The sequence below is a fragment of the Mytilus edulis genome, chromosome 8 (genome assembly GCF_963676685.1).
Source record: "Mytilus edulis chromosome 8, xbMytEdul2.2, whole genome shotgun sequence".
In the NCBI taxonomy this organism is placed as follows: domain Eukaryota; kingdom Metazoa; phylum Mollusca; class Bivalvia; order Mytilida; family Mytilidae; genus Mytilus; species Mytilus edulis.
This window is the reverse complement of record NC_092351.1, coordinates 54,043,650-54,115,738: the sequence shown is the minus strand read 5'-3', so window position 1 is coordinate 54,115,738 and position 72,089 is coordinate 54,043,650. Positions and strand designations below refer to the sequence as shown.

The window sequence follows — 72,089 nt, the reverse complement described above, 5'->3', positions numbered from 1 at the left end:
AGACCACCCCATAAACGATCCTTAGTCATTTATACGAGATTCAAATCCTACCATTGTCATGGTAATAGGGCTCTCAAAAGGAAAAAACACTGATGGAATGTCATAGAAGCACATTTTATTAGAATAATAATGGTCTATAAGCAGTTTCATTTATTTCATGTTTGATGCGGTGCAAATTTTAACTTAATTTGGCTTTTACCAAAAAATGCATTGTAGCAAAGGGGAAGAATAATTGTTGTTTAACGCCAGATACATGAAAATAATTGAATTTAACACGAAGGAAACACATAACGGACTTTTGAAAAAAGGAGAGAGGGCTTTTAATACCTTATATAAAATTCTCCAGTCATAATATCTTTTACAAAAATTCATCCTACAACAGTTTAAAAGCTGTGTATGCCCGCGATTTCGCGGGTGTGTACAAGTATTATTTTAAAAAGGGCAATATACAAGAAGTAAATATGTTCACATGTGAAAGTAAATTTTTAAACAAATAATAAGAAACCTGCCCTTTAAATACCAAGAAAAATATTTGCGGACGCTAGTTACATTTATTCGGCTGAATTGTCTTTCTTTTACCTCGCTGGTTTTACTCTAATATTCTTTTTTGGCATATTCACCTGTAATGATTATGAATGTGTATGTTTGTCCTTTTCAATATTTGTGTATTTGTTTGTCCTTTTAGACACCAAAAGTCAGTACGATTGTTTAACGGTCAATTTACAAACCTAGACGGACGGAGTGTGCTCGGACATTGTAATAGTGTGTTGGCTGTCTGGTTACTACTTGTTCTGGTACATGGTATCTGTTCGTATATCAAAATCGCTTGGAATTAACGTGTGTTAGTTGACCAGGGAAAACTCGTGCTGAACTAAGATGTATCTGTATTCCCCACCGTATTTATATTTAGGTAACCAATTTACGATTTGGTTTAACAGTCACAATTGATTAAGGGCACACATGATCAATGTTTAAACAAATCTCGTATTCACATCTCTATTTTTTATTCTAATTGATAGTTGAATTAATCATTATAAACATCTTATATATAGTTCGGCAGTAGACATGTTTTATAGGCTACACGAACTCCTCATGTTTGATATTCTGCACTACACAGTTAATACCTTCGACATAAGGATAATTACACACATTTATAGTTTGTAAGAAAAAAAGACTCGAACTCGCGATGTATCAGGTTAAAAGTCGAAAGTATAAATTAATTCTTCTTTAATTTTCGCTAAAAAAAGGAATTTATGTACCTAGCCCAAATACACTGTCTGTGATTATAAGTTGGAGACTTATAGTTTTTTTTGCCAATGTTGCTTCTTTGTGCATTTCCACGGTTTGGGTCCCAGATCAATCTGAAATCGCGATCAACATTTTCATTCCAATTACAAATCGCCAACTGACTTCCAGCTTGGTAACTTTCAGTACTAAAAGCGATTATTTTATCTTGGAACATGTTCATAGTATTGGTAAAGCTCTCAACATAACATGTATCTTTGGCTAACACAAAACCCCAAGGTTGGTGTAAATTATAGATTAACTCATCATAGATATCAGGACTAAATTTTGTATATACGCCAGAATTACCGAAGATTACGTAGATTACGTAGATTACCGAATAGCAGGTAGGAGAAGTTTTTCAGCATTTGGTATTGATAGAATTATCCGCTGAGGTTCGTAGTTTGTGTCATGTCTACATCGTGAATCAGGATGACAGTTCTGGTGATTGTTCTTATAATGTTCCACAGTATTTAGCAATACACCCTTTAATTCTTTTGGATTTTCTCCAGTTTCTAAGGCCCAATGAAAATGTCCATTTGGTTTCAAATTCTTTATACTGCTTATGTCCATTGCAAATGGAATAGTGGTTTTCGACATTTTGGATGATTTTCTGGAGTGATGTTTTAGTTCTTAGGGATAAGTTTTGGTCGGCATCTTTTTTCTGTACCTGGATAAAAAAAGAAGATGTGTTATGACTGCCATTAGGACAACTCTTTAAAAGAGACCAAAAATGACACAGCAATTATTAACTGTAGGTCACAATACGGACTTCAACAATGAGCAAAGACCATACCGCATAGTCAGCTATAAAAGGCCTTTGTAGGTATTTAAATCTAATGTTGTCATATCAGACTTTGAGGTCTGTTCATGATGATCAAGAAGAAAATAGCCTTAAGACCTATCCTTATATGTTAATATTAAATACAGGGTGATTAAGTTGCTGCACAAGTATAATTCGGTTTTTTGGTAGTTTTGAAAGTTTTTTTAAATTGCTTTTAATATAAATTAGAAATTAACATAATGGATTAAGTAGAAGTTGTATCTATTGTAGTCAACAGTGTTAACCGTGGTCGTCATTCATATGGCATAATTTCGTGCATAAACATGTACAGACCTTACACGCGAGATATTAGTTCAAACGTTCGAATAAATTAATTTTAAGTCCTGATGAAAATAAGTAAAGATTTTTAATACAAACTTGATGTTGTTATCTACATGTTGAACAAATATTTATAAATATATTGAAATTCAAATAGTAAAAGGTAAAAATGATTACAATAAAAGTGAGAGAAAAATCGAAAATTGCTCATTTTCCAAGTGTTTTTAATAAGTTTAAAATATAGTCACCAATAGACAGATGTTTATACTAACTAGTATTTCTTATGAAACTGTTTAAATGACCAAATACAAATGATTGTCTTAATTATTTATGAAAACATAAGAAAAAAAATTGGTTCTACAGACATAACTCATATTTATGCAACTTGATTTTCGAAAGGTGTCAAACTGTTACCTCTCAATTTGAAAATAATAAATCACAAAAATGCTGAACTACGACGAAAATTCATAACGGAAAGACCTTAATCAGTTAAGTCCGATTCCGTATGAGCTTGAATGTTTGGGTGAACCGTAACTTAGTTTATATGAAAAAAAACAGGAAGTTCAGAACTTTATCATTTTTAGTTTTGTCCTAAACATATGTCCATTCCGACAAACTACAAAATACGTCTACAAAACTAATCAAAATTAGTTAAAAATCATTAAGAACTGAAACAGGATATTTTAAGTTTTCCAAAAAGGATACTTTAATATTACCTAATTCAATTGCAATCGACTAAATTAATGTAAAAAAAAACCTGCTGTATTTCCGTAAATCTTATTTGAATAACATTTATAGATAGAAATACATCTATAATTGGAAATCCAATTTGCATTGTCCTCTCTGAACAATATATGGAAATGATTAATAAACACAGGAAAAATTTACTTAAAATCCCCAAAAGATCAATTAAAATGAACTTAAATCAACTCACATGAATTAACCATAAAAAAATTCACCTGTCATTTTTTTTAATTAAAAACCCCATTTATAGCCATAAAACTTTTATGAATTTCTCTAGAGACTTCCTATTGCCTCCAGCTTAAATAAGATATAAGAAAATGTGGTATGAGCGCCAATAGGACAACTCGCTATCCAAGTCACAAAAAGGGCCCAAAATTTACTAGTGCAAAACCATTTAAAAGTATTTTAGACTATCTGTTGCTGATGTTCAATAATATCAAATTAGATTCAGATTAAAGTTGCGTCAGCTTATACTTCAAATTTGAAGGAGAATGGATAGTCAATAAAAGAGGTAGTTCAATGACATTTATTTCTGAGTTGACAGTGTCAGAAAAACATAACGTAGAAGAATACAACATATAGTTTCTTGTAACGAATTTTCAATACAATCCACATTTGCATACTTCATGTCTACGAAGTGTACATCACGTGCTCAGTGTATATTCAATTTAACAATATCATAATAAATGATAAACGCCAATACAAACAGTACAATTTCTGTCTTTGATTTTTGCTAATGTGCTGTGTATATATGCCTTGTCGTGTTTCTTTGTTACATATGACGTGGCTCTGTACTTTTACATCCCATAATTATGTTATTGTGCTTTGTGGTATGGTAAATTTTGTATTCTTGTCTTTCATTTATGTCAATGTGCTTTGATTTAAAGTCTTTTTGTGCTTCTTTTTTACATATATGTTGGTTGTAATAGCGATTCAGATACTTACACAATGTTGACTGTTGTACTCCTATTTGTGACATTTTTACCTATAATGTCTGTTTGTTTTGTTCACGCATCGTTGTCAATGTAATGGAACTTGATGCTACTGTCATACAAGTGAGATGTTTAGCTTGCTTTAAAACCAGGTTCTATGTTAACAGAAGTTCTATTTTTACAACAATATTGCGAAGATTTGTTTTCATTTCCTAAGACTTTATATTATATCTATTTAATGTAATTTCAGACACAGAAACAAGCATCATTAGCACTATATCGTTTTATGTGTCAGAACATCGTTGGAACAGAGAATCATGTAAAAACAATCCAACGGATAAACGCAGTCAGGGATAAAATAACCGGCAGCGACCCTTTAACCTTCATTACCAGTGGGAGATTTGGTGAAGGACTTGAGATGAGAGGAAGCGATTTAGATATTATGTATGTAACTAAAATGGAGGTTTATGGAGACATTAAAGCTGCTAACAATTCAAATGTTGAATATATGTTAATGGAAACAGATGATGTAAAACCTGGTTTCACTCAGTTACTAGTACTAGAACAAGTACATTCTCAATTTGTATGTCGACACTACGAGGAACATCATGGCAAACATTATTTCTCGAGCGCAATACATAAACAAAAGCTCATGCGTAATACAGAAAACACTGTAATTCATGGACCATGTTTATCTGACAAAGAAGGAAATGTTGACCATGCCGTGGGCTTACATTGTAGAACATGGATAGCACAAGCATCACAGTGGATCACAAGATCAAATAACTCATTGCCAAGTTATAATGTCAAACAAAATATTATAAAACACGGAGTACTTTTTGTACCAATCGGAGTGAAGGGATCGCCAATAGAGGATATAGAATGGCGAATTTTTTTTCTGTTGGTGAAAAATTTCTAATCAATACTTTTACACACACTCAATTGATGTGTTATGCCCTCCTAAAAATTCTTTTGAAAGATATTACAGCAACCTTCATCGAATGTGAAGATTTACTATGGTCATATTACTTGAAAACAATAATTTTCTGGATATCAGAAGAATTAGCACAATCAATATGGAAACAAGAAAATCTTATACCTTGTTTTATGCGATGTTTTATCAGGCTGATATATTCCGTTGACTATTCACTTTGTTTACATTACTTTATACCCGAGAACAACATGTTTGAGAACAAAATAGAGGGACGTGCTCGTGAAATACTGTTAGAGAAACTGTATACCCTGCACAGTTACGGATGGCGATGCATTTTATTTTCAGATCAATTTTCTGATTTTCATGTATCAATGTGGATGAATCATATCGAACCACATTCATTACGTACTATCGAGTTTGCAAAAACATCTAATTCCAAAGTGTTATATTTAATAAATGATATGGGTAATGTTAGTGGACAAGACACTTATACATACACAAGAGAAATACACCAGATAATGTCCTGTTACCGATCACTAGTAAAATATGTATGTACATACTACTTATCAATGTGGTGTGAAAACCATGCACAGTCTACTCCAATTAATAGATCTAGAAGTAGTAATAAACACCAATACACACAGTATAACTCCTGTCTTTGTACTTTGTTACAGAATATCTATCATGACGCTGTTTCTGGATGGCTGATGATAGCTTCGTTCTTTTATAAGTCAAAAGAATACAGTAAAGCATTACATATCATCATTTATTCTTTGTCAAAATGTACTCCCAAAAAACTACACCGCTTCATGGATATGTCGGGTAGTCGTTTCCAATTACCCGAATTTCATTTAATTCACAGAAAAAGTTATGTACAAATTTGGAAAATAATGCTTGTAGATGTTATGAAATTTACAAGAAACTCATTACTTATACAAAATGAACTACAAATGGAGGTGGAAAATGGAGTATATTTTATTTCCTCTATAGTGTATGCTTATTTTCTAATGTTTTTATGTCATTATCATCTAAATAATGTCGGAAAATGTCAGGATTCCATCCACACTTTACAACTTGTCATAACAGAACACTACTTGATAGACAAAGATTCAATTTTACTGTATGCATCATACACTATTCTTGGAATTGCTTTACAGTTATTAGGAGACAGTGAATCCGCCCGACAAGCATTTATGAAGTCAGTTGAAATAAAACCGGATTTGTTAAGAGATTTACACTTATGAACTCGTTATGATATTTGTGTATTAAGTTGAACAACTTGTAAAAGACTGTCAAACACATTTCATTTTTAATTCGATTATATGGATTTTTTTTGGATTTTTTACCACTTACCCCAAATTTACTGTAGTTAATTTGTTGGAAAAAAAAAACAAGAGCCAAATAGAATAACTCTTCCATAATCAAGATGAAAGCTAAATTCAGTATCGGACAAAATGTGTTCAAAATTGTGTACTTTATTTCATCTTTTCAATATATTTTACTTGGGAAAGACCATGGTTTACTTTTGAGTTGAAATAGGGCCCTCATTGATTTATTCTTTTTATATTATTTGCTTTATATGCTTTTGTGCTGATCATGCTTCCGTTTTAGCCAAGCCCTTTTCGCCTAATTTTACAAGTTGTTTTTGTGTTATGTTTAAACATCACCGTCATATAATGAGGCTAGCACATACATTGTTAATTACCAATAATATGATAATAATACGTGAGTATATCCGTAATGGTCTTGTTATTGGTCCGAGGCTTGCTGTTTTGGCCTTTGCCGAAATCTTAGTTCCTTTTTATATGTTTATAAGATGCAATATCTAATGATCTAGTGCCGTTTCTAGGTGACTTCAGCATTTTCTCATCTGATGACTTTTTCTACCCATTCCAGTCACATAAAGTGTTACAAATTAACTTTAGACGCAAAACATAAATAGTAACTGAAAAGCAACTGCCATTGCATGTGTTGTGCAGAAACAAAATAAATATATTTAAAAAAAATATGAAAAAAATTTCTACAAGCCAAATTACCAATGAACGAAGATTTGCACAATTACAGAATGCATGCATATGCCTGGTTCTGGTTAAAATATAAATGACAGTTTACAAAACATGAGAAGGTAAGAAAACAGTAAATCGATTTGTACTATCGTAAAATTATGAGGTCGTCAAGAAATGAACTTTGTGATAATTTGAAAACCACATACAAATATTTCCATAAACAATTTCATACTCTTATACATCTATATAACGTAGGAATAAACAATATTTAAAATGCCATATTTCATGTATTTTGTACCTGCAGTTATTCAAATGTGTCAAGAATTCAAAGGAAATCGTCATTATAAGTATGAATTGAGAATTTCCAAATCGTTGATAAAATGTATGAGAATACTTAACAGGACCTCGTTAATACACGTAAATACACTCTTTACATTTTGTCATATTTCCCTTATCAATACAGAACTAAAAAATCATTACAAGCTTCTAATTTCATTATCTAATTTATCATCTTTAATACAATGTGATATGAAAAGATTAGGATACCATATCAGTTATAGATGTGATCAGACACCAGTTATTACAAACGGTATCATTACATTTCCGAATTCACACAACTGATGTCATTTAAACAAAGGTTTTTATTATGGTGGATGCCTATTTTTTTTATCATTGATTCGATACTTTATTTAGCAATACCTTACTATACGACTGCTACACTACAGGAATTGTACAATAACTGTAACTATGGAAAGCTCTCGTACAATACACAATTATCAATTTATATAAACATTGAGCATGCTGAAAAAGACTAATCTTGATCTCAAATAACTAATTGTGCTAATTAAAGTATCACTATGAAATATCTAATCCCGTCATTAAGTTCACCAACTGCAAAAAAAGGCTTCCGAGATTTCATTAAAAATACTTTGGGTCAATATCATAGTTAATTGTGTTTGGAGATCACATTTGAACGGTGCATTTCAAAGATTTTAACAAAATACACCTCCTAAACTGTAAATATAAAACAACTATGTGTGTAGTTGAACTGTTATGATTATATACAAGCATTACATTTTTTCGCTTCATAATTGCAATTGAAGTGACCAAGGAAACATGCATCATATTGTTGAAGTATATGAAAACCTTCTACCGAAAAGCTACTCTGGATAACCTGTCGTGTTGCTCATTACACACCCGGTAAATAGTCTAATTCGGTAGATCACATTCGTAAAGGGTATTGTAGTTACCACATCAGGAACATATCATATATCATCTGTCACATGGTTATTCCATAACGGTCAACCAACTCGTGATGGCGTCCGTAATATTAACGAAGGAATAATTTCAACTTCACTATTTGGAACTCTTGGTTCTTAAAGTTCGTGTGACAAAAAGTTGGAGAAAAACAATATTTACGGACCAATGATTGGTATGTATATGATAATGGGGACTATTATACAAAAAAGCCTAAAAAACAGAATATTGATGTTCCTTTAGACCCACATTGAGGGATATACTGATCTTCAGTCATCCAAAATAAATTGTATTGCACATTATCATTTATAGTTACAAAATTCACAGGGACCAAAATACGAAACTACACACCTAACTGTGGAGTTTTATAAAAGACCAAAAATAACACGTTAACATATTATCGGGGTGTATGTGCATATATATAACTATGAAAAGTATTTTGATTTTTTATGCCACAGAAATTTGGATTTGTGAAATGCATGGATATTTCTAGAATGGGCTGACAAGGGCGAAAATTTTAGGACGGAATAAGATATCAAAGACACATAAAAGAAATCAAAACAAAGACATATGAATTTGTTTCCCGTGAAGATCGACAACCAAACTTTTATTTTCAGATGATAAAGGCTATTCTGTTAATTTTGAATATATTTTAAAACGATAAGTACAATTTACTTATAATTCTACTTACTGAAAAATCCATATAAGGATATTTATATAATGTTTACACATAGAAAGGAAGCATTTAGCAATTCTAAGTATGGTCATAAATGGCGGTTAGAACAAAAGTACGAAACACTTACGACAATGATTCAGGATCATGTGAAAGGAAATAAAAAATAATTATCTGATTTGGGCTTAAAGTAGAGTTAGTTTCTTGTGTTAAGTGGAATTCAAAGAATTAATATCTTCCTGCTTTTGTTTTTATTAAAATGACATAAAAATGTGTTTGGTGATGATTGTATCTGTCTTTAGTTAATTTTGTCAGTTTTAAGACTTTCCCTTTTTGAATTTATCTTGGAGGTTGACATTTTTGCAATACTGTTTTTCTTAATTCTTCTAATACTTTAAGTCCCTGAAGTTATATCTACATCAAACTTTTAATAAATGAAACGCTTAACAAGCTGGCCAAAATCTTAAGATTATTACACAATCCATTGTGCACTACATTACACAGATGAAATATATGTAGGAGCAATCTTGGGTTTCGTCTCTCAGTTAATCTGTCAAAACCTTGTATAGACTTAAGTCCGTGAGAAGCTTACTGCAAGGCTCAATGTCTGTCCCTATCCAAATTATCCAGATAGTCGATCTACGAATAAAAAATAGTTGCCATGGTGATGGATATTGCTAACCGTAGATTATTCAGACCCGTTTTGCAACATTCAGAGGAACTGCAAAAACTTGCATTCTTTAGTTTGAAGTTCACAAACAAGGGTATTGATACTATAAATATAAGTAATAATCTTCACAATAAAAGAGCAAAAAGTAACATTCCTTCTTACTTTAAGGACCACTCTTCTCCTATAGTATCGTATTCCTACACCAACCCTGTTGCATCTAAAATTTTCAATCACAAAAAGGTGCTGCAGAATCATAATATTGATGACCTCAAAGCTTTCCTGAAATCTGATGATGATTAATCATCCTTATGCCGAACATGATTTTAGGCAATAAGTAAACTCTTGAATTTATTCATATTTGGTGATTTATTCTTGATATAAAGTCGTTTCTTGGTTATTTCTAATATTACATGTATAAATATACATTCATTTGACAGATCTTTAAATTAAGTAAGTTTAATTAGCATGTCTAGTAATTTTAACAGTTAAAAACAGAATTAGCTCATACTTTTTTCGTGTTTTGTGGAATTACAAAATAATAAAAAGATTTAAAAGAAGTAATTGTATCCAATCAAAAATGCTGAGAGATGGTTTAAATTGATAAAAGTAGATAAAATTAAGATATGATTTTTTTGCTCACACCAATCTATTTTTTTTGTATTGGATAAGTAAATTTTCTTTTTTATTATAACAAAGAGATTTTAACACAATTTTTTACCAAGTTTTCATATTTTTAAATTATTAAACATGATGCGTTTTATAAGTAACATATTGTATCAGTGATTTTATTTCCGGTCTGTTGTGGACAGATGTGGATATATTTAGGATGAAACTGGGCCCTGTATAGTGTTGCATTGGTAAAATAAAGAGTGTTTTTCTTTTGCTAATATTCAAACGTATGTTAATTGCAGTAATAAAATAAAATAGTTGAAGTATTCAGTATTTATATGAAAGATGCACGAGATTTTCCTTTGAACTTTTAAGTGAAACCGTGACACTTCGAATTAGCTCCCTCAAAGCATAAAATGATTGTACCGATTACATATTTAATTTCAACTATTTACAGCTAGTTTTTTCAATTCTAATATAAAACGTAGTTATTTTTACCAAGACCTCGTTTATACACTCAAATGCACTTTTTTTTATTTTGTTATATTTCTTTTATCAATAAACGTATTTACACTTTTGGTATTTAGCTGGATCTTGCCTCCGAATGACCTTAGATCTACTCCGAATCACCTTTTGACGTCAAGCAACAATCACTTTTAAATTGTGACGTCAAATAATTTAAATTATGATGTCAAAGTTTACGGGAACCTGTGTGATTTTACGTAATGGCGGACAAATTTGCATACAAGTGTAAATACGTCTATATAGAACTAAAAAGTCATTACAAGCTTTAAATTTTATTCTCTAATTTAACATGTATAATAAAATGTGATATGAAAAGATTAGGATATCACATAAGTTCTAGATGGGATCAAACAATAGTTAACACAAACAGTATTATTATATTTCGGAATTCACACAGCTTATGTCATTTAAACAAAGGTTTTTATTATGGTTGATGCCTATTTTTTTAAACTTGATTCGATACTTTATTTAACAATACTTTACTATACGACTGCTACACTACATGAATTTTACAATAATTCTAACTATGGTATGCTTTCTTATAATACTCAACTACTAATTTATATTAACATTGAGCATGCTGAAAAAGACTTCTCTCGATCTCAAATAACTAATTGTGCTAATTATAGTAGCACTATGAAATGTCTTATTCCGTCATTAAGTTCACTTACTGCAATAGAAGGCTTTCGAGTATCCATAAAAACTACTTTGGGTCAATATCATTATCAATTATGTTTAGAGATCACAAATTTTAACCTATTCTACATTTGAACGGTGCATTTCAAAGATTTTAACAAAACACATCTCCTAAACTGTAAATGTAAAGCAACTAGGTGTGTAGTTGAACTGTCATAATTATGTCTTTCCACTTTCCGTGGAAAGACTTATTGTATTTCTTTAAAATTCTTTTAAATTTCACCCTGCTAAGGCGAACCATTTTTTTGTAAGTGTTATCTCCCTATTCACTGTTTATCATCTGTGTACATCTGCTTCGTAACAAAAAAGGTAGCGACAAAATTCCACTTACAAATTGTTCGTTACATCCTCAGAAATTTTTGGCTAATTTGGATCGAGGCGATTCGATGCCATTTTATAGGAGTTATCTACCTTTACAACATAAATTTGTCGGTATGTTTTTTAAACTCATAAACAGTTAACCGTATAACCCTAAAATGTTTTTATTTGAGGCCCCTGGGTACTAACTTAGAAAATGAGGTCAAGGTCAAAGGTCAATGTCAAGTTCTCAGTTTTGGTTTTTCCTTGTTGTTGCATTTTCACCGACACTATGAAAGATACATATAAAAGAACAAGTGCAAAATGTCTGCTCGATTGTAGCGAAGATATGCTACATTTAGTCTTATACAATTTGATGGCATTTTATAGGAGTTAGTGCCCCTGAAATGTCTTGATATGAGGTTATTTGATTATAACTTCAACTTAGTTCACTTTATCTCCCTCATGCAAAGCTCTGATTCCTATCATGGATTTGGCTATACTTTTTGGAACTTTATGATTATAGCTCTTCATGTTTTATATAAGCTTTGGATTTTACATATTTTGGCCACGAGCATCACTGAAGAGACATGTATTGTCGAAATGCGCATCTGGTTCAGAAAAATATTACCGTTAATGTTATTACTACCACTAGGTCGATGCCTCTGCTTGTGGACTGTTAGTCCCCGAGGGTATCACCATCCCAGTACTGGCATGAAAATACGGATTTTTTTGTATTATTAAATTTGCTGTTACAAAATATTAGAATTATTATAAATTAGGGAATGTATCTCCCTCATGCAAAGCTTTGATTCCTATCACGGATTTAGCTATTTTTGGAACTTTACGATTATAGCTCTTCATCTTTTATATAAGCTTTGGATTTTACATATTTTGGCCACGAGCATTACTGAAGAGACATGTATTGTCGAAATGCGCATCTGGTGCAGAAAAATTGGTACCGTAAATGTTATTAAATGCATTTGACCTTGTACAAAAGGTTCGGTGACAAATAACCTTGAAAATGACTACCGGAAGTGACCTTGAGAAAACCGGAAGTAGCCTTTTTTGCAATTTTTTTCATATGAAATTACTCAGAATCCATATATTTTGTCATATAGATACATACACTAATTACTGAAGACTAAAAATGACTTCCAACAAACCGAAAGTGGCCAATTATCTCCCATTCTACATAAAAAAAAGTATATAGAAACTAGATATTTTTGAAATCAGTGTCCTATAAGGTATCATATCAGACCAGAAGTGACATTCATTTCACCGAAAGTAGCATATTATCTCCTTTATTTCACTCAAAAGTATAATTAAACCATTATTTATCGCATCAGTATGAAGAAACTATCTTCTTATCAAATTTCTTTGATGTGGAAAGACTTTCAATTGTTCTCTGAACAATTGATTTTTAATTGTATACAAGCATTACATGTTTTCGCTTCATAATTGCACTTAAAGTGACCAAGGAAACAAGCATCATATTGTTGAAGTATATGAAAACCTTCTACCAAAAAGCTACTCTGGATAACCTGTCGTGTTGCTCATTACACACCCGGTAAATAGTCTTATTCGGTTGATCATATTCGTGAAGGGTATTGTAGTTACGACATCAGGAACATATCATATATCATATATCATCTGTCACACGGTTATTCCATAACGGTCAACCAACTCGTGATGGCGTCTGTAATATTAACGAAGGGATAATGTCAACTTCACTATTTGGAACTCTTGGTTCTTAAAGTTCGTGTGACAATGACCAATGATTGATATGTGAATGATGATGGGGACTATTATACAAAAAAGCCCAAAAAAGAAGATAGTGATGTTCCTATAGACCCACATTGAGGGATATACTGATCTTCAGTCATCCAAAATAAATTGTATTGCACATTATCATTTATATTTAAAAAATCCACAGGGACCCAAATAGGAAACTACACACCTTTCTGTGCAGTGTTAGTAATGGTAGAGCAAAAAAGACCAGAAATGACACGTTAACATATTATCGAGATTTATGTGCATATGTACATGTATACTATGAAAACTATTTTGATTTTTTTGTGCAACATAAATTTGGAATTGTGAAAAGCATGGATATTTCTAAAATTGGCTGACAAGGGCGAAAAAGTTTAGGACGGAATTAGATATCGAAGACACATAAAAGAAATCAAAACAAAGACATATAAATTTGTTTCTTGTGAAGATCGACACGTAAACTTTTATTTTCAGACAGATAATATATGCTATTCTGTTAATTTTGAATATATTTAAAAACGATGAGTACAATTTACTTATAATTGTACTTACTGAAATATACATATAAGGATAGTTATGTTATGTTTACACATAAAAAGGAAGCATTTAGCAATTTTAGCATGGTCACAAATAGAGATCGGATCAAAAGTACGAACCACTTACGACAATGATTCAGGATCATGTGAAAGGAAAATAAAAATAATATCTGATGTAAGTGTAAAGTAAAGTTAGTTTCGTGTGTTTTAAAGAAACAATATCTTCCTGCTTTCGATTATATAAAACGACATAAACTTTACAAATACAAAGTGCAAACGACTTGCTTGTTATAAATAAAACCAGGTTCAATCCACCATATTCTACATTTGAAAATGCCTGTTCCAAGTCAGGAAATTACAGTTGTTATCCATTCGTTTGATGTGTTTTATGATTTGATTTTGCCATTTGATTAGGGATTTTCCGTTTTGAACTTAGCTCAGAATTCATTTTTTTGGGATTTTACTTTTTACGAAAGTAGATGAAATCTCAAAAAATCTGAAATTAACTTGGAATGTATTTTTGTTTTAAACTATTTTAACAAAAGGAAATATCCATATTTGTAAATATAGCTTTTCATTATTGCAATACAACTATTATCGTATTGCAGTAATGCAAACGTTTCGTATCATAATTAAAATAAAACTAAGCGTTTGTGGTCTGTTCTTTGTCTGGTGATTTTGTCTGTCTTTGGTTAATTTTGTCAGTTTTTATACTTTCCTTTGTTAAATTTTACATGAAGCTCGATATGGATGTAACTTTTGAAGCTTATCTGGCCTGAAGTTCCAAATGAGCTGTTTTTATTACTTGGTGTCCGTCATCATCGTTGTCCGTCGTCATCATTGTCGTCATAAACTTTTACAAAAATATTCTGCTCTTAAACTCTGGGCCGAATTAACAAAACTTGGCCACAATCATTATTAGAATGTCTAGTTTATAAAAGTTGTGTGCGTTTACCTCCACACTTCAACCAACATGGCTGACATGGCTAAAAAAGATCATAGGTGTTAAAAGGATTTTTTGGCTTTTATCTCTGAAACTTTAGCATTTAGAGCAAATATGACATGGGGTTAACATATATACAAAGTTAAGATCTATCTGCACTGAAATTTTCAAACGAATCCGACATGCTTTTTTGGGTTGCTGTCCCTGCATTGTTTATTTAATTAAATTTGGCAGTTTTTGGTTATTATTTTGAATACTTTTATAGTTAGAGATAGACTATACACAGCCATAATGGTAAGCAAAGTAAGATCTACAAATAAGTCAACTTAATCAAAATTGTCCCTTATTGCCTTTTTAAGTAAATTTTTTACAATTTCTTTGTAATCTTTTTCACAAATCGTCTTCTCTGACTCTGCTGACACAAAATTAACCGAAATCATCATAAGGGTATCTTATTTAAAAAATGTGCCCGATGACTCTGCATCCCAACCAACATGGTCGATATGGCTAAAAAAATCATAGGGGTAAAATGCAGTTTTTGGCTTTTATTCCCAAACGGAAGTATTTAGAGCAAATCTGATCTGGAGTGATTAAATCTTTATAAAACATGATTTCCCAACCACAGTAGATACCGGTCAGCGACACTGGTTCTTGAGAGCCTCTAGTTTTCTTCTTCTTATACTCTTGACTTACATCTATCTACATCAATCTCTTAATAAAAAAAATGCTAACAAACATATATTATAATCTTCAATACTGTGAATTCATTTATTTTCGTGAATACCAATTTTCATGGTTAGGTTAAAATTGCATTATCGTTGATGTTTAATTTTGTGATTCTGACACAAGTCTGCATTGAATCCTTGGTTAATTTGCAATTGGTTGAAAATTCAAATTCGTGTTTCCCCTGTACCCACAAAATCCACGAAATTTTGTCTCGAATATTAATGAATTCTCAGTATCCCTGAAATGAAATCTCAAGATGATAACACAATCCATTGGGCACTACATTAATAAGGTAAAATATATGTTGACAACCTTGTATTAAGTCCCTACGTTTATCCGTCTGTGACCAAACCTTGTATGGAAAAAGATGGACATGAAGGAACATGTTTTAGTCGGGGGAATTAAAATGAAATTAAACACTCAAGTAACACAAAACTTCGGAAGACGTTCATAAATTTCGTTATACATGTTATATATGAATATGATTCTTATTTTGATCTCTCTTTTGTTACTTTTTATTAAAAAACGATCTGGCGTCTTGTCGGTCAGGTGAATTTGTTCGAACGTTTGAAATTGGTACCGAAATATAGTCATGCAGTATTGGCATCTTCGGTTTCGTCCGATCGTCAGTAAACTGCCTGGCAAAACAGGGAATCAGATTAGGCTAAAATACTGTCCCTATCAAAATTACCCTTTTTCAATGACAGCCCTTATCCATTGTATTTCATCCTGGTTGAACCAAGCCCACCTATTGTTTCTAATTTTTATGTTCTCATTCCGAATATGTATGAAATATTTGCCACTTACTTAACATTTGTCTACAGTAAACAAAATTCAATCGATGAAGCGTGTTAAAATGTACATGATAAAATAAGTTTTTGTCGAAAAAATGTTCTTTATAAAAGCAAAAATGCTTCCTTTGTTATGTGTTATGAACGAATATGAATACAACTATATTTATTATTAGGTTTTTAAGTGGTAGTGAAAACTTCCTGTTAAAAGGAAATTGAAAACTAGATGTATTGTTTAAATATATATCTTCCCTTGCGTTCATAATATTAAATCATATTGAAATTTGCTGATAAAAAGTGTAGAAAGTAAAAATGCGCAACAGACCTGATTATAATCCATGTACCAAATACTTGCCTTTATTAATTTCTTCGTTCTAGTTTGTGGTTATCCTGTTTTAAGATTGCATTGTGCGTCTATTCTGTTGTGAGTTATAGTTTTACGACGTGAAGTCTAGTAAAGAAAGTCCGTATGGTGACCTATAATGTGAAATTCTGTGTCATTTGGTCTATTTTTGACAGGTGTCTCATCAGCAATCATCTCACATCTTCTGTTTAAATGTACGTTGAGCGTGGTTTATATATCTATGTTTGGATTTCAATATCAATTTGGTCTTGTTGGCTTTCGTGGTTTTTGCTACCTTTCCGTATATTTTTGGTAATTCTTTTGTACCTGTTTATGTATTATAAGCTCTACAATTTACTATTTTCTTTATATGTGCCGACCTTATAAAAATATCTGCTTTTTTGCTTAGTAACATTCTTATTTGTTCTTTAATCTCAACTGCAATCAGACACTGAAGTTGTTAATTCTGCATGATCTTTAAATGATAAACTAGTATACAACATAACGTTTATATAATTGACGTTTTCTAAGAATGTATTTATTTATATATGATCATTAATATTATCGATTGTTGTGAATTGCATTATGGATGTCTCTTACATGTATATCTACTTAATGGAAAATGTGTAAATTGTTGGTAGTTTGATCCATTCTTTTTATCATTTTCTAAAATTAAATATTCAAGACACCTTTTCCGTCTATTGTACCTCAACCTTCTTTCTATTTCCGTCTATTGCTAAATTATGGTTTAACCTTTGACTGCTACTTATAACAATATGCTTACATGATAAACTTATCCAATGAAAAAGTATGATTGACATACAGCCATAAGTAATGTGTAGGTGGTATTTTGATATTTAAATAGAATAGCAAACAATTACAGTTAGAAACGAGAACACAGATTGCCACGTTAACGGTAACAGATCAACTACGATGACAGGTATGTTATATACTGATGTTGTTAATTCTGTATGATCCTTAAATGATAAACTTGTATACATCATAACGTTTACATAATTGTCTAAGAATGTCTGTATTTATATATGATCATTAATTTTATGTGTACACGTTAATATTCAGAGTAAATATATTTTGATGACACTTTTAAATTTCGAAAACTTTCTTTTTGAATTTTAAAACAAAAGAAGAGCGTACTAAAATACATATATACATAGTCTGTTAACTGTATAACTGAAAAAAGGTTGGTTTCGAGAAAGCATTTTCAAATAAAATAATTGCCCTTTGAATGTGCTTTAAGGGTCAACTTCTAAGTACACTCATTCTTATTTTTCTAGTAAGAATCAAAGGTATACTCTCTTGCGATGTTTTATGTTAATTTCAACATAGAAAGATATCGTATTTGACACATTTTGTTTTACCTCTCTAATGCTCGGTATAGCTATATGGACAACAAAATGCTTACCGTAGTTAAGAGGTTACCTTCAAAATTAAGCATTGCATGAACATGAATTCGGTATTGAAGGAGGCTCGAGGGTACAAAAACATCAGCAAAAATTTGAACATTTTGTTTTCATTACAAACTTTATTTATCACACTACCAGTTGTTACGTTATGATATGGTACAAAATTTAACCCCCAAAAAATCGTTGTGGCCCCAAATGACTTTTACAATGTTTATATTTTTGAAAAAGCTCCAAATTATCTCCCTTTGGTGAAAAAATGCCAACAATATCTTTTTTAATTCATCAATGACCTACATTTTTTATTATCATTTTCAAATAAGCTGTACTTGGCACTAGCTTCGAGAAATATAATAAATATAATATAATTTATTTTTTGCTCAATCAATAATCAATTGCAAATAGTGAAATAAAAATTAGCTTTTAGAAGCCAGTATGGTTTAATATTGTCAAAATCAGCTTAAAAACATTGATTATGAATTATTCACTTACGAGTGAATATTTCAACCTCATTGAATCCATATACATTTGAACTTCAAGTTTACCCCTTGACTTGAGATGGATAACACGTGTCACTGAATTGTATGTCTAAGGAAAAGAATGTCAACATTGAAAATGAAACAAAGGTAAATCATTTGATTGACTGATTCGATCTACAAAAAGTCATTCTTATACAAGTAAACAAGATGATAAACATTTAATTTTCATCTATGATATGAAATTAAATAGACCTAGAATAATCCAATAGCACGAGTTTCCTTAATCTATCAATATCTATAATTTATGTTTACATCGCTTAAAAATGGTCATCGGATGACTTTAGAGGTCAACTCGATAATCAATTAGATGGCGTATAGACTAAAAAACACACGAAACGAAGCTAAGAATGTTCATGCCCGTCTCCTATTTATTGTTTATTTCAGACATTTAATAGTTTGGATAATGTTTTTCATTGTTATAAATCAAATATGAGAATTTGATTTGAATCGGTAAACATGAACTTGACAGCTAGTGACCCTTTAAACTAAACTACTGTAAAATTTAAGCGATTTCTATATTTTTACTTCGATGTTACCGTTTTTTCTCCTATTTGTTCAACAGAAAAAAGTAACTTAACAAAAATGCATGTTTCTTTCGAAGGCAGATTGTGAGCTTAAATGAAAGGCGACCTAATATTTTTATTTCAATTTTTTACTAAATATACCTGTAGGATAAAGTTTATTCATAGAAAAAAATAGCAAAATCCTATACCTAAAAAAAATGATTTGTACCCGCGAGCCCCTTAAATACATCCGAGTGACAGCAATACGAACGCTCCTCCTAAGATTGATGTACCCTTATTTTTGACATTAATGCCTTGTATCCACATTAGTGTCAATATAACGAAATTGTATGCGACTGTCATACATGTGAGAGGTTTATCTAGCTAAAAAACCAGGGTTAATCCACCATTTTCTACATAATGAAATGCATGTACCAAGTCAGGAATATTACAGTTGTTTCCTATTCGTTTGATGTGTTTGAAATTTTGATTGAGCCATTTGATAAGGAACTGTCATATTTGATTTTTCCTTTGAGATCAGTATTTTTGTAATTTTACTTTTTAATGCAGAATATGAAAATCGCAAACACAATTATATTTATATTCCTTTTTATTCCAAACGATAACAAATACAGCAAATATCCAAATAGAAGGTTCTGCAAACTAGGTAAATCGGATTAAAGTAATGAACATACGGACAGCCACAAGCAACATATCCTGGTACGAACACAAAATGAGGTGTAGTATCACATCTTTAACGTGCATCACTCTACCTACACGCAGCATTGAATGTAATGTCTTCTTGATGTCTCTGTGTATAGAATATACCCCGCGTTGTGTCACGAACGTCAAATCCCATTCTTCGGCATTTGTTTTATTGTCAGACGGGAATAGTTTGATTTTTTTTTATGTTTTTATATAACAACAAGTTGGACTTTATTCTTCTACATTGATTGTAAATCTATAGATCTCATAAACATGTTTAACCCCGCCGCATTTTTACGCCTGTCCCAAGTCAGGAGCCTCTTGCCTTTGTTAGTTTTGTATTATTTTAATTTTAGTTTCTTGTGTACAATTTGGAAGTTAGTATGGCGTTCATTGTCACTGAACTAGTATATATTTGTTTAGGGGCCAGCTATAGAAGGACGCCTCCGGGTGCGGGAATTTCTCGCTACATTGAAGACCTGTTGGTAACCTTCTGCTGTTGTTTTTTCTGTGGTCGGGTTGTTGTCTCTTTGACACATTTTCCATTTCCATTTTCAATTTTATAATGAATATGATCAGGGCAGATCAGTCAAATGTTTGAAACCAAGATCACTTTATGGTATAAACAGTGTGCATTTGCAATCGAGAACAAATGTTACTCCCTAAAACGACAGTTTTATTACCCAGTCAGCTTTTGTCGAATTTTACAATTTAATTAGTATCACAAATATTCATTGTGAATCGATCATATGATTGATTATAAGATGGTATAAATATCTGACAATAGGTATCTATTCAAATCGTAACAGAAAGATGTGATTATTTTAAAATAACGACATGGGTTAAAAATAACAATGTCAAAAATTTCAGGAATACGATCTGTGTTGTGTCTTATAATAGCTTCTCACCAACAGAAAAAAAAATCGCCATTCTTTTGGAGATCCGTTAACTCCGATTCGTGCAAAACGTACCCCATGTTTTATAATAATTTGTTATAGTTATAACTTGGCCATGAGTTATTTAATCTTGTTTTCCATTGTGATGCTTTTGATACCCATGTTGGACAATGTAAGCATATGGCATGGTCATACGTTCCTTCTGTGTAAGATATACATGGTCCATGAACTACAAAATCCATATCAGTTAATTTGTCTTGGTTATATAATGTAGTTGAAAAATAATGTTCCTAAATAATATATAAATATCTTACATACAGCAATAAAAACAACAATGGGGCAAACTCATTTTATTAAGGGGAGGGAGGAGGGAAGGAAAATTTTAAAAGAAGAAGTATTTGTTTAAAAACTAGATCTCCAATTAAAGGAACAAAAAAGCCATACATATCAAACTATGATACTGAAATATTATAAATACTAATCTGTATTTTCTAAATTATGAATTATAACCAGGACAATGAAATGTTGTGTTTTTTTTCCTGAAAAAAAAATTACATAAATAATTTATCCCGACCAAATCATATCAAAGATTAACAGACAAAAGGAAATGGAAGGTTAGAAAATTAAGACATACAATTAACTAAGAAATATTCAAACTGTTTTCGATTACTAGTTTAAAAAGGACATTTTTTTTGTGCGTGTGTTTTCAGTTTATCTTCGACATGGGAGCAAATGGAGATGTTGAGTATGACTATCACATTGGAAATGGTAGACATCAATTATTTTATTACAATCAACAAAGTCATTTCAAAATCTCTTCGTCTGTTGTTATGAAAAATTGTCATCTTAACAACTCACTGAAGCTGAATTTCAATTTTATTATAGTAGATCTATGTATCCCTATTACTTCATAATTTATATATTTCATGTCATTTCAGACATAGAAACAAAACCTATATCATTAGCACTGTATCGTTATATGTGTCACAACATAGTGGGATCTGAGAATTATGTTAAAAATCTCAGACTTATGAATGCCGTCAGGGATGATTTATGCTACAGCGATACTGATAAAACCTTTATCACAAGTGGGAGTTTTGGTGAAGGACTTGAGATGAGAGGAAGTGATTTGGATTTGATGTATGTAATTAAAATCATGGAGGTTTATGAAGACATCAAAACGGCTTACAATTCAAATGTTCAATATGTGTTAATGGAAACAGATGATGTAAAACCTGGTTTCACTCAGTTACTAGTACAAGAACAAGTATATTCTCAATTTCTATGTCAAGACTTTGAGGAATATAATGGCAAACATTATTTCTCGAGCGCATTATTAAAACAAAAGTTCATGTGTAATATAGATAGCACTGTAATACATGGACCATGCTTATCTGACAAAAAAGGAAAGTTTGACCATGCCATATGCTTACATTGTAGAACCTGGATATCACAAGCATCACATTGGATAACAAGATCAAATAACTCATGGCCAAGTTATAATGTCAAACAAAGTATTTTAAAACATGGAGTACTTTTTGTACCAATCGGAGTTAAGGGATCGCCAAAAGAGGATATAGAATGGCGAATTTCTTTTTCTGTTGGTGAAAAATTTCTAATTAATACTTTTACACACACTCAATTGATGTGTTATGCCCTCCTAAAAATCCTTTTGAAAGATGTTATAACAACCTACACCGAATGTGAAGATTTACTCTGTTCATATTTCTTGAAAACAATAATTTTCTGGATATCAGAAGAATTACCACAATCAATATGGAAACCAGAAAATCTTATACCTTGTTTCATGCGATGTTTTATCAGACTGGTGTATTCAGTTGAGTATTCAGTTTGTTTACATTACTTCATTCCAGAGAACAACATGTTTGAGAACAAAATAGAGGGACGCGCTCGTGAAATACTGTTGGAGAAATTGTATACCCTACACAGTTACGGATGGCGATGCATCTTATTTTCAAATCAGTTATCTAATTTTCATGAATCAATGGGGAAGGATCACATCGAACCATACACATTGCACACTATCGAGATCTTAAAACCACTTAATTCCGAATTATTATATTTGGCAAATGATACTACTAGTGATTTGAACACTAATAAATCCAAAAAAGGAATACACCAGATAGTTTCCAGTGACAATTCCTCACTTAAATACTTATATACATACTACATGTCATCGATGGGTTCACAATATGCGCAGTCTGCTCCACTGAATAGTACTAGAAAAGGTAATAAACATCAATACAAGCAGGATAAATCCAGTCTTTGTACTCTGTTACAGAATATCTATCACGACGCTGTTTCTGGATGGCTGATGTTAGCATCGTTTTTCTATAAGTCTAAACAGTATAGTAAGGCATTACACATCATCGCATATTCTATATCGAAATGTTCTCCCGAAAAACTACAAATTTTCATGGATATGTCGGATATTCATTATCAAACCCTTAAACTGAAATTATTCCAGAATATCAGTATTGTACAATTGTGGAAAATAATGCTCATTCATTATATGAAATTTTTACAGAACTCTTGGCTTATACCAAACGAACTTCAAATGGAAGTGGAAAATGGAGCATATCGTATTTCCTCTATAGTGTATGGTTATTTTCTAAAGTTGTTGTGTCATTATCAACTCAATAATGCCAGACAATGTCAGGATTGCCTCCACACTTTACAAAATGTTATAAGCGAAAAATATTTTATAGAAAATAGTAAACAATACCATTCTAAAGCATACACTATTCTTGGAATTGTTTTTCAGATATTAGGAGATAACGAATCTGCCCGACAATCATTCATGCAGTCGGTTGAAATAGAGCCGGATTACAGTTTAAATACTTCCGTTAAGAGACTAACACTAATGAACTCATTGTGATATTTGTGCATTCAGTTGAACTACTCGTAAAAGACTGTAAAACACATTTAGCATGTATTTCGATTCAATCGATATTTTGGTTTTCTAGAACTGGATATTTTGTTAAGTACAAATCTTAAAATAAGAAATTTTGTACAAGTAGGATATCGTACATGTTGATTGTTGTAACCATTTGAAAGTTGTTTTTATCATGAACAAATAAAACTCTATTCATAACTTTTTCATAATTTTTTTTTTGTGGTTGCAGAGACGGTTATAGACTATGGAATAAGGAGCAGATTAAAGAATGACAGAAACGAAGAAGGGATAATACTCTTCCATATGCCCCTTTTCTCTTTTGTAGTTAATTTGTTAAAAACATACAAGAACTACAAAGGATAACTTCGCTTAAAACTAGGGATGTCAAAAGATCTGAAAATCAATACTCGGATACTCAGTCATGATACTCGAGTACTCGCGAGTACTCGGAAGAATCTTAAACGTCTTTTGAAAAGATTATATTTTAGGTTGGATGCAGTGTTTTTGTTATTACCTTCCATAAACATATTAACGAAAGACAAACGTACTACAAACATAGCTTGATTCTCTTTCTTTTTTTGTCGATTAAACAATGAATTACCGACCGCCGTTTCTACAAATAACCTATCATAATAGCAATTATTGTTTGTGTACGTAATCATGAACCAAATTCCAATAAAGTCAAAAATATGTGCATAAAAAGTCAAACAAAGTAGATAATATATGTATCATCTGTTCCTGAGGAGATGGTATTTTTTATAAACGACTTGTAAATTAATTTGTCAACAACAATATTGGACTTCAAATTAATTGTGCTTTTTCGTGTTGCTTAGTATTAAGTCTTCTGTGTTGTTGGGTTTTTTTTTTGCACTATCGTTTATCTGATTTTCTCCTTTTTTTTAGCCATGGCGCTGTCAGTTTATTTTCGACTTTTGGGTTTAAGTGTCGCTCCAATACTTTCACGTATTTTAAAATTGTACAACAATACAGTACTAGTTAAGTTTCAAATACAGAGTATTTTAATTAATTTAAATGTACATCTCATACCAATCACGTTTACATAGAAGTCTTGACTAACAAACAAATGTAATTTTTTTACGGCTTGAGATGAGTTGATTAATAATCCATGAATTTCAAAGTGTTGAACCGTGTACAAACACCGTTAAAAATGTCTCTAATCAGTAGCGTATGATTTACCGCAGGTCACTTTGATTTTATTCTTGTTAAGAAAAATGATCTGGTCAACAATTTCAGACGAAATACTGTTTGACTTTCTATTTTTTGTTACAAGTAGTGCACATGAAAACGTTCCCTCGGAAGGAAAGGACGTTGCTGGAACTACTAGTATCCTCAGGATAAACATATCATTATGTTGCTAATTGATTTTATTTAGTATTACGAAGGGGATATTTCAACTGAACTAAACATCTAAAGTGAGTGGAAATGTGAGGAGAAATTATATCTCAAAATGTTTAACAGGCAAACGAGTATCCGAGTACTAAAACTGTACTCGAGTACTCGGCCTTCCGATCGAGTACCCGAGTACTCGAGTACTCGTTGCCATCCCTACTTAACACAGGACGAAAAGTATTTATAACGAATCTATATTTTTAAACGAGAAGACCTCATTTTGTGTGTCGTTTCTCTTCCTTCCACAATAAATAAATCATCATGCCTCTGTGTTCTTCAGGTAACATGCATAGTCGCATTTGTAATCCATTCTTATGATTATTCAGATTGAGTTATTTGGGGAAAAAACGACAAAATAGGTGTCCGGATATTTTTTCGCGTTTATGCAAATGTAAACTACGATTACACTACTTTAATATACAGAGACTCTCTGTATTCTGTCTACTTTTTTCTTGAATATTTACTATCTAAGGGGTCATACCAGTTGCATATATATTGAAATAAGTAAAACATTTGGAAACAAGAATGTGTCCAGAGTATACGGATGCCACATCGGCACTATCATTTACTGTTTAAGTTGACCGTGAATTGGGGTAAAATCTCTAATTTGGCATTAAAATTAGACAGATCATATCACAGGGAACATATTTACTAAGTTTCGAGTTGGTTGGACTTCAACTTCATCAAAAACTACCTCGACAAAAACTTCAAGCTAAAGCGGGACAGTTGGACGGACGAACGGACGAACAGACTAGAAAACATAATTCCCATAACTGGGGCATACAAATTTATTGTTGAAAGTGAAAGTAGTGGTTTGACCGAAATGAAAGTAGGGTAGAGATTAGAGGACTTATTCGGGACGTCGAGATCGGGTGTTTTAAGCCCATGATTTCGGGATTGATCTTTACGGGATGCGGGAATATATTTTTTATAATTTCGGGATGTCGGGATATGAATTTCGTTAAAATACAAACCTCGGGATTTCATGTTTTTAAGCCCGGTATATTGGGACCAGGGCCCCTCAGACCACCCCATAAACGAGCCTTAGTCATTTATACGAGATTCAAATCCTACCATTGGCATGGTAATAGGGCTCTCAAAAGGAAAAAACACTGATGGAATGTCATAGAAGCACATTTTATTAGAATAATAATGGTCTATAAGCAGTTTCATTTATTTCATGTTTGAAGCGGTACAAATTTTAACTTAATTTGACTTTTACCAAAAAATGCATTGTAGCAAAGGGGAAGAATAATTATTGTATAACGCCAGATACATGAACATAATTGAATTTAACACGAAGGAAACACATAACGGACTTTTGGAAAAAGGAGAGAGTGCTTTTGATACCTTATATGAAATTCTCCAGTCATAATATCTTTTACAAAAATTCATCCTACAACAGTTTACAAGCTGTGTATGCGCGCGATTTCGCGGGTGTGTACAAGTATTATTTTAAAAAGGGCAATATACAAGAAGTAAATATGTTCACATGTGAAAGTAAATTTTAAAACAAATAATAAGAAACCTGCCCTTTAAATACCAAAAAAAAATTTGCGGACGCTAGTTACATTTTTTCGGCTGAAATGTCTTTCTTTTACCTCGCTGGTTTAACTCTAATATTCTTTTTTGGCATATTCACCTGTAATGATTATGAATGTGTATGTTTGTCCTTTTAAATATTTGTGTATTTGTCTGTCCTTTTAGACACCAAAAGTCAATACGATTGTTTAATGGTCAATTTACAAACCCAGACGGACGGAGTATGCTCGGACATTGTAATAGTGTGTTGGCTGTCTGGTTACTACTTGTTCTGGTACATGGTATCTGTTCGTATATTAACATCGCTTGGAATTAACGTGTTTTACTTGACCAGGGTAAAATCGTGCTGAATTAAGACGTATCTGTATGCTCCACTGTATTTATATTTAGGTAACCAATTTATCGATTTGGTTTAACAGTCACAATTGATTAAGGGCACACATGACCAATGTTTAAACAAATCTCGTATTCACATCTCTATCCTTTTTTCTAATTGATAGTTGAATTAATCAATATAAACATCTTATAAATAGTTCGGCAGTAGACATGTTTTATAGGCTACATGAACTTCTCATGTTTGATATTCTGCTCTACACAGTTGATACCTTCGACCTAAGGATAATTACAAACATTTATAGTTTGTAAGAAAAAAAGACTCGAACTCGCGATGTATAAGGTTAAAAGTCGAAAGAATAAATTAATTCTTCTTTAATTTTCTCTAATAAAATGAATTTATGTGCCTAGTCTAGCCCAAATACACTGTCTGTGATTATAAGTTGGAGACTTATAGGTTTTTTTTGCTAATGTTACTTTTTTGTGCATTTCACCGGTTTGGGTCCCAGATCAATATGAAATCGCGATCAACATTTTCTTTCCAATGACAAACCGCCAACTGACTTCCAGCTTGGTAATTTTCAGTACTAAAAGCGATTATTGTATCTTGGAACATGTTCATAGTATTGTTAAAGCTCTCAACATAACATGTATCTTTGGCTAACACATAATCCTTGGGGTGGGTGTAAATTGTAGATTTCCGATTAACACATAGAAGAAGTACAATTGGTATTGAAAGAATTATCCGCGTAGGTTCGTAGTTTGTATCACGTTTACATCGTGAATCAGGATGACATTTCTGGTGATTGTTTTTATAATGTTCCACAATATTTAGCAATACATCCTTAAATTCTTTTGGATTTTCTCCACAGTTTCTAACGGCCCAACGAAATTTGTGGCAACTGATTCCACCTTGTCCTGTAGTTCTATATTCCAGGACTTTTCTTTTAAATATTTTGGTCCCGCAGATACTCTTTTCATTGCAACTTTAACCTTTTTAATGGCATGCCATGAATCGTTCTGATATTTAACTATTCCGTTGTGTTTTTAGTCCAGTCAATCTAGCATAAATTTGACCCTTACCCGAAAGTAATTGCAACAGAAGATTTTAAAGTTTTATTCTTTAGCATTATACCCCAAATATACACAGAAAAAAGTTCCATAAAATCTAACTTGAAGAAGACTAAAAAAATCACCATTTAAAATTCCTATAGAGATTTGCATTGAAAAAGGAGATAACTCTTGCAAAAAAGGCAGAAATATCAATAAGTGATACAAATTATAACTTTACCGCTTCTATTCATCAGAATACATTGATTCTTGATTTTTTAATGGTCTTTAGAGTATAACAAACAACTCTAAAGGTGTTTTCGTATCTTTTATCAAGCTATAATCTAGATTTCGTAATTCATTAGTTGACCATTTATTGAATTTTTCACCATGTCAAGGTAGGGAATCTCAAATTTAATCAAAATAATTAAGCATGTATTCTTCTTTTTGTGGTTTAAAGTTTCTTTAGATAAATAAGGGTAAGCAGATCCTGCTCCACATGTGGCACCCGTCGTGTTGCTTATGTGATTACAAATCCGGTAAATAGTCTAATTCGGTAGGTCACATTCATGAAAGGGAAGGGAATTGTAGTTACGACGTAAGGAACATATCCGATATCATTTGTGAAACGGTTATTCCATAACGGTCAACCAACTCGTGATGGCGTCCGTAAAATTTACGAAGGGATGATTTCTGCTTCACCATATTTGGAACTCTTGGTTTAATAGCTTCCTTTATGAGCAGTAACCCTCTATCAACAAAATCATGATAAGAAATACAAGCACGGGAATATCGTATCAATTGGGAGATATATACACCGTATGCAGGTGCTGCTGGAATGTTGCTACTTAGAAATGGAAAGTTCACAATTGGAAAGCTGAAATCATCTCTTTTGTCGTAAAGTTTTGTTTTCAACCGACCCTCATTGTCAATTTCTAGATGTAAGTCAAGATATGAAGCCGACTTAACTGTATCTGTAGTATCCTTTATCTCCAATTCGATGGGATAGATGCGTTCCACATAGTCACCAAATTTTGAATTGTTTAGTGAAAGAACGTCATCTATATAGCGGAAAGTAGAGTTAAAGGATATTGCTATTCTTTCTTCCTTAGAAGTTCCTGTATGAAGTTAGCCTCATAATAATAAAGAAACAAGTCGGCAAGTAGAGGGGCACAGTTTGTTCCGATTGGGATGCCGACAGTCTGTTGAAAAACATGTCCTCCGAACGTTACAAATATGTTGTCAATCAAGAAATCCAGCATCTTGATAATATCGGTTTCAGAGAATTTTTTGTTTGAATCAGAGTGATTCTTTACAAAGTATGATTTATCCCTCCCTAAGACAAGATACTTGTATCTACGTTGGCCATTCTTTTATATGAAGCAAAGTAATACCAACTCTTTAAATTTGTCTTTTAGTTTGGAATGTGGAATACTTGTGTAGAGAGTAGAAAAGTCAAATGTTTTAATACTGTTACAAGATGAAAGAGAGTTAGATTGTATGTACTCTAAAAGATCTTTGGAATTTTTAAGTATCCACATCTGATTCACGCCACCTCTAGAATAGGCAGTTTCACAATAACTTTGAAGCCCGTCTTTGATTGCTGATAAAATAGATGTTAATAATTTAGAAACAGGTTTCGTGGAGCACTTGGAAGACCCAGCAATATACCGTTGTTTGTAAGGACACTTATGTAGTTTAGGTATCCAATACGGTGATGGAAGATCCAGTTCTGCATCTTTGGTTGAAATACCAAGGGAACAAAGAACAGACCTATGATTATCCAGGATTTCCTCTTTGGTAAGTGTCGTGAGGGTATATGTTGAGTTTCCAAGTGAATTGTCTATACCTAATTCGTTTATCAAGCAATTAATGTAGTGACTTTAACAGACAAAAACGATGTTATTTGGGGCTTTGTCTGCGGGGACAACAACATATTTATCATGGAGGTCGGATAAGTGTTTAGCAACATTTGGGTCTTTAAAGATTGACGTAGCATGGGCATTGATGGACCCATTCAGTTTCTTGATTCTGATTTGTATTAACGACCTCACTGCCTTAATCCATTCGGATAGAGTGTCTACGTCTTCCTTTTCACGTTTAGCCCATTGCCTGGCATAATCCTCGACTGAGTCTATCAAAATGTTAAAGTTGTATTTCCAATTGATGGATTTAGGCTCACGATATTTTGGACCTTTCGATAACACATTTCGTAGAGAAGTGTTATTAACAATGTTAAGGTCACCGGTAATAACGTGGCCAGCAGGATTATATATGAATTGGGAACTAGCACAAGTGCAATCAGGAGGTTTAGACTTGAAGTCGTCAATATCGAGATTCTGCAAAACGCGTTTGTAATTGAAAATATAACAGACTATACAGTACGGATTTTTTTATTGTTGAAGTTCGTACATTAGCCTATATTGCTGACATGCACTTCGTGTGGAAAGTTGTCTCATTGGTAATATAACCGTAGCTCTCTTTTTATATAGGGGATAATTGTCGCCAGGTTAGTTAACACATATTCCGAAAAACACAAAAACTGAAGCATTATAACAGAACATTTCATCAAATATTCGTATACCATCCAATCGACAATTTAGATATTAAAATCATGATTAGTAAGATCATTTACCGCTATTTTATATATGTTTAATTTAAAAGTCAAAAAATCTGAAAACTATGATTATTTCTGGTGTGTCGATGTGAGTTGTCCGAATTAAAAGAAAGCCACACACACATACACACACAAAACATGATATCTGAAACTTTATGAAAACTTTTTCTAAACGGAATAAAAATTGTTTGGATATTTAGTGGGCATTTAAATGGATTACTCAAAATATTAAGAAACAATAAACATATAATAAATATATATGCTGTGTTGTGAATGTTTAACAAATACCTGCACTGAAAAAAACATTAAGATAGGGGTAATCCGTAATATAAGTGCAATTTAGGTCGCAACATTTATTCAAAAGATATACGCTCTCAGCCAGGAATGTCACAGTATATACCCTGTCTGAGACCCGAATAGCATATACTTTATATCAAGAATTTCTTTCTGGTAGCTTCGATTTTCTATAAGACAAAACGATACAGTAAAGTGTCACACATCATCGAATATTCTTTATCGAAATATTCTCCTGAAACAATGTGTCGATTCACGGACTTGTCTGATAAATATAACCAATTTCTGAAATTGAAATAATCCGCAAGAAATGCTTTGTTCAACTATCGACATTTATGCCTATAGATGTTATGAATTTCTAAAACATTATTGTCATTATCAGCTCATATGTGTCAGGATTTACTTGCCCTGCAATACTTGAAAGACAATAATTTATAGAAGATCCATATGCAATGGTAAAATCTTCTTGCCAATGCTTAACATCAATTAGACATTGAGTACGCCTGTCAATCATTTAATCAGTTAAAAAAAGCTTGAAGCTAGATATGGTTTTTTTTCTGTAAAATGACTTCCGTTGCTCGCCTTTTAAAAATATTTTTGTATTACGTTGTACTACTTGTTTTAAGATGTCATACTTATTTCTTGACAGAATTTCTGTCTTATACGAATTCAAGTACGCTCTAATTGAAATAGATCGGCATTTCCAATGAAGTTGCTTTTTTAAATAGTCATACATGGTTATAAGGATAAAATCAGAAAAAGAAACATCATCAAATTTGTTAGCAGTATTTGAAATAATATTTTATATGTAGATATTTAAAGAGCCAGTAATGCGAAACACATCAGAAGTCTTAAATTACTAGCTATATTAAAACATAGAACATAGCTTAAAAAAACCCTGTATTAGAATGAATAATGCTGTTAGTTTTGAATGGATTTAACAAATATAGATATTCATTACGTAATCATAAACTGTTGGTTTGCATAACATATATAACAATAACCAGTGTTTACAACACACGTATGTTAATTTGGAAAATGTTCACAATTATGGCTTTTACAAACTGTATTAATTTATTCAAGTAAACCTTTAAATACTATGTGTAATGTATTGTTGTGTTTAAAGGAAATAGAAATGGAAATACCTGTTTATAGTACTCAAGCGAAACGAAAAAAGATTATAAACACTGTGCAGGTGAACTCACAGATAAAAAGAAATGGCAGGTATTATCTATATATATTTATAAGAAATACATTTCTAAATGATTCATTTCTGGTCTTTGAAAAGATGCATGACGTCTTAATCACCGTTGGTTTGTTTTACAAAAAAGTACATCAAGTATAAGAATTGAAAATCAGGAATGGAAAGACGTTTACTTTAAAAACGAAAGTGACATCATTATTATCGTTATAATTAGGGAAATTTTATATTTCTTAAAGTATTTGTAATTTGAATAAGATAACAATTAAAACTATTATCATTGTCGGTCTTTTTTGCGATTCATTCAAACACTCTAAGCTTTCCAGTGAACTACATATGAAGTTGATGTACTGTAGACCTCAATATTTGAATTCCAAGCTTAACAGGTTTAACAGTAGACGTATGTTTTATATCACCGTACTTATGTTTCAAACACTTCAATACTCGAAACAGTCAGACCTTCAGAAGTCAACTTGATATGATCATATATTGACAAGTGATTTAAGTCAGAGAAAATTTAAACGAATTATAACTTTTAAAAACATAAACTGCAAACAAGAACGACAATTCTGACAATAGCAATCAGAAAACCCAACATTTAAATACAAAGAACTGTTCACCTTTTCTGTTTCCAATTGTCGGTACACTTTTAAATAAGTAGATGAAAACTTTCGCTTAACTTATTTAAATCGGTGTTTACTTTTGAATTAACTTTTTCAATTCTTTATTGATCAGACACAGCAATGCAAAACACATCAAAGGCACTGTATCGTTATTTGTGTCAAAATATAGTTGGAACAGACCATTATGTAAAAACAATACGACAAATGAATAGTGCCAGAGACAATGCAACGAGCGGCGAGTTTCAAACTGTAATCACAAGTGGAAGTTTCGGGGAAGGACTTGACATGAAAGGCAGTGATTTAGATATGATGTATGTTTCAACACACATCGAGGTTTATGAATATTTAAAACCGCGATTGATTCCTAATATTACATATTTATCAATGAGAACAGACGATGTAAAACCTGGTTTCACTCATTTGCTAGTGGAAAAAAGTGATGACCAATATTTTTCTAAAAACTGTGAAGAACATAATGGAATACAGTATTTGTCAAGCTCATTATATAAACAACATATGATATCTTAAGCTATTGTTCAACGTCAAGTAATTCATGGACCTTGTATATCTGACGAACAGGGTACGTATGACCTTGCTTATTGCCTACATTGTAAAACATGGATATGTCCAGCTGAACAATGGATAAGAAGATCAAGTATCAACTCTTGGCCGAGCAAGGATGTAAAAAGAAGTATTGAAAAACATGGAGTTCTTTTTGTTCCAATTGGAGTTAAGGGATCATCAAAAGAGGATACAGAATGGCGAATATCTTTTTCAGTTGGTGAAAAGTTGTTAATACATTGTTTTACACACACTCAATTATTATGCTATGCTCTCTTAAAAATTCTTTTAAAAGATGTTATAGACACTTATCAAGAATGCAAAGATTTGCTCTGTTCATATTTCTTGAAAACAATCATGTTATGGATATCAGAGGAACTACCACAATCCGTATGGAAACCTGAAAATCTTATACCTTGTTTTATGCGTTGTTTGAGTAGGCTTGTATATTGCGTTGAATATTCAATTTGCTTAAATTACTTCATTCCAGAGAACAATATGTTTGAAAATAGAATAGAGGGCCATGCTCGTGAAATAGTGTTAGAAAAACTACATTTCCTGTATGGATACGGTTGGCGATGTATTTTATTTTCAGATCAAGTCTCTGACTTTCATGTATCAATAAGGATGGCTCACATTGAACCAAATGTATTTCACGATTTCGAGGTTCAAAAAACACTCAAATCACCGTTATTATACATGTCAAATTTAATCATACCAAGTTCAGGAGTGGAAAAAGAAATGTACAGAGGAATACAACAGATTGTTTCCTGTGAAAATTCTGTTAACAAACATTTATTTGCATATTATTTGTCCATTCAGAATTCACTTTTTGCGCAATTAATACCATTCAACAGTACCAAAAGTAGTAATAAAGACCATTACAACCTGTATAATTCCTGTGTTTGTTCTTTGCTACAGAATATCTATCATGACGCTATATCGGGGTGGCTGATGTTAGCCTCGCTTTTCTATCAGACGAAACAATATAGTAAAGCATTACACCTTGTCAGATATACTTTATCAAAATTTACTCGGGAAAAGCTGTTGCACTCCATTGATATGTCTGATATTCAGTCGAGATTGCTCAACTTGCCATTAAGTGTGAGGAAAAGTATTGTTCAATTGAGGAAAATAATGCTGTTAGATGATTTGAGATTTATCAAAAGATCTGTGTTAATACCAAACGAATTAAGAATGGAAGTAAGGCATGAACCGCATCACATTTCGTCTGCAGCTTATGCTTATTTTCTAAAATGTCTATGTCATTATCATCTACATAATGCCAGAAAAGGACACGATTGCCTTCATGATTTTCATCTTATTCTCGAAGAAGATTATTTTATAGAACGTCCACTGATACATGCTAGGGCGTACAATCTTTTTGGTATAGCTTCACAGTTATTCGGGAATAATAGCTCTGCTCGTCGGGCATTCATTTTTTCAGCTAGGATAGCTCAAAAAAACACATATAATTCAGCTTTACGCAGACTTTCGTTAATGAGCTCGTTGTGATATAACTATTAGTTACACACCTATTCCAAAGTGTTATCTCAGCTTAGTTTCAAAAATTGAACATGGTTAGTACATTTTTATTTATCTGTTTTAAAATAGATAACATCTATTAATTAATTAGCTATTATAATAGTTATGATTATCAATGTATGACGGATATTTATCATTAACTTCTCGACTAAAGCAATAATTATCTTTGTAACCAATATCTGCATTTTTATATTTGTATCTGTAGAAAACACTAAATGTGAGAAAATGTTGATTGAATAAAAATATGGGCAACAATGTATCCAAGGAATCAAAAGTTTAATCAAGTTCCAATAAACATGTAGTTTTTCTTCTATGGATACGTTATTGGTGTATCTAACGGCCTTGTTCACATCACCCCGGGTTCAAACATTGGCTCGGTTCTGTACACAAAAGCTTACAATACTATAATTTAATTTTGGATGTAACGTGTCTTCTGTTTTTCAGTTCATAGACATAGTTTTGTTATGTGACCATGACGTCATACGCGAGTTATTTTTGTGCACTACATTTTTTATGTTATTTTGAATATACAGAAAAATATTACAGTCATTCTTTGAATTTAAAAACTATTACTTGCAGCCATTTTCAAGGTAAAAATACCATAGGGAAGCTTTTTTGTTTTTTTTCTATATATGACTAAAAATGAAAAAAAGACATTATAAATATAATGCGCCGCGAGCTTTTCTGGATTATCATCATCAGGAACGGTAAAAGTCGAAGATGTATATGAACCGACATAATTGACAAGCTATATGACTACAAAGCTCATTTTTTTTTACAGAAGCCAGTTAATGTCTGAAGGTGTTGAAACTTATGTAATCAATTTATAAACAGACAATTTAAAAAAAGAATTGTTATTAATGATATGATTACCTATTATCATTAACAACATAATTGATAATACTCTCAAAGACTGAAAGTTCACCAGCAAAGGTATCGACCCAGTGCTGTAGAAAAAATACACAATACATTACAAATATCATGTGTTCAAAACGCTTTTCTTTATTTACATACAGGATTGCCCAAAAACAAATAGTTTCCCAACAATAAGAAGTATAGCCATCTCAGGTCAACTTTGCCGGAGGGAGTAATGCAACTGGAGTTTCTTTATAAGTTCAAATTTTAGAAAGGGGCAGTGTCCAAAGGGTTTGTTATTAGTTAGATGTAAGAAGATGTGGTATGAGTGCCAATAAGACAACTCTCCATCAAAATCACAATTTTAAAGATACCCATTATACATGTTAAAGATCAAGATACGGTCTTCAACACGTAGCCCTATTACAAAAACATTGTTTTCATCATACTTGCTATAATAAATGGACTAACTTATTGCTAAGGACTTACATTTAACTACATTTTACAGACATTCAGGCTAGTGTGTTTAATTAATAATTAATGAGGGCGCATTAATGTACTATTTTGTATATAGTAAAATTTTGAAAAGTAGCTTCATCATCATTGTTTTCTTTTTTTATCTTGATTTCCTTCACAACGTACATGTATTCTACCCAACCGTCAATTGGTGGAAGACCCGAAAAAATTAGGGAAATGTTATTAAAAATACAATTACTTTTGAGGTACTCTTTCTAGAGCAAGCCGGTATTATGTAAAATGAATAAGTCACGATTGTAATATATAATGTAGACTGTGTTAAGTAGGTTAAGGAGTTCTTCTTGTTTTTATAACTTCAGAATAACATGTTGATGGATACTATAGAAAGTTAAAAAGCTCGAATCACAACTGCAATTAAATCAACAACACATAGGAATCACATGATTTTAATTTCAATAAAAGAAAAACAACACAAAGAATTCTAAACTACTGCAGAACAAGAAAAAATCACTTTCTGTTACGAAAAGAAAAACTGGAAATGGCAAAAAGTTGGAAATATGGATCAACACCACAGTTGACTCTTTCATCAGAAAAAGAATATAATCTATAACTATAGCTTTTGAAAACTTCAATTAGCCCTAAGAGCGACAATCCTGCCAACATCCATTAGAAAACAAAATTTCCCCCAAAATTGAATTCTTGACTTTTGCTTTTATGCTTTTTGTATAGGTCTGTTTGTATGTCTTTGTTTTCTTTTTTGGAATAACCGTTTCACAAATGATATCGGATATGTTCCTTACGTCGTAACTACAATCCCCTTCACTCTATGTTGTGTCATGTGTACATGTACTATTGTTTGTCTGTTTGTCTTTTTCATTTTTAGCCATGGCGTTGTCAGTTAATTTTTCGATTTATGAGTTTGACTGTCCCTTTGGTATCTTTCGTCCCTCTTTTGTATTTCTTTGTTGACATAGTTGTTTGCTTTCATAGTGATTTAGATTAATATATTATTGCAACATGTGCAATATTTATAGTGATCAGATCTATATTTCTTTTTGCTAAATGTTAGCCAGTAAATAAAATAAGGATTGAAATTTTATATTAACGTCAGATCCGCGTTTCGTCTATAAAAGACTCATCAGTGACGCTCGAATAACAAAATGTCAGAAAGGCCAAATGAAGTAAGAAGTTGAAGAGCATTGAGGACCATAAAATCCTGAAAGTTTTGCCAAATACAGCTAAGGTAATATATTCCTGAGGTAGAAAAGCCTTACTTTTTTTCTTAAAATTCAAAGTTTTGTTAATATAGTTAAGTTATAATTATGAACATATCAATGATAACTCAAGTCAAAACAAAAGTGCTGACTACTGGGCTACTGATACCCTCAGAGAATTAAAACTCCACCAGCAATACAACGGCATCGACCAAGTGGTTGTAAATTAACTCATCATTGAAATTTAATATTCACCTCAGACGCGTTTTCGTCTATAACAGAATCATCAGTGACGCTCGATTCAAACCGAGAGTGTTTCTATTACTCAGTATGTTGTGTTCAATGTTATGTTTTGTGTTTTGTTATTTATCTGTTGTTTATTTTTAAACCTATATCGTCGTCAGTTTTTTTTCGACCTATTAGTTTGAATGTCCTTTTGGTATATCGCGATTCAGTTTTACAGACATGCTAATTTACAGACACGCTATTTTAGCAGCTAGAATCTCGAACTCGTGACTATTTTGTAAGTTTCTGAAATGGACATGGAATATTTCATCTATTTTTTAAATTGATAAATAGACCAGTTTTCCAAAGGAAGTATAAAACAGTAATGGTAACACATATTATTTAATGAATCTAAATAAACAAAAACAAACAAGAAATGTTAAACCAGGAGGAGTTTGGTCTTTAAGTAATTTAAATCAAAAGAAATGTCAAAGAATGAACACAGACTCCAACATGAGCAATGAGAAGACCATTCGGTTTCCTGTGATTATATTATTATGTATCTCAAATAAGAGAAGCGGCTTATCACAAAGAGATAGTCAAAATCATTCGAACGATCACATTGCTGAAAAAAACAGTTAAAGTCTTAAAACCGTCTATCCAACTTTTTTGGATTCGAGCGTCACTGATGAGTCTTTTGTAGACGATACGCGCGTCATGCGTATATATAAAATTTAGTCCTGATATCTATGATGAGTTGATTCAAAAACAATTCACCTAAGAAACATAGAAAACGAAATACTGAGCAGCCTTAATCCCATAACAACTGGAAATAATCTCATTTGCTTCGGAAGGGTAAGCACTTAAGATTTTTTTTGTTGAGGAGGCATTTTTCTCTATGTACTAGTTCTAGTATTGTTCTTTGAACGTATACTTAATTTCTTTCTTTTTTTTTGGCCTAGATATTGAATAAAGGAAAACCATCTCATACAACTATACAAGTACATAATTCATGTGAGAAAAGGAAAAAAATGAATGATGAAAGCTTAAAAATCGGTCAAACTGGTTGTTTATCGATAAATATTACTTGATAAATAAAATAGATAATAAAATAGTATCACAAATACATGTAAGAGCAAAATGTATAACGAAGAAAGTATGTTTTCATACTGAGGGGTTAAGCAATGTACCGTAGTACTAATAAACGTTGCGTTTACCTTAAATGGGTGTGTGTCACAGCTATAGCATGGTAGTTTTACAGTATACCTTGTTTCAACCGAAAAGCATATCATAAGCCGACTAAAATGTCTATTGAAGTAAGTAAATGTACTTAAACATCAACTGCCACTTTTTAAATGTCGTCTATTTTTTTTATTACGTCAATAGAACATGATTATTACCATTCAACTATAATTCACATTATCCTTTACTTCCACTCGCGCTGAAATTAAAAATAATTGCACCATAATGTAATTATATTGAAATAGTTCCATTTTACCCAATTTTGATAATATTTGTAGTATCATAAAATTCAGTGATTAGTTATTTTTTAATCGCCTTTTTCACTTCTATATTTTCTTCCAATGCAATTTTATTCGTTCTGAGACGTACAAGAAGCTTTAAAACTCTGTTTTCATTTGATTTTTTGTTTATGGAAACATACTAGTGGCGTCACCTTGTTTCATGTCCATGCCAAGACAAAAACATCATTTCGCAGAATTTTCGTTTTATGAAATTTTATCATGAAACATAAATTTAAATGGACTGATTTGTTTATTTAGGTTGTAGATTAGAGATAAAAATATTGTATCTAAATTTTGGCCTACGTAAGCTGGGTATTTCGATGTAGAATATTTTGCAGTACAGATAAGTTGGTCGTAGGGCGGAACAGCCGTTTTTGGTTTATTACTGCGTCTGCGCTAAACGTAGATATATTGCCATTATACTGGTTGACGATAATAGGCCGTCACACTCGAATTTGTCCACAGTCACTAAATGGGGCCATTACATGAATCATTCATTAACAATAATTGATCGTAGTCGAAGTGAGACAGAGATTAGCAGTTATTAATCATCAAAAATGTGATGGATAACTGGATACCATTAAAAAGAGACTTTCACACATGTTTAACTTATCCACGCCCATCTTGTTTTTAGAGATATGCTGGGAGTCTGTTTGTCAGTACGTTTTAGTTGTCAACGACACCTGTCATTATCTCTGTTCTCCGACCAAATTTTTTATATAAAATTGTTAGTCGAAAATACTACTACTTTGACATCCAGAAGAATTCCTTTCTCTAGTGATTTCATATTTGTTAATATATTCGACTTATTTCACACGAGAAGAAAGGTTCCCTCTTATTCATTTTTTAGCCCTTCGGTTTGTATCGGGTTTTACTATTTTACTTGTATCAAACATGATCATTATGAATCGATCATATATAATGGGATGTTTCCAATTGATTTTGTTTAATAGAATGATATAAGGTGATGTGGTACGATTGCCAATGAAAAAATCTCAATTTCTGAAAGTCAACCAATATAGGTCAAAATACGGCCTTCAATACCGAGCTTTAGTTCACATTTAACATCAAGCTATGTATTAAAGTGCCTCAAAAACAACAAGTGAACAATAATTCAAACAGGAAAACAAACGGTCTTTCTTTTTTTTTAAAGAGAAAAGAGAAACACTTGTGAACCATATCAACAAACGACCACTACTGAACATAAGCAACTGTATACATGGGATAGGCGTTACCCTCCACCCTCACATAAGCAATAGTGTAACCTCACACCAATGAACAACACACTTTATAATATCAATTCGAATGACTAAACTCAATAAAAAAAAAGCACGTGAATATAAACTGTTCGAATAATTTGATGTTCGACCCCACATTAATACAAAATGTTAAAAATAAAGTGGTGAGATGCTAAATGATATCAGAAAGTCGACAACAATCTTGGACAAAATGCCGCAAAATAAAACGTACACAGGTAAATACAAACAATTTTATTGTTAGGTATACATGGAGTACGGACATATTTTTCAAATAATAAATAATTGTGTTGTTCATTGTACGAGAACAGAAATGAAAATATATCGCATTACCGAACACTGATCCAAGGTGGTATATATTGAAAATAGTGAAACTAGATAAAACACTTAATAACTTCAAAAAAAAAATAAAAAAAAAGCATTACGGATTATTTGTATCAACAGGTAAAATTAACACGAATGTACGATTTGAGAACGATCGCAGTTACTGATACAAGTTAAAAACAATGAAAAATAAAAAAAATCAAGCATTTGAAAATCAACTAAAAACATCTCAGAGATTTAGTGTTTAAACTTCATAGACAGTCAAAGAAAACATGAAGTGTGCAGTTCCTAAACAAAAAGTATCGAAAGGCAATATGATAGTTAGGAGAACTTTTGAATAGATAAATATATAATCTTATTATATAGATAGAGTAATCATACTTTATCCGAAAACTACGTGTTACGCGTATTTACACATTTATATTAACAATATATCAAGGAATTGTTTGTTAACGTCACTCTTATGCTACAATACAAAATAAAGTAGATTTTGAGAAATTGATAAAGTCGACTTTAAAATGATTAAATGGATGCCGGCAAGATATAACTGGCCTACAACAGCACCTATCTGAGATTCAGACAATGGTGATTTTGTTGCATGGTTCGCTTTGCTCCGGATCAAGTGTCTATGTCGTACTTTGTATATCGCTTTACAAGTGTTTTTTTTTTTAATTCCTTAGCGTGTTCAGTTTACATACGACTTGTGAGTTTGACTATCCCTTTGATATCTTTTCCCTCTCGTTTGTAATGGTAAAAAGCTTTTTTTTTGAAATTCATCAACAATGTCATAGCCAATACTCATCCATTTTTAAGATAAATTGACATCACCATAACGTATTTAAGATTACTAGTTGTATTTCATTTCCTTTTATAAATAACATTTTATTTGTTTTGATATTTATTACAGAAACAAAAACCAAATCTTTAGCACTGTATCGATACATGTGTGAGAACATAGTTGGATCAGAGAATCATGTACAAAGACTTAGACTGATAAGTACAGTCAGGGATAATTTAACTAGCAACGATATTGTAATCTATATCACAAGTGAGTGTTTCGGAGAAGGTCTTGAGATGAGAGGAAGTGATTTAGATATAATGCATGTAAATAAAGACACAGAGGTTTATGAAGAAATAAAACGCCTAATAATCCAATTTGTTCGTAATTGTCAATGGAAACAGAAATTGTAAAAGCTGGTTTCACTCATTTGTTAGTAGAAGAAACGAATCGTACAGTTCTATGTAAATACCTCGAGGAACTTAATGGAAAACTCTACTTCTCAGGAGCATTATAAAAACGAGACGTTCAGATTGAAACAGAAATTGTAATTCATGGACCATGTATATCTGAGAAATAAGGAAGGCATGACCATGCCATGTGCTTACATTGTAATACATGGATATCACAAGCATCTCAAAGGATTATAAGATCAAGGAACTCGTGGCCAAGTTATAAAGTCAAAGCAAGTATTTTAAAGCACGGAGTACTTTTTGTACCAATCGGAGTTAAGGGATCGCCAAAAGAGGATATAGAATGGTGAATTTCTTTTTCTGTTAGTGAAAAATTTCTCATAAATACTTTTACACACACTCAACTAATATGCTATGCCCTCCCGAAAATTCTTTTGAAAGACGTAATAGAAACCTTCACCGAATGTGAAGATTTACCCTGTTCTTATTTTTTGAAAACAATATTTTTTTGGATTTCAGAAGAATTACCACAATCAATATGGAAACCTGAAAATCTTATATATTGTTTCATGCGATGTTTTAACAGACTGATTTATTCTGTTGACTATTCAATTGGTTTACATTACCATATTCCAGAGAACAACATTTTTAGAACAAAATAGAAGGACGAGCTCGCAAAATACTGTTAGAGAAACTATTATGCTCTGAATAGTTACGGATGGTGATGTATCTTATTTTCTGATCAATTTTCTAACTTTCGTGTATCAACATGGATGGTTCAAATGGAGCCTAATACATTGCATACTATCGAGGTTGCAAAAACATTTTATTCTTTATCATTATTTTTGGTAAATGAAACAATTGCTGTTGAAGGTGACACATACAAAACGTTAACACACCAGATAGTGTCCTGTTACCAATCATCGCTCAAATACTTATATACATACTACTTGTCATTGTTGTGTGGACAATGTGCGCAGTTTATTCCCCTGCCCAGTTCTGGAAGTAGTAATAAACACGAATACAAACAGTACAATTCCTGTCTTTGTACTCTGTTACAGAATATTCATCATAACGCTGTATCTGGATGGCTGATGTTATCTTCGGTTTTTTTTTATAAAGCAAAACAATATAGTAAAGCGTTACACATCCTCATGTTCTTTTTATCGAAATGTACCCCCAAAAAATATACCGTTTTACGTTTTATGTCTAACATTCATTACCAATTGCTCAAACTGAAATTATTCCAAAAGATAAGTTTTGTACCACTGTGGAAAAAATGTTTATAGATCATATGCATTTTTTACCTAACTCTTGGCTTATACCAAATGAACTACAAATGGAAGTGGAAAATGGAGCATAAACAATTTCATATATAGTTTATGCTTATTATCTACAAATGTTATGTCATTATCATCTCCATGATGTCATCCAATTTCAGGATTACTTCAATAACTTACAACTTGTTTTAGAAGAACAGTGTTTAAATGAAAAAGATTGAAGTTTTAAATCTAAAGGCATCAATATTCTTGAAATTGCTTTACAGTTATTCGGACACGTCGAGTCCACTCTACAAGCATTAATTCAGTCACATGAAATGAACCATAATTACAGATAAAGCGATTTTGTAAAGAGATATTCGTTAGGGGCCCATTGTTATGTTTACGTCTCGTCCCTTTTCTATTTCGTATATGGCACCACTTTTTTGGAATTTTTGACACTCAATGCTCTTCAACTTCGTTCTTGTTTGATTTTATAAATCTTTTGATATGAGCGTCACTGAATATTCTTATGTAGACGAAACGCGCGTATGGCGTACTAAATAATAATTCTGGTACCTTTGATAACTATTTCTAAAAAAAAGTTCATCGGAAGGTGCCAAGACCTTGTTGATAAATATTCCGTTTCCACTTCACAAATAATACATGATGGTCTTGGTGTATAGATTCTGTGTACTGATGTTTTTTTATCATCTTCACAACGTGATATATTGTTCTTTCATTTGTCTCTGTTCTATTATAAATATTACCTTTACTGTTCGATTGTTTTATTTGATATCCATTTAACGTGGCTCGGTACTTAAACATCCCGTCTATGTGTTTGTATTTTTTTTCATTTTTTGCTGGTGTGTTTTGTATATGCGACTTTTTTGTGTTTCTTTGGTTCTTATAACGTGACTCTGTACTTTAAAAGATCCAGTCAGTATGATATTGTTCTATTATATGTCATTATGATATATTTCTATTACAAATATTATGAATTACAAAATACGTTGAACGATAAACGTCAAAATTATTCAATCGCGTAGTGAAATGAACTATTTGTGGATTCTAATAAATTCTATATAACTTTTGGACTATTTTAAATGTCGGTCTATTTCTGAAATGAATTCTTACATACTTTAGATTTTTTAACCCTGTATGCTAACATTGCCCATGTGAAATTTTTAAATTGTTTGTATATACATTGAACGACAAATATATGTCACGCATAAAATTTGTTGACGTCAGACACGGGAATCATGTGTTTGTAGATAGATGTTTTTGTGTTCTGTAAAATTATTCCTTTTAAAATTGTTGCACGATGATGACTGCTGTACCCATATTTTGACTTTTTTTTTTTTTTTATGTCTGTTTAATTCACGCATCATTGTAAATATAGCGGTATTTGATGAGACTGTCATCAAAGGGAGAGGTTTAGCGCCATAAAACCAGGTTTAATCCACCCTTTTCTACATTTGAAAATGCCTGTACCAATTCAGGAATATGACAGTTCTTGTACCATTCGTTTTTTATTTGTTTTGTTATTTGATTTTGCCATGTGATTATGGACTTTCCGATTAGATTTTTCTCTAAGTTCAGTATTTTTGTGATTTTACTTGTTATGCATAAAGTTTAACTACTGGTATCAACAGGACAAACATATTTCAGTCTCTTATTTTGTTGATGTAGAATTTGTGTTTTTGCACTGTTTACGTGTTTGATATATTCATCTATTTATATGAAATGCAATTATAAAAGGACTGCAAAGTACTAGCGTTGCTGTACATATAATCGATAAAGCTGTATTGTGTGTGGATCGCTATACATAGATGTAAATTATTTATTGAACTATTCCCTTTTAGTTTAAGAAAACTTAAATTCTTTTATTTGATTATTTCAACTACTGAAATGCATTGGTAATTGGTCATTTTATCATTTTTAGAATTTGTCACTGATAAATATTGGTGCAATAATAAACTTTTCGATAAGCATCAAAACAGATGCATCTCTTTGGACGAAAAGATAGCTCGGTTAAGTTTCTTGGAATAGTAAGCCGATACAGTTAATTACTTTTGAGATCAGATTTCAAGGTGCCTTGACCTTTTATAAGAAAAGAAGAACCTTTCAATCATGTGCGTGTTTTAAAAGTGTTATCCAGAGAGGAATCAAACCCAAATTTTGATCTCTATTTAATGTATTTAAGCACATGTTTTGATATTTTCTCTTTAAGAAACACCGCTCAAATTGTGTATGATTTGGTTGGCTGAGCACTGAATTTAAAGCAAAATATATCGGAGCTCTGAATGCAAAATGCCAGAGTGAGATACTCTATAGAAATTGATGATGGTACATACTGAAACATAATGACAGAAAAATTGTTTTGGACATTGCTAAATTATGGACTACCTGCTATTTTTATTTGAATAGGTATGATACCTGACGTCTTAATTTTGAGACGATGCAGCTGAAATCAAAGTTGTGCATGATTTTCTTAATTGATATTGTTTTTGTTTATGAAAAATCTTTTTTATCGAAATAATTCATAACAGTTACACGTTGATATATTTTTAAAACGTGGACCTAATTTTTTTACCGGAAACTATTCAGGTTTTAAGTATAGCTCTTTATAAGAACCAGGCAGAGTGCCATATACATGTGATATATGGGGGGTTCCAGATTTTATCTATAATTGGACTAATAGACGCAATAAATGAATAAAGCTCAAAAAATAATTTTGAGTGTGAAAATATGAGTGGTTGCCATGGTAACGGACACACTATTTTTGGGTTGTTAAGCATTGTAAAATCATTAAAAAATCAGCTAAATCACCACATTTTACAGCCTGATTATGAATAGAATCATGCATTTTTCACTAATGTTCATATGTAATATTTATACAACTTGGTTTAAGCTTCATTTTAGTGAAGATTGCATGTCAACCAAGGTTGTATATTTTTTGAAAATTTTTGCGAAAATATGCATATTTTCAACATTTCTGAAATTGGGATTTTTTCGAAATTATCAAATTTTCTCAGGTGTTTTTAAAAAAAGTGCAAATGTGTACAGAATAGTAAGCACTGAAGTAATGAAGTTTGGATACTACTTTACCAAATTAGATAGAAAAATGCGTGGGATTTTTTTTAGTTTTATCACCATAGCAACCGATTTTTTCCTTGGAAACAGAATTTTTATTTGCAGAATATTGCAGTTTTAGAGCTTAAATGTCCTGAATTGTTATATAACCAATAAGAAAATACATAAAAGCCAACTCAAACTTTAAATGACTATCGTCAAATGTTGTTGACTTCAATTGTTACCACGGAAACACATATTATCCATAGCAACATCCACTTAAAAACTGCAAAAATAGAAATTTATGTAAAAAAATACATAAATAGAGGGTGTTTATTTTCAAATTGGAATATGGCTTCATTCTTTGCTTCACTCACAGTCTTGTCTGGTTTTTTCCCTTCAGATTGTTCAATAAATGTAATATATAATGTAACATTGGGGTTGGAGGGGGGAGGGGGTAGGGGGGGTATGTTGATTTTTTAAAATGTTGCATACAAGTAGATACTTAAAAAGATAATTGCATTTGGTCGGACTTTGTTCCGAGTTTATCATCTGATTATCAATTTTTGGAAGTTAGCAGATGATGAACTTCAAGGGTTTACAATAACTGGGCCAACCTGGCTTATGGCAAGGCAGGATAGATATGGCCCTAAGCCCCTAACAATTGTAAGAAAATTCTTAATTTCTTATGGCACACACCCGTCTAAGATGTTATTCCAGCATAAATCACAAAATTGACCTGTAACATAATATTAACAAACCAATAATAGAATCATTTGGTCAAAGCATTTCTAAACTGAAACTTAAGTGTGATGGACGGACGGATAGACGGACAGGCAAATTGAACACATTTTAAGTTGGTGGTGACTTAAAAAAAAATAATAATAGTCAATTGTTGATCGCTAATATCAGAAGTCCAGTATAAGGGAATCCTCTTTAGATATACATGTAGCTATAAACATATCATTAATAACTCCTTTGTTGTACTGCTATCCCGCAATTAAAATTCAGGATCTCCGAGATAGACAATTAGAATACATCTGTTAAGTTCGAATTGTGCTAATCCCGGTAAAATAATTATGCTATTACCGGCAAGATTATCATATCAAAATTATCAAGCAAAATAATTGTATCAATTATGAATTATTCCTTATTATACTGCAATCAGCTATTTTACTATACAGATAAAGCTAGACGTATCAACGTTAGCTTTATACGTCAATAACCCCAACTCACCTATAAGCCCCGCCTACTTACAACGTCACGTCACAACCATGACAACGTGTAGTAACAATGGTCAAACTTTTACAAATTTAAACCTGTTATGTCTTCAAATTGGTAATTTATATACCATGTTTATCAAATGTTATTAATTAAATTCATTTTCCCTTTCTAATTCCTTAAATTTTCAAAGCTTACCGCATAAACTACGCTCATAGGGAAATACCCCAAAATGGTACCCCAAGGGGGGAAATTCCAAACACTTTTTTTTAATAATATTTGTTTCATATTTTTATTATTTTTTTATTTTTTTTATCGATTTCAGTATAAAAACAAAATATGTATATTGTCTAATTATGCGTTGTTCTACATACATCTCATACGTTCAAGATTCCAATAACATTATATCTTGTTTTGTGTGTGTGTGTGTCAAAAGAAGGTTGGGATTGATTTTTGGAATGTTGGTCACAACAGTTTAGGAATTAAATGAATTAGTGGCCAAAAAGGGCCCACATAAGCATTTTCTTGGTTTTCGCACTATAACTTTAGTTTAAATAAAAAGAAATCTATGAAATTTTTACACAAGGTTTGTGACCACAAAAGGAAGGTTGGGATTGATTAAGGGAGTTTTGGTTCCAACAGTTCAGGAATTAGGGGCCAAAAAAGGGCCCAAATAAGCACTATTCTTGGTTTTCGCATAATAATATTAGTATAAGTGAATAGAAATCAATCAAACTTAAACAAAAGGTTTATGACCACAAAAGGAAGGTTGGGATTGAATTTGGGAGTTGTGGTCTCAACAGCTTAGGAATAAGGGGCCAAAGAGGGGCCCAAATAAGCATTTTTCTTGGTTTTCGCACCCTAACTTCAGTTTTAATGAATAGAAATCTATGAAATTTAAACACAAGGTTAATGACCATAAAAGGAAGGTTGGGATTGATTTTGGGAGTTTTGGTCCAAACGGTTTAGGAATAAGGGGCCCAAAGGGTTCAAAATTAAATTTTGTTTGATTTCATCAAAAATTGATTAATTGGGGTTCTTTGATACGCCGAATCTAACTGTGTATGTTGATTCTTAATTTTTGGTCCCGTTTTCAAATTGATCTACATTAAGGTCCAAAGGGTCCAAAATTAAACTAAGTTTGATTTTAACAAAAATTGAATCCTTGGGGTTCTTTGATAATTATGCTGAATCTAAACATGTACTTGGATTTTTCATTATGGACCCAGTTTTCAAGTTTGTCCAAATTGTGGTCCAAAATTTAACTTTGTTTAATATAAAAAAAAATTGAATCCTTGTGGTTCTTTGATATGCTGAATCTAAACATGTACTTATATTTTTGATTATAGGCCCAGTTTTCAAGTTGGTCCAAATTGGGGTTCAAACTTAAACTTTGTTTGATTTCAACAAAATTGTATATTTGTGGTTCTTTGATATATGCTTAATCTAATCATGTATTTAGATTTTTGATGTTTGGGACCGGTTATCAAATTGGTCCACATTTAGGTCTGAAGGGTCTAAAATTGAACTTTATTTGATTTCATAAAAAATTGAATTCTTGGGGTTCTTTGATATGCTGAATCTAACCATATATTTTGATTTTGGATATTGGACCATAATAGGTAATGTCCAATTTAAAATTTAAAGCTTTTAAGTTTAAGTTCTGAGACCACATTCATTATGTGTCAGAAACCTTTGTTGTGTCAACTATTTAATCACAATCCAAATTCAGAGCTGTATCAAGCTTGAATGTTGTGTCCATACTTGCCCCAATGTTCAGGGTTTGAACTCTGCGGTCGTATAAAGCTGCTCCCTGCGGAGCATCTTGTTTAAGGTTCAAATTTCAAAAAAAATATTTTGCTATTCTCAACGTTTTTTTTAACCTTTACATGAATTACGCCCCTATTTTCTGTATCTGTCTCTGTAATCTTTATAAAAGACTGCATTAATCCCGAGATTTGGAATGAAACCACTAAGCTGAGAATATTTGCATAAATACAAGATTAATAACAGTAATAATTTGAAGAAAAATTCCACACATGGTCTTATTTAATTAAATGCAACACTAGAAACAGCGCAGTACATACCAATGTTATTTTTCTTTGTAATTATCAATGTTTTCTAGTCCCAACAAGTTGTAATCATTCATGAATACAAGACTTTAGTGTCCCATGTGTGAAAAAAGAATAAATTTCCGATGTCCCACGCGTTGTGCACACATTTGATCGATTCAAGGTACAATGGCAAAAACTAAAATAAACACTTTCATGGCCGCGTCGCAATTTGGGAGGTGGAGGGGGGCGTTGTAGTAGGTTTAATCTATGTCCGTCAAAATATTAGTCGTCACAAAGTTGGTTTCTATTTTGCAATTATAGTTTGCCTCAATCAAATCTTATGAAACATGTATACACAATGCTTATTACCACAAAACAGAGATCAAGTTTGAATGTTGTTGGTTAACTATAAAGAAATTTTAAAAGTGACCATTTGATCTTAAGATGTGGTATAATTGTTAATAAGACAACTGTCTACAAGATACCAATGATCATAATATAGTATCCAGAAGTAAATTTTGTAAAAATAAAATTCTATTTTTTTCCGTATTTTACTTATAAATGGATTTATTTTTTTCTGCGGGGAAACATTACATTTACTCTGTGGTTAAAGTTTTTAGAATTTTAATAACTTTCTCAAACTATCCTATGCATGCTAGGTTTGTACCAAACTTGGACAGAAGCTTATTTATGATCATAAAATAGTATCAAGAAGTAAATTTTGTAAAAAGATAAACCCATTTTTTCCGTATTTTACTTTTAAATGGACTTAGATTTTCTTCCAGTTAACATGACATACAGTCTGCAGTAAAAGTTTTTAAAACTTTTATTAGATTCAAAAACTATCCTGGATTTTTATCAAACTTGGACAGAAGCTTCTTACAATCAAAAGATAGTATTAAGAGGAATATTTTTACCGATTTTTTTCCTCATTTCTGTTGAGCCTGCGATTTACAGCAACAGTAGGCAAGACACTGGGTTCCGCAGAACCCTTACAAATTTATTCTAAAGGAATTCAAATGAATAAAACTTGAGGTTTCCCAAAATCTGACAAAAATCCCAAAACATGACAACTACAATGTACCTTAACTTAGCTCTGAAGCTAAAACCAAGTTATATCGATGTTATATAAGAAATTTCTGAGAGAAAAAAAAAAGATTCTATTTATAATCAGGCTCGCCGACCAAACGTTATCTTTTCAAAAATCTTCATGTATGATATCTTTAAAAAAATGAACCAACCCCCCTTTTTTACCTTCTAACCCCAATATTACATTATATATTACATTTATTGAAAAATCTGAAGGAAAAAAACCAGACAAGACTGTGAGTGAAGCAAAGCATGCAGTCATGTTCCAATTTGAAAAAAAAACACCCTCTATTTATGTATTTCTTTACATAAATTTCTATTTATGCAGTTTAGAGTGGATGTTGCTATGGTTAATATGTGTTTCTGTGGTAACAATTGAAGTCAACAACACTTGATGATAGTAATTTAAAGTTTTTATGTATTTTCTTATTGGTTATGAAAAAATCCAAGACATTTAAGCTCTTAAACTGCAATAGTCTGCAAATAAAACTCCGTTTCCAAGGAAATAATCAGTTGCTATGGTGATAAAACTGAGGAAAATCCCACGCATTTTTCTATTCAATTTGGTAAAGTAGTATCCAAACTTCATAACTACAGTGCTAACTATTCTGCACACATTTGCACTTTTTTGAAAGACACCAGAGAAAATTTGTTAATTTCGAAAAAATCCCAATTTCAGAAATGTTGAAAATATGCATTTTTTCGCAAAAATTTTCAAAAAAATTACAAATTTGGTTGACATGCAATCTTCACTAAAATGAAGCTTAAACAAAGTTCTATCAATTTTAGATTTGAACATTAATGAAAAATGCATGATTCTATTCATAAGCAGGCTCTGAATTGTGGTGATTTAGCTGTTTTTTGAAAGATTTTACCAAGCTTAACGACCAAAAAATAGAGTGTCCGTTACCATGACAACCACTCATATTTTCCCACTTAAATTTTTTTTTTAGCAATATTCATTTACTGCTTCTACTAGGCCAATTATAGATAAAATTTCTTACAAAGAGCTGTACTTAAAATAATATATGGACCAGTTTCATATAACTAACTTTTAACAAGTACCAGGATGTCCTACCATAGAGTAATTGACCTGTAAAAACATTAAAGAACCTGGAGTCAATAGACGGTCATATAAAAATGGAATATTTGAAAGATTTGTTTCAGGATTTAATAGTTCATAATGCATGTAATGATATCTTCTGATTTTGATATTTAAATTCGAGTTGCAGAAATTTCTTTCCGTTATACTAGTTTACAGATAGTTTGCGTATAATTTCACTTTATAAAAGTAGCGTTTTCACAAACCAAGACTATTAATAATGCAAATATGCTGCACAATCCTATGTTTTGACCTTTGATACATTAGTACCGTTTATTCCTAAATTGCAACTTCACTCGTGAGTTCATCAGTGACCATTTTGTTAGATAGTTAGGTCACGTCTCTTCCACTGATTATAATTACAAAGACTTAATTTTCACATACAATATTCAATAGTCCGGTACTTTTGCGTCAGACTCCTGGCAAAGTCGAAGGTTAACCATAGGTTATAAAGAGCACTCTATATTGTAGCTGTTTAAAATTAGTATCCATCATCAAGAATTAAAAGTATTTTATTCTTCTGATTGTTTTTGTGTGTACAGACACAGAATTAAATCATGTATACCATGGGGTAATTAACCAGTAAATATCACACCTTATAAAAGTTTATTTGTTTTACCCTTAACTATTTTCAAGAGCAAAACCAAATTAACTATCAAAGCTCAATATTTGAAAATCAAAAATGTAACACAAAAAAAGAAACATTTAAGTTTTGTAAACCAACAGGACCAACAAAAAATAGCTATAATAATTTAAGAACGTTGTCTGATTGAGTTGAACCTGTAGTCTTGAAAATTACGGTTATTAACACATCGAATGAATAGAAGCTCGATCTATCACAATCTACAAAATCTTAAATCAAACATCCATCCGGCGTCTACTCTATATCAAGTCAAACACAACATTTAGAATAGGCAATATTTGAGAGTAAATAAGAATATATGTCAGATAAAAACAATTTCATAAATACATCATAAATATAAACAAAGCACAATAAAGGAAGATGCGAGACATAATTTTAAACATGTCAATATTGTAAGCCTTGTAAAAAAATTGAAAAAATATTTTGAATAAGCCCTTTTAAGACTCACCAAAACTTTTGAAAAAAAAAAGAGTTTAAATTGAAATTACAATTGTAATAAAGGATATATATACTCAATATCCTCGAAAAACAGATTTTATCTACCCATTAAAAGAGTTATCAACGATATTTGAACTAATTACTCATTCTAAATACAATGTTTACATGACAGAATAAAGCTTTAGTTCATGGAAGATATCTATTATGAAGTAATAACGACTGGTCTATCAACTTAAATTGTGTTTATGACTAGAGATTTTGAGAATGTTGAAAAATCAAAGCCAACTGTCCAATACTTTGCAATATTCTAAAAATATATTTAAAACGAATGTCAAATTAAGTATGAGCTTGAATTTGTGATATTATTAGTTACATAGTGTGCTAGTGACCTAATATGGTATATATGGGGTCAGTAAATTCCATATGGGGTGAGAGCGAAGCTCGAATCCCCATATGGAATTTACTGACTCCATATATACCATATTACGTCACTAGCACACTATGTAACGAATTTATCTTACCGACTATCTTAACGTGTGAAATTGAGACTAGTGATTCTCAAAATGAGCAAGTCTTCAATACTGTTAGCACTAAGAAAATACTTCCATTGATCTACAAAAACAGATGCCAACAATAACGACTTGTAAGGTTTAAATGTGTTTTATGAATTTATTTCAATCTTAATCATCAATTTCTTCGTCTGTTAGAACTTTTAAGATTTTTTCTCAGTACCGTTTTGTTTTTTATAAAGGGACATAACACCATTACTAACCGTGTATGAAATAAGCCCCGCCCCCTTCTTACCTAATAAGGAATATAAGGGGACGTAACGCCACTACTAACTGTGTATGAGATAAGCCCCGCCTCCCTACTAACCTAATATCAAATATACACGGTTTGCACGCGGACGCTTTTAACCAATCATATTCCTGGAAATGTATAGGAGGTAAGATAAAATATGTACCTTAGTTTGCTCTCACAAACTATGAATAAAGAAGAAAGTTTATAAATTTAAAAGGGGATAGATACTGTTGTTTCCTTTCCATTAAAAACAACAAACATTTTTCCTGTACACAAAATTTCGAGAATTTGTTAACTTTATTTAAATGAAAACCATTTCCACAAGAATGCGTTTTTATTACTCATTACCAAATGCGTTTTTATTACTCATTACCAAAATAAAGCGACTCTGTTAATTTTCAAAAACAAATCGTTTTTTCGCAAATCGTTTAATTTGCAATTCTGTTTTAAATAGCTAGCATAGATACACGGAATATGTATATATACAGTTGGAACTTAAACTGTTTGAACATCCTGTTTGTTTTTCTTTACGATGGAAAAACAATAAAAAGTAATATCAGGACAAATTTCATTAAAATCTAGAATAATACATTGATATGAAAGTGTACCTGAATCACCTAGTTTGCAAGAAAAATAGCACTCATTTCTCATTTTTCGAGTATTTAGAAAAAAAGAGAAATAGAAAAATACCCTTAAACTTGTATCACTCCTATATCAGTATGGTTTCCAAAGAGTTACTCATGTATAACAGAACCGTGCTAAGACTTCTTAAGTATGTATTTCCGATCTGTTTAGAATAAATATTTTTTTAAATATATAAAATTCCAATGACATAAAGAAATCTTTAAGAATTATCGACATGCTGATTCCGTATTCTCTTGTAAACTGTTTCGTGTTGAACACATCATTGCGGAAATTACGAATATGCAGTTTCATTAGATATGTATTTATCAAGTTTCATAAACATACTAAACATATATCGATACCTCATTTACACACTATAAACATGAGTGTACAAAACAGTTACGTCATTACGAACTGAAACGGGAAGTTTAAAATTTTCCCACACGGATACTTTACTATTAATCAATGCAACTGCAATTGACACAATTAATATACTGTGTTTCCGCAAATCTTTTTAAATTCAAATTATTTCAACATGACTAGTCTACTGTAAATGATATTAACAGATTGAATTACATCAGTCTATAGTTGTAAATCCCATTTTCATTGTCAATATTATCAACAGAACCATAATAGATCATATTAAGAAGATGCATAAGAAGTACTTTGACACACTATACCATTTAAAATCTACCAATATTTTGTTTACTTGTGGAAAAAAAACTATGAAACCTACTTGGTGATATCGTCTGCAGATGAAATAAATTTACATACCTACACGTGACATTACTGAAGAATATGTAACAATATTAAAAATTCTGAACATTATTCAAATTCCACAAAAATGGTTGTTTTTTTCAATAAATACATATACTTTTTCATCAGCAAATCAAATTCAATGTTTAAAAAAACAGTCGAACTGTCGAATCTTTCAAGGAAATGGCATTTAAGGATGTATTCTTCTGAGATTTCAGTCTCATTCAGTCTAATTAAAATCTCCAAAAGTTGTAATACAAGTGAAAAATAGCAATGAATTTGATAAATATCTCAATCAAACCTAACTCTGTGAAAGAATTGTGTATTTCCATTAAGTAATTTTTTAGTAATGAAATTTTCAAGTTTTATTACTTTTCAGTCTTTTTTAGTGAAATTTTGGAAAAATGAGTGAGGGGTACAAAAACTGATTTTACTAGAAAAATAAACATCCCATATAACTTTTTCTTTTCTAATTTCTTAGATATGTATTTTTTAACCATTTATAACAAGAAGTTGAAGTAATATGCATTTTGTTCTTTAAACAGAGAAAAATCACAAATTTACAAAATCGACAACATGATAAATTTGACACGAAAAAGCGTCAAAATATGACAAAACTTTCTTATATTAACACCTATCTATAGTTTTTTAAAGTTGAATTTATTCAGATTGGTCCACTTTATCTTTATTGAGAGTATGAAAAAAAGTTTAATTGGGGAACTGTGATTTGTTCTAAACTATGTTGAAGTCCTGCCTTTAATCACAAAGTGATGATTAAACATTGATCTAGAGTTGTCTCTCTTTGTTGTTAATTGTAATTTATAAATACACAAATTGAAATACTACAGACTTTCTATATATTATACTCATTTGTGTAGAGGTTCCATCCTCTGTTTTTCATTTATGACTTTTACAACTTATACAAAAACTATCCTTTGAATTAAACATACATTTTATTACACCAACTTGTATTTACATCTTCATGACTAGAATATACTTTTTTAATTTGTGGCATTACTTGGGCTACAGAGTATTCTGTAATACTTTGCTGAGGCGCCAGGGTGACTAACGATGATAACCTATACACAATTGCCATCAGCTGACCTATGTTGACATAGTATCATAAACCCCCTGGTAGTTAAACTCGGTTACACCACCACCTACCATAGGTAGTGACCAAGAAAGAAACTCGTATTACCAATGTTCCAGCTATAAGTGCCCCACCTGTTGGCAGGTGTAGGCCTCCCCTCTATAAGATGGGGTGGAGGAGGTCGCAGAGTTATCCATCTGTAGACCCCACCGTTACCACTAACCACATTCCCCCAACCTGCAAATTGTAGAACTTGTCTGGACCAGAGAAATGGCCGAGTGAAATAATCCCCCAATCACTTCCAGTCTCCCCCATTCAAAATTGACTCTGCGCCTAAGAATAGTAGAAGATAATTAATTTCTTTAAAATGTCTATTTGTCTTTTCAATTAATAAAATTATTAAAATTATTAATTAATTACTAAAATCTAAAAATTAATTCTGGATGTTTAAATCACAAAAGTCCATATCTTAATAAAGTGCTTAATAACGGAAATGTCCAAATCATAGACACGCAAGTCTATTCCAAACTATCCCGTATTGGTCCAATACTATAGAGGTCCTTCTTGGAGACTCGTAACCACAATATTGCAATCGAATACAGCAAACAAGTGCCTGAAAATAGAAAACAAAAACTATTCTCATAGGGATGGTGGTCGTGTTTTAAATAGTTTAACTAATTTGTGTAACACCTGCTTTGTTGTCGACAGCAAATTAACAAGAGCTCCATACAAAATCCTGATTCAAGCTACGGGCGCCTTCTATGGCCATGTTAAATATGGCAATGAGCTACAGGCTGCAACACCCACGCACCTACACAAATATTTGATTGAATTAAACCAGATTATTGAAATATAATAAATTTTTTATAATCTCTATTATTTTGCATGCTTTTAAGTGATTTTTTAAGCTAAATCTACGCTTGATTTCACCAACTAAGATACTATGTTATTAGCTAATACACATGCAATCGACGCTATAATAGTTTAAACAAAATATTTTTTTTCCCTAAAACATTTTGTAAAATCATTCCGTGAATAGCGTTAGAAGGCGGAAACATATCTATTTATGAAGCTCAAACAAACATTGTGTGAAAACCCTATTTTAATTTTCCTCTCTGAACAATGGACGAGCTTGAAACATGATGACAGCAGAAATTGTGTTTAAATCCAAAATGACAAAGTTCTTTTTAAAAATGTATTTGAAATAATAGTTCGCATGAATTTTTTTATAACTCTTGGTTAAAAAAATATATATTAAAAGCAAGGCAAGGTGAAACACTTCTTTTATCAACCCTTCATTGACCAATGTCCAGAAATTTAATTACATCAAAATACAATTACACGAAGCATCACGAACCATATCAGGTTTCGCAAACTACACAGCCGCCATTTATTTATTGAGGCAAAGATGAGGATAATCACACAAAATAACACAAGCGGACTTGCAAGATTAACAAGACATTTCATGGCCAATAAACTATCTTGTCAGGTGGAGACAATTGTTTGACCAAATGGATAATTATGTAAGAGGGCTAGAATCTTAAGGTCAATCACAAGATTCTTATGGAACATTACTGGTACGTAACAATTGTGTTGAGTAAATTACAGGGAGAAATAAAGAAAAACACTATACCGGTTAACATGGATCAAGAAGCTGGTTAATACGGGACATCCAAAAGAGTATCTTTAATGAAATAAACATAATCGACGCAAGACAAGACATTGAAACAGCTCACAAAAAATGGAGTACATCGTCTGTCTTAACATGGACCAAATTGAGCATTTAGAAAATAAACCTTTTATTCTGATTGCATATTACAATGTATTCTCAGAAACATGCTGATTCAATTTGACTTACTTAAACACATTAATATTTTATTCATTTTTTAGGAGGTTTGCGGGTTAAAATTTTGATTATTTTGAATTATCTATTTTATTTGAACATGTTGAATATGTTAATAAAGAATTTTGTTTTTGAAAACTCTACTTTTAACATAATATAAAATGTATTATAATTGCAATTTCAATTGTTTTAAATGCACTTCCTTTTTGGGGAAAATAAAATGTTCTTGTCGGTGAAAGAAGATAAACATTAGATAATTCATAATAATCGAAATCGTGGGGTTCTTTTCATGAATACTGAAATACAGATCGATAAAACAATAGAACATGATCTTTTCTTAAGTAGCTTATGAAGCAGTTTCACACTTGTTTTACACGAGAAAATAAAATATTTAAATTTTAAGTTTCATACGAGATTCTTCAGTTAAATTACTTTGCATTAATTTTCCTATCATTTCTATAGTAATCTTGACCGCAAATCAGTCAACTGTAACCATTTCAATATCCTATATTATATATTTATACCACTATGCCACTTTAAGTTTTAATAGATGACAACACTAGTACCCAATTAATAATGATAATACTTGTCATCGAACATTACGCTACTGTTCAAAACAGAATCTAATTATTTAAGTACATATGGTAGATCTGGGAATTTAATGCACTGGAAACATTCAAAAATAACTGGTATCCACTAAGTAGCTTCGCACAGACCAACGATATGCAACTAGAAATCGTTTTATGCTGATATTTTACAATTAGAAATATTTACAGAGTGGTAGAAAATGAGGTACACTTTAAACATACAAAAAATAAATGTAAAGGTAATGTGATTATTTAGACTATCGTCCTGTTTGGTTGTCGGCGTCTAAAAGCGTTAACCAAACATTACACAACGTATTATTTATCAAAAAAATAATTTCTAATATCTTTTCTTAAGGTGAACAAAATTTAAAATGTGATACTTTGTCGAACATTTTAAACTATACACATGCGTGTAAAAAAACTAATCGAAATTATTTAAATCATTCAGACTGAAACTTGACTTTTAAATTTTTCCCACAAGGATATTTTATTATAACGTAATACTACTTCAAAGGACGCTATACATATTGACAAAAACGTTTTTTTTTCAAACATTTTAAATCTTAAAAACCATTTTAAAATATTATATATTATTATAAGTCTTTTGTGAATAGAATAAATAGACAGAAATACCAAGCTCAAATGAACATTGCTTGAAAATCCCATGTTTATTTTCCTCTAAGAACAATGGACGAACGTGACCAATGATTTCAGGACAAATGGTATTAAAATCCAAAATAAAAAGGCTTTATTTTAAATAATTTATAACAATAATTCAAATGAGTTAACCATATACCTTCTTTTTCATTTTCTTTTTTTTTACACCTTGCAAACATATCAAAAGCCATAAATTTTTTTTACCCTTTTGAATGTCCACTGCTTCAAAGTATGTTTGATCATTTATTACTACTATATAATCAATTCATTCTTAAATCCATATTTTTTTTCCATTTCAAAAAGAGTGAATATTCTTAAAAGGATCTCAACGACATTTGAAAGTTAGTTAGACATATGAGCATGCTTATTCCTGAAACATTTTCTCTTTTTAAAATGAATAATGTGTTAATGATCATATTAATCGATTGGAATATATACATTTTATTAGATTAGACAATCACTCAAATAAAGATTAACTTTATAACAACTTAACGCATAACCAAATCAGCATTGTTCACTGTGGATAGACAAAACTGATAAAGATAAAACTGATAAGCACAGAGATTGAATATTCAGTATTTAAAATTGCAACTTCAATTTAATTTTTTAATTTTTGACTTTTATAAGATATTGTTTTTAATTTCAGAAAAAAAAGAAGCTTTCAAAGATTTGAACACTTTCTCTGAAGCCTACTACCATTTATCATTCAAACTATCATATAACAGAAATTGTAGACGTACATTCTTTCCAAATAAGGGAAGTTTAAACCGGAAAATGAAATACTATGACTTTTTAAATTGCGGACAAAGAAGGAATATTAATACTCTGATTGGACTGATAATAAGTTAAGCAAACTACATATTAATCAATATCATAATTACTTATAAAATCAGCCATAAATCCGTAAAATGTAAAACGAATTGTGTGTACTTTTAAGAAATTGTCAACATAACTTGGTAGCATCTTTCATTATAATTGTTATTTTATAGTTTGAATGATTCTCATTTAATATAAAAAAAAAATTGTGACACTCAACAGGGAAGTAATAAATACTCATTAATTTTATTGCATCTTTTAACCTTAATTATTGTATATCTAAAGTCGAGGATTTTACAGTTAAATTACTTTATATTATTATCACACGTGATATCATTGGTATACCAAAGTAAAGGTTTTTACCCCCCGCCCCCCATATTTTGAAGAAATGTTTTTTTGTTTTAGCTTTTAAAATCTTAAGAAATAATTGGTCCACCCTTGTCTGTTTTACTCCCCTTTAATTTTTTTTCACTCCCCCTATTTCTTTTCTTAAGTAGCTTATGACGCAGTTTCACACTTGTTTTACACGAGAAAATAAAATATTTAAATTTTAAGTTTCATACGAGATTCTTCAGTTAAATTACTTTGTATTAATTTTTCTATCATTTCTATAGTAATCTTGACCGAAAATCAGTAAACGGAAACCTTAAGTTTTAATAGATGACAACACTGGTACCCGCTTAATAATGATAAGACTTCTCATCGAACATTACGCTACTGTCCAAAACAGAATCTAATTATTTAAGTACATCTGGTAGATCTGGGAATTTAATGCACTGGAAACATTCGGAAATACTGTAACTAGTATCCACTGGATAGCTTCGCAAACACCAACGATATGCAAGTATTAGTCGTTTAATGCTGATATTTTACAATTAGAAATATTTATAGAGTTGTAGAAAATGAGGTACACTTCAAACATAAACTTAATGTGATTATTTAGACTATTGTCCTGTTTGGTTGTCGGCGTCTAAAAGCGTTAACCACCAAACATTACAAAACGTATTATTTACAAAAAAAATCATTTCTAATATCTTTTCTTGAGGTGAACAAAATTTAAAATGTGATAATTTGTCGAACATTTTAATCTATACACATGCGTGTAAAAGAACTGATCGAAATTAGTTAAATCATTCAGACTGAAACTGGACTTTTAAACTTTTCTCACAAGGATACTTTATTATTACCTCATACTACGTTAAAGGACGCTATACATATTGACAAAAAGCGGGTTTATTTTGGCAATCATTCTAAATCTTAAAACTATTGAAACATTACAAGCCTTTTATGAATAGAATAAACTGACGGAAATGTAAAGCTCAAATGAACATTACTTGAAAATCCCATGTTTATTTTCCTCTATGAACAATGGACGAACGTGACCAATGATTTCCGGACAAATGGTATTAAAATCCAAAATAAAAAGGTTTTTTTTTAAAGAATTTATAACAATAATTCAAATGAGTTAACCATATTCCTTCTTTTTCACTTTTTTTTTTTTTTTTACACCAGGCACACATAACTTTTTTATCACCCTTTTGAATGTCCCCTGCTTCAAAGTATGTTTGATCATTTATTACTACTATATAATCAATTCATTCTTAAATCCATATTTTTTTTTCCATTTCAAAAAGAGTGAATATTCTTAAAAGGATCTCAACGACATTTGAAAGTTAGTTAGACATATGAGCATGCTTATGCCTGATCAGCATTGTTCACTGTGGACAAAACTGATAAAGATAAAACTGATAAGCACAGAGATTGAATATTCAGTATTTAAAATTGCAACTTCAATTTAATTTTTTAATTTTTGACTTTTATAAGATATTGTTTTTAATTTCAGAAAAAAAGAAGCTTTCAAAGATTTGAACCCTTTCTCAGAAGCCTACTACCAATTTCATTCAAACTATCATATAAAAGAACTTGTAGACGTACATTTTTTCCAAATTAGGGAAGTTTAAACCGGAAAATGAAATACTATGACTTTTTAAAAATTGCGGACAAAGAAAGAATATAAATACTCTGATTGGACTGAATCTTATTAAATCTCAACAGATCATCTAAGGATATGGAGGGTAAGAATGTAAAGACATACATTTATTTCACTAATAAGTTTAATAAGCAAACTACATATGAATCAATATTATTTTTAATTGAATTCGATATTAATTCAGCACTAAATCCGTAAAATGTAAAACTAATTTTGTGTGCTTGTAAGAAATTATCAATTAAATTGGTCGCTCCTACGATTATAACTGGTGTTTCATAATTAGAATGATTCTCCTATAATGTTTAAAACGTGTGCCACTCAACAGGGAAGAAATAAATACTCATTTAGCTTATTTTATCTTGTAACCTTTATTATTTGTATATCTCAAGTAGATGATTTGACAGTGTTAGATTACTTTTAATGATTTTTCCTCACTCAGTTCTCTCAACATTACCACATATGACATCATTTGCATACCAAAGCAAAATTAGAATTTGTTATACTTATGTACATTAAGGAGTAAGTGCTTAATGTGATTGTCAAGAATAATTCATAAATTAGTCAGAGAAAAACAAGACCGTTGTTAAACCATATCAAAATGAGTCAAACGTTCTTTACTGAATTGGTTACTTCAGAATACGCACACAATTATAGCAGGATATTGAAAATTGTCATAGTTAAGATGTGTGTCATCGTACGAATTGTTAATGCTCGTCATTACTCTTGCCGTATGGCCATGAAATTTTCCGCCTTTTTAAAAATTAAACAATTGATAGTGTTTGGAAATACGAGAAGGATTACAAAAAGCAAAAAGGTTTAAGGAAAACGAGGAGGGGGTTAAAAAAGGGAGAGTACAGCTCTAACTCCATGCTGTAATTAGTAATTTTGTACTATATTTTTAACATTGTTCAACGTATTCAAGTTATCTAGAAAAATATGTCTTCAAAGTATTTGTAAAAATTGCAATCTGACATTAATCATGTTGATTGCGTAATTGTTCACTAGAATGCCCCTAAAACATTTTTGGATAGTCTATTGATGAAATATCAAACATTGAGCACACATTTACAGAATTTATTAATAAATAACTCACCATAGAAAAAAATCAACACACAAACAAAGACAATAACAATCAAAACCAAGGAGTAAACAAAGACTCACAAAACCAAAGGACATTTACATCAACAGTCATAAACAATAAATAAGAAACAACACGAACTCCACTAAAAACCGGGAGTGAAATCAGGGGCTCAAGAAGGGTAAATATTTCCTGCACCGTATACGGCACCCGTCGTGTTATTTCAGGTTTTTGTTTATGTTTTAGAGTTGTCAGTATATTTTCGTCTTGTGAGTAGGACTATTCCTTTGAGTACCTTCTTCCTCTCTTATGAACAGAGTCATAGTAAAAGCTGATAGAAGTTTTATGTTAACACCAATATGGTGAACATAGTTTTTCATTCCCTTATGCGCATTATGTTATCATTTCATGTTATTTCAGACACAAACACCATATCATTAGCACTGTATCGTTACATGTGCCAGAACATAGTTGGATCAGAGAATCATGTAAAAACACTAAGACTGATGACCACAGTCAGGGATGATATAAATAGCAACTGTTGTATAACATGTATCACAAGTGGAAGTTATGGTGAAGGACTTGAGATGAGAGGTAGTGATTTAGATATAATGCTAGTATATAAAGATATGGAGGTTTATGAAGACATTAAACTGCGTTTCAAGTTGAATGTTTTGTACTTGTCTATGAACACAGATGATGTAAAACCTGGTACCACTCTGTTGCAAGTAGACCAAACTAATAGTCAGTTTCAATTGCAATACTTCGAAGAACTTAACGGAAAATTTTATTTTTCGAGCGCATTATATAAACAAGAGCACATTCGTTTGACAGATAGTGTAGTTCATGGACCGTGTATATCTAATGAAGACGGAATGTTTGACTTTGCAATCTGCTTACATTGTAAAACGTGGATATCACAAGCATCACAGTGGATATCAAGATCAAATAACGCATGGCCAAGTTTTAATGTCAAACAAAATATTACAAAACATGGAGTACTTTTTGTACCAATCGGAGTTAAGGGATCGCCAAAAGAGGATATAGAATGGCGAATTTCTTTTTCTGTTGGTGAAAAATTACTTATTAATACTTTTACACATACTCAATTAATATGTTATGCCCTCCTGAAAATTCTTTTGAAAGATGTAATAGCAACCTACGCCGAATGTAAAGATTTACTCTGTTCATACTTCTTGAAAACAATTATCTTCTGGATATCTGAAGAATTACCACAATCCGTATGGAAACCAGAAAATCTTATACCTTGTTTTATGCGATATTTCAGCAGACTGATTTATTGTGTTCACTATTCAGTTTGTTTACATTACTTCATTCCAGAGAACAATATGTTTGAGAACAAAATAGAGGGACGTGCTCGTGAAATACTATTAGAGAAACTTTATACCCTGCATAGTTACGGATGGCGATGCCTCTTTTTTTCAAATCAATTATCTAACTTTCATGTAACAATGTCGATGGCTTTCATCGAACCGCATAAATTGCATTTCATCGAGGTCGCAAAACCACTTACTTCCGCATTATTATGGTTGGTAAATCATACTTATATATATCCGCATTGTAACCATTCCACATACAAAAGAGGAATACACCAGATAGTTTCCCGTGACCAATCCTCACTAAAATACGCATATACATATTACATGTCAGTGTGGGGTTCACAGTATGCGCAGTCTGCTCCACTGAATAGTACTAGAAAAGGTAATAAAAACGAATACAAGCAGTATAATTCCTGTCTTAGTACACTGTTACAGAATATCTATCACGACGCTGTATCTGGATGGTTGATGGTAGCTTCGTTCTTCTATAAGACAAAACAATACAATAAAGCATTACACATCAGCATATATTCTTTATCAAAATGTACTCCCGAAAAATTATACTTCTTAATAAAAAAGTTGGATATTCATGACCAATTGTTCAAACTGAAAATTTTCCAGATCGATAGTATTGTACAATTATGGAAAATATTGCTTATAGATCATATTAAATTTTTACATAACTCTTGGCTCATACCAAATGAACTACAAATGGAAGTGGAAAATGAAGATTGTTGTATTTCCTCTATAGTTTATGCTTATTTTCTAAACATTTTGTGTCATTATCATCTCAATAATTTCCGACAATATCAGGATTCCATCCATACTTTGCAACTTGTTATAGCAGAACAGTTTTTAATTGGGAATAATAAAGTTTGTCTATCTGAAGCCTACAATATTCTTGGTATTGTTTTACAATTATCAGGAGACCAGGAAGCCGCCCGTCAAGCATACATGCAGTCAATTGGAATACACCCGGGTAACATATTGTGTACATCTGTAAAGAGACTTTCGTTAATGTGAACACAGTAATATTTGTGCATTAAGTTCAACTACTAGTATCAACACGGCAGACTTATTCCTGATTGGTATTTTGATGAAGTTGAATTTGTGTTTTCCCAAAGTTTTTTTTTAACAGTTTAATATAACCCTTTTAAATGACTTAACATGCAACTATTAAATGACTGATACAGTTATAGCCTTGCAGAAGAATAAAAGACACGAAAGTTTATTTTGACATGTTATAGTTAAACAATTGTAACGGTTGTTGTTCGCTATAAGTATGATTAATTAATGTTACTATTTTTTCTTTAGTAAACAAATTTGTAAGACTTATCATTATATTGTTTTGAGAATTTTGGAGATGTAGATCATATTAGATTTTATGCCTCTAATTTCCCCAGATATGATCTTTATGCTTCATCTCGTATAGCCACAAATTAAAGAACAAATTTTATATAAAACTTGCATTTATTTAAATTGTACATTGTAAGTTTGAATTATTTGAATATAGAGTTTTCCGCTTATTTCATTGGTTTGGACATGATAGTTAGACACTGGTTTGTCTGTTACACCTTTACCATTCTTGGTACAACGATATTATACTAATTTATATGTAAGTGAAAGCTCTATGTTCATACTAAGCTATAACTGATTAGTTTTGGTTCTTTATATTTGAATAACAAGAAGATACCCGCAGGAGGGTTTGAGTATGATATGCTCTTTGTGTTTGTATTCGTCGATCCAGTCGTTTTTTGCTAATAAATTCGTTTAAATAATTGTATCTTTTAGTCAAAACAATGTGTAGGTGGATTACACATAAAAAGGTTAAGGGTTCGGACGTCGGTTTCATGTGTTTACACATAAAAAAGGGGAAGGGTCCGGACGTCGGGTGCCTGTGTTTACACATAAAAAGAGAGGTCCACACGTTCAACGGCCAATTCATTTTTCGATAGTTCTGCATCTTAGTAAAACCTGTGGATGTCGTTTAATTAGGCAAAATTAGCACTTACATGTACAATACAATACAGGATACTTATAGGCCTAACTGTCCTATATTCTACCATTTGGTGTTACTTAACTTGAATTTGGCGGGCAGACACAGGATTAAAACATGTAGAAATTGGTACAATAAACCAGTAAATATCATACCTTATAAATGTATTAAGGTGTAATACCACCATTGATTTTCCCCTATTAGTCTTTGTTAAATTGGCACTTTTAAAAAAAATGTACAGTATTTACCTTTATTTCAACCAAAGAAATACTTTGCATGAATAATGTTTAATCCTGTTCAGTGCTACAGTGAAAATTTCACACTACATTTCATTGCATATAAGAAAGTAACCAGCACCGGAAGTAAACAACCCAATTTTGACACTATTATTTACTGGTTACCTGCTTTGGTAACTAGGTAACCTTAACTTTCCAAAATATTTTATAAGACCATCAAATAAACAAAGAATGATGCTTTCAGACACCCAACATACATGCTTATGACTCAGAAAAAAATTAAGTGCATTGAAATGCAGGGTTAATTTTCTACAACTGTCAAATTCAAGGGAATATTTTTTTAGACCTACTATCGTATGCAACCGGATGTGCCGTATCATGATTTGGTGGTATTACACCTAAAGAACACCTAAATGTCAAATAAACTTAATGTAATTTTTTTCCCTCCAATTGCAAGTTATTTCAAGCATAACTGCCAAGTTTTGTTTCAGTCAGATCTATAGTTTCAGAGAAAATCACTGTAATGTAAGGTCATATCCTACAGCGATTGCAGTCTTATTTCTTCGAAAAATCCTTTTTTCAGTGTATCATTATAAAATGCAGTGTTGACTAATATCTGATCATATACTCATGATCTAAGCATTCAAACAATTAAATAGGATACAAAAGACAACTTTAAGATGATATACAATTTTATTGCACCTTTTAGAGTTCATTTGAAGGTCTGTTTTGGTCTGTTTTGGTCCATTTTCCTTCTTCCTTCTTTTTTCATCAAAACTTGATATCTTTTGCCTAAAAAATAAAGCAAATGTAATTATTTTCCCAGAAAAAATGAAAGAAATGTAATGTCAAATCAACAATTAAAGTGTTTTAGCTGAAAGAACTGTTTCTATAAATGTTAACAGTCTCCACCAAAGTTTCTATAAGCCCTTATGTGTAACTTGAGTTTTTGGTCTGTTCCCCGAGTATGACAAATAACGGTTCCCTTTCAGTCAATCATAATTGTTACTGATATCAAAATCATTTCATTTATTTATTGCAGTATATTTCTAATAGATTTACACCTAAAAAGTCCACTTTCTTGTATTTTACATTAAAAAATGAGGAGAAAGAGTAATAAAAAATACATCAAAATGTTTTAAAAAGGGTTATGTCCCTTTGAATGCTGGTAAAAAAAAAATTGGTACGAATTATAAAATTTAAGTATGTGAGACTGGATTCTGATGTGTATAAATCCAAGGCAAGTGTTTAGATGATGTTTTGTCGGTGCAAAATACAGATGGCACAATGGCAAATTGTAAACTTTTGCGGCCAAAACAAAAATAAAACATGACATTAGTTGATACATACCTCAATGCTAAATTGTCATCTGCAGACCAATTCACATATTAGATTTTTCAACAGAATGCTTGTCAGAATCATGGTTAACACTGAAATGAAAAATCACATGTTGTATAAACAAAACTGTAAAGGTGATTTAAAATTTGACACAGAGGCTCACGTAAAATGGGGATTAGCATGGTAAGCTATAAGAAAGGTCTCAATGTAATATATGTATGTTGATTCAAAAGTGTATTTCATAAATTAAATTATATCATATGAAGAAAAATAAGACTTCTCTTTAACACCATTATTGTTTTACCATTTTAAATCAAACAGTCTTGGTAGGGTTTGTGTTTTCGACACCTTGTTGGGTGTGTACCACGACAAACTTGGCGGTCTTGGTTAATATGAGGCGGCTCGAAAGACAAGTGCTTAGGGTTAATGCATCTCTTCTGATGACACAGATGAGACACATCAAATTCCTCTGATAGGTCAAATTTCTCAGTGTGCAACATGTATGCAAATCTGTGACCATACAAGGTTCTTTTTTTCTGTCCCAAGGAAACCTAACACTATACACTGAATACAGCCTTGTCTGTCCACCCATTTGACTTAGCAAACACTCGTAAACCCCCATTTCAAGGCAATTTTCCCTCAAACGTGCTTTCTGTGTCTCAATCCATTCCGAATAGTCCATTTTTACAACGTATGAACTAGTTTAGTAATAATTTTTAAAAATGAAAGTACAATAAGGTCACCAGTGCACGTGTAGTTTCCCTAAATAGGTGTAATACCACCATTGATTTCCCCCTATTAGTCTTTGTTAAATTGGCACTTTAAAAAAAAATGTACAGTATTTACCTTTATTTCAACCAAAGAAATACTTTGCATGAATAATGTTTAATCCTGTCCAGTGCTACAGTGAAAATTTCACACTACATTTCATTGCATATAAGAAAGTAACCAGCACCGGAAGTAAACAACCCAATTTTGACACTATTATTTACTGGTTACCTGCTTTGGTAACTAGGTAACCTTAACTTTCCAAAATATTTTATAAGACCATCAAATAAACAAAGAATGATGCTTTCAGACACCCAACATACATGTTTATGACTCAGAAAAAATTAAGTGCATTGAAATGCAGGGTTAATTTTCTACAACTGTCAAATTCAAGGGAATATTTTTTTAGACCTACTTTCGTATGCAACCGGATGTGCCGTATCATGATTTGGTGGTATTACACCTTAACTGTTTTACACATAAGTATATATTAGAGCGAAAGCAACGGAAAAACACTATCAAATGCTATCATATTGGTCATATAGATAATCCTCTATTCTGCCTTTATTTCTACTGTCAAATAATGTATTTTGTGTGATATTGATGAGTTTCCTATGAATAATACTGATCGTAATTGTTTTCTTTTTCTTAATTGTTAAAATACTAAGTAGTTACCCAGTGACCGTTAACGATTTTGCCTGTTCTAATTATATACAGGTCGTTTGAGCTTTTAAATATCAAACATTTAATTTTTTGGGGCTTTCAAAGCTCTTGCATGGTGCGCATCTCAGCATATCAATACATGTATGTCACTGTACGACATCAATGCCAAATGTTACATTGTACTGATAACGACTTTACGATTCATTAAATAATATTGGTGCAATATAACAACAACAACAACAAAAATGAAGTAAACGAATTATTACGCTGTGGTCTTTTTACGTTGAGTTGTTACTTATCTGTAGTGTAGACAGCAGTCAAGTCTATAAGTAGGTATATTCGATGTATAAAAAATGAAAATAACTCTATAAAAGATGGACGAAAGATACCAGAGGGACAGTCAAACTAATAAATCGAAAATAAACTGACAACGCCATGGCTAAAAATGAAAAAGACAAACAGACAAACAATAGTACACATGACACAAAATAGAAAACTAAAGAACAGACAACACGAACCGCTTCAAAAACTAGGAGTGATCTCAGGTGCTCCGGATGGGAAAGCAGACCCTGCTCCACATGTGGCACCCGTCGTGTAGCTAATGTGATAACAAATCTGGCAAAAATTATGCGTCTGTAGCGTGTTTTTTTACAAGCATTTATAAGGATCGCCCAACGCCGAATATTTGAAAGCCAAGGATGTATAAGAACCGCAACCGTTGAAGAGCTATACGACTAAACAGGACCTACAAGATTAGTCCAAACCATTCAATGTCAAGTTTGCCTCAAGGAGTTGGAAACTTAGTTTCTTTTTAATTTCTAACATTACAACCATACATTTGTAGCTAGGTTTGTCATGTCAATATGCTCGCCTGATTTAAGTAAGTTATATATGTTCTAACTACACAATAATTTTGGCCAAATTAGACTCACCTTAAATATGCATTGTGCTGTGCAGACCGACTGGAGACAGTATTTAATCATTTTTTTGAAATCCAATACAACAATACAGTATTCTCATATACATATGAAAATCATATAACATGTATAACACAGTTATGGTATCTATACTAAGTAATTTACACACAACCTGGTGAACAAAAAGGATACTTCCGGCAACAATAGTAGTGAATATCTATTAAGTTCCAAAAACATTCAAAATGTTAAATATCATATTATGAATACCCGTCATAAACCGACACTCGCCGCCGAGGAAAAACCGAAGAGTATGGAAACCTGCGCCACGGAGCAATGCATGAGCCATATCTGGGTGTGGATGCCGAACTTCATCATGATAATGAAAATATTATAAAAAGAAAAAAATATACAAAAAAGGAAGTTTTAATTGTACGATGTCTACGGCTAGAATGACCACCTTAACCTTTTTTTTTCACGAACCCACCAAAAAAAAAGTCAACATAACAAAACGTTAGGTCAGCTGACCTATCATTTTATAATACATCGACCTATACAAAATATGATAGAAACCTTAAGACAGTTTGTATTCGCTATACTGCGAAACGCTGAAATATCTATATATATAATATATCTGTTGTTGAGTTGTCACTGACTCAGGCGTACTTATAAATATAATTATTTTCTGTGACTGTATCTTACATTAGTTTGTAGGATCCTTTACTATAGATAATTTAGCTGATCTGTAACAATAACATCTTCATGGCTTATATATCATGTACTGCAGTACGCCGCTAGATTAAAACTGACGTGGAAAGGTAACACACGGCCAGCGAAAGCTCTATTATTTTGTAGAGCCTAGGTGGTCGTGTGGTCTAGCGGGACGGCTGCAGTGCAGGCGATTTGGTGTCACGATATCACAGTAGCATGGGTTCGAATCCCGGCGAGGGAAGAACCAAAAATTTGCGAAAGCAAATTTACAGATCTAACATTGTTGGGTTGATGTTTAGACGAGTTGTATAATATATATATATATATATTAAACTAGAACAATGCCTTATATTAAAAATGGTATTGTCATCTGATAAAGTCATGCCGAGTATAAGATGCACAGTTTTCTCTGCTTTCAAAATCTTTCTGTTTGAACCCGTCGACCTTGAACCTATCAATAATTGATAATATTAATAATTTGGAAAACAAAAGGGCCTGGAATGGAGTATTGTTTACTCAACTGTATACAGCAAAATCTAAATACACCGTTTTGTGGTGCGCCTGTCAATTGCGGAACTTACTAATAAGGTCATAGGTAACATGTGAATATACTATTGGTATCGGTGTCGGACTCGAACCGGAACTTCTTAATTATTGGCAATATTAATTACGTGAAAACAAAAGGGCCTGGAGCGTGGAGTATGATGCACTGGAAATGCTGAGACATCATTTCAAACGCGCAACTATTTTACGGAATTTAAAAAAAAAAAAAAAAAATGAAATATAAACTTGCTGCTCCCATCTGCATATTGAATTGATATTGACATCAAGACTAGAGGTACATTTTAAGTTGATATGATAATTATGAGTCAGGTAAAGAAATGTTTTATATACTCTTGAATACTCCCCCTAACAATACCCCCCCCCCCCCAAAAAA

At 31.6% G+C, this 72,089-nt stretch overlaps 2 protein-coding genes and 1 long non-coding RNA gene across 3 annotated transcripts; 2 read left to right on the top strand and 1 right to left on the bottom strand.

Moving 5' to 3' along the window:
- The first annotated feature begins 17,684 nt into the window (after positions 1–17,684).
- On the top strand, positions 17,685–24,020 carry LOC139485880 (uncharacterized). The gene is made up of 2 exons (XM_071270531.1): positions 17,685–17,781; positions 21,844–24,020. Exons 1-2 carry the CDS (start codon positions 17,775–17,777, stop codon positions 23,802–23,804), a joined length of 1,968 nt encoding a protein of 655 aa, XP_071126632.1. The 5' UTR covers positions 17,685–17,774; the 3' UTR covers positions 23,805–24,020.
- A 9,400-nt stretch (positions 24,021–33,420) lies between these two features.
- LOC139485879 (uncharacterized) lies at positions 33,421–35,067 on the top strand (the record flags this gene model as incomplete). The annotated part of the gene is made up of 1 exon (XM_071270530.1): positions 33,421–35,067. A coding segment is annotated over one exon (1,548 nt), but the record flags the coding sequence as incomplete, so codon positions are not given.
- A 32,365-nt stretch (positions 35,068–67,432) lies between these two features.
- On the bottom strand, positions 67,433–68,190 carry LOC139487044 (uncharacterized). Its single transcript, XR_011655722.1, has 2 exons — positions 68,109–68,190; positions 67,433–67,550 (listed from the first exon to the last, which is right to left on the bottom strand). It is a non-coding gene; the product is annotated as an uncharacterized lncRNA (long non-coding RNA).
- Positions 68,191–72,089: the final 3,899 nt, after the last annotated feature.